Source organism: Chenopodium album, chromosome 8 (genome assembly GCF_948465745.1).
Source record: "Chenopodium album chromosome 8, dcCheAlbu1.1, whole genome shotgun sequence".
NCBI lineage: Eukaryota > Viridiplantae > Streptophyta > Magnoliopsida > Caryophyllales > Amaranthaceae > Chenopodium > Chenopodium album.
Genome location: NC_137841.1, coordinates 46,462,552 through 46,534,640, shown reverse-complemented (window position 1 = coordinate 46,534,640; position 72,089 = coordinate 46,462,552). Strand labels below are relative to the sequence as shown.

General features: G+C 37.4%; 1 protein-coding gene and 1 non-coding gene across 2 annotated transcripts; one reads left to right on the top strand and one right to left on the bottom strand.

Moving 5' to 3' along the window:
* Positions 1-24,141: 24,141 nt before the first annotated feature.
* Positions 24,142-28,194, bottom strand: LOC145556091 (myb family transcription factor IPN2-like). The gene is made up of 6 exons (XM_081617762.1): positions 27,670-28,194; positions 27,441-27,517; positions 27,253-27,313; positions 26,212-26,284; positions 25,888-25,960; positions 24,142-24,719 (listed from the first exon to the last, which is right to left on the bottom strand). Exons 1-6 carry the CDS (start codon positions 27,824-27,826, stop codon positions 24,336-24,338), a joined length of 825 nt encoding a protein of 274 aa, XP_081473888.1. The 5' UTR covers positions 27,827-28,194; the 3' UTR covers positions 24,142-24,335.
* Positions 28,195-48,796: 20,602 nt separating this feature from the next.
* LOC145556948 (small nucleolar RNA R71) lies at positions 48,797-48,903 on the top strand. The gene has a single exon (XR_014092039.1). It is a non-coding gene; the product is annotated as a small nucleolar RNA R71 (small nucleolar RNA).
* The last annotated feature ends 23,186 nt before the right edge of the window (positions 48,904-72,089 follow it).

Below are 72,089 nucleotides of genomic sequence, written 5' to 3'. Positions count from 1 at the left end.
ATGTAGCTTACTTAGCCAATCCTTGTAATTTTCTGTCATCTTTTCGATGATAGTTTTCACATTTTTGTTGCCCAATTCGACTGCACCATTTGTTTGTGGTCTATAAGGTGACGATCTGTGATGCTTGATATGATATTTCTGTAATAATTCCACGCTTTCGGCTTGGAAATGTGTTCCATTATCACTAATCATCTCATGTGGTACCCCATAGCGGCATATGATATTTTTCTCAATGAATTGAGCTACGTGTTTCGCTGTCAGCTTAGCATATGAGGCAGCTTCGACCCATTTGGTGAAATAGTCGATTGCTACGAGAATGAATTCATGCCCCCCTTGTCCTGGTGGTGTTATTTTTCCAATGATGTCGATGCCCCAAGTGGAGAAAAGCCATGGAGAAGTATATGTGTAGAGATGCGAAGGTGGAACATGCTGTAAATTTGCGTAGACTTGACACTTCATCCATTTCTTGACGTATTCGTGACAATCTCTCTCCATAGTAGTCCAATAGTAACCTTGTCGTTGAATTTTTTGGACTAACATCTTTGCATTCATGTGTGTTCCACATATACCGGCATGAAGGTTTTCCATGGTTTTATGTGCTTCTTTCTTGGCTATGCATAAGAGATTTCTTCCCATTGCAGTTCTCTTGTGGAGTTCTCCCCTGATAAGCACATACTGTGAGTCCAGGAGCCTCAAAGCACGGCGTGCCCTTTTATCAGTATTAGGAGGGTATTCTCTTCTTGTCACATAATTAAGGATATCCGTATACCATGGCTCTTCATCTTCTTCTTGTGGTTCTTGTTCATCGTCCAGTGCGTGAACATAAGCAGACTCATATCTTCTTTCTATGGTCAGTGGCATTCTGATTGTATCATTTGGAATTCGCACCATTGATGCTAACTTAGCTAGTGCGTCGGCGAATTGGTTTTCTTCTCTTCGCAAATACGTATATTCCACTTCATCTAGTTGCTCCGTGAGAGTTTCTAAATGAGCTTTATACGTAGCAAGAGTTTCACTTCTCACTTTCCATCTCTTGGAGATTTGGTTAATGACTAGTGAAGAATCACCATAGATTCTGAGTTTCTTAATTCCCAAGGCGACAGCTGTTTCTGACCCCAAAATGCATGCTTCATATTCTGCGGCATTGTTGGTGACATCAAAGTCGAGCTTCATGGATATTGGGATGTGCTCTTCATTGGGTGATACAAGCAAGACTCCTACACCACATCCTTTTTGGTTTGAAGCTCCATCGAAATAGAGTGTCCAGCTATCATCTTCAGTCATGAGTAAATCTTCATCGGGAAAATCGTACTCATCTTCTTCTTTTTCAACTTCTTCTAGCGGAAAGTCTGCTAAGAAGTCTGAAACCGTAGAACCTTTGATGGCTTTTTGTGGCACAAATCTCAAGTCAAACTGAGCAAGATTGACTATCCACCTTGATAATCTGCCATTGAGTGTCGCTTTTTCCAACAAGTATTTGAGAGGATCTATCTTGGACACGACATGCATCGTATGAGTGAGCATGTAATGTCTTAGTTTCTGTGCGGCCCACACAAGTGCGAGACACAACTTCTCAAGTGGTGTGTATCGCGTCTCATATCCTTGAAGTTTCTTACTCAAGTAATAGATTGCATTCTCCTTGCTTTCGATCTCTTGTGCTAGCATTGCCCCCATCGTTTCTCTTGTGACTGTAAGGTAAAGTCGAAGAGGAAAGTTAGGTATTGCTGGCGCTAGCACGGGTGGGTTTGCCAAGTACTCTTTGATTTTTTTCGAAAGCTTTTTGGCAATCGTCATCCCATGTGACTGGGACATTTTTCTTGAGCTTCTTGAATATAGGTTCACATATTGCTGTGAGCTTTGATATGAACCTACTTATATATTGCAACCTTCTAATGAAACCTCGAATCTCCTTCTCATTTTTGGGTGGTGGCATGGCCATGATCGCCTTTCCTTTTGTAGGATCTATGTCAATCCCTCGAGAACTGATTACGTATCCAAGTAATTTGCCTGACGTGACTCCGAATGCACATTTTGCTGGATTTAATCTCATGTTGTACTTGCGGAGTCTTTCAAAGAACTTGCGAAGTGCAATAATATGGCCTGGGCGATCTTTAGACTTAACGATCATATCATCGACATAGACCTCCACCTCTTTGTGCATCATGTCATGTAACAATGCTGTAGCTGCTCTTTGGTAGGTGGCACCCGCGTTTTTCAACCCGAATGGCATTACCGTATAGCACTATGTACCCCATTGCGTGATGAATGTTGTTTTCTCCATGTCTTCTTCGGCCATCAATACCTGATTATATCCGGCGTAACCATCCATGAATGATAGGATTGCATGGTTTGCTGTGTTATCGACCAGAATGTCAATGTGAGGTAGAGGGAACCCATCTTTTGGGATTGCTTTATTGAGATCCCTGTAATCAACACACATTCTGACCCTTCCATCCTTCTTTCGAACCGGAACCACATTTGCTATCCATTCTGGATATTTGGATACTCTGATGAAACCTGCGCCAACTGCTTCCTAATTTCTTCCTTGATTTTGAGAGCCACATCGGGTTTCATACGGCGCAGCTTTTGTTTGACAGGCTTCATACCTGGAATGAGTGGTATTGTATGCTGAGCTATATCCCTGTCAATTCCTGGCATATCTTGGTATGACCAAGAAAATACATCAACAAATTCACAAAGCAAGTTAATTAGCTCTTTGCGTTCATCTTGACTTAGTGTTAATCAAATTTTTACTTCTTTAACAGTCGTATCATTGGAAATGTTTACTGTTTCAGTATCTTCGATAACTGCTGTTTTATTTTCGTGTTCTTCCATTGCTTTTATTATTTCTTTGTCATTTTTATCATTAGCAAAGCAATATTGATCAGGTCTAGGGGAATGACACACATCGTAAGCAAAGGTACTCATTTTATTGAATTCATTGGCTAATACATCAAGAGGGGCAAGGTCGGCTGCGACCTCACTGGAATTATTAGGAATAGAAAGAGAGGACTCAACAAGGGACTCAGGGTTGAACTCTATAGCAGAAAGAGGGTCGGCCTCAGACTCTAAGGACTTGCCTACAGACTTAGACTCAGACTCGGACTCGGACCTAGACGACTCAGACTCATCAAACATAGGACCCTCGCCAGCGGTTATTTCCAACTTTTCTCCACTCGGCGTAGTGATCCTCAATGTCTTGCGCCATCCCCTTGAAATGTTGTCACTTGGACGATTCACTCGGAGGGGTCAAAATCCTTGTTTTCTATGACAGCTTGAACGAGTTCGGAGTTATCATTACGGACCGGCTTAGACTCATTCTTCTCCATTCCAAAAAGCAGGTTGATTCCTAAATCATCAGAGTTCGGGCTAGCTGGCTTCTCGGTTGTGAAGAGCCCTTTGTCTTCATTAACAAAGTCACAATCGAGGAATATCTCGAATCCTGATTCACGGATCCCATCATGGACGAATGTTTCAGGGAATTCATAGCATGGGAAGTGTTCCCCTACTTTGATGTACTAGCCATTGAGGGTGAACGGATATGGATCCATGGCCATTTCCGTCTTCGTGATTCGAGCATTATTGCGAGCCTTCATCTTCATAAAGCTTGTTTCATATCTTCTTTTGTTGGCTTGAATCCCAAGCAAAAAGTATCCTTCTTGAGTGCACCAGTATGGCCCCAAGATTCAGCCATTTTCTTCTTGAGTCCAAGGGTCATTCCAGGGAAATGACCTTGCTTCTTCAGAATGGCATTGATATTGGTGTTTGAATAGGGATCGAAGTCGAGATGGCACTTTTCCTCCTCTTCAATCACGAGAACATCATCAAGTGAAAACCCCCAAAGATCTTCATCTTCTTAGTCATGTTCAACATGGATGATAGGAGTGTCAATGACTTGAATGTGCATAGGAGAAGCATCAATAGTAATTGGAACCCTCCAACTATGGCTTTCACTTTCTGGTGCAGCGATGATGGAATCGCCTTTAGCTTATGAAGCCAAGGGCGTCCTAACAACAGATTGAAAGAGGCCTTAATGTCCACCACCTGAAATTTGGTGCGACGTTCAATGGCCCCAGTAGTTATATTCAGTATGATAGTACCCACAGCTTGACGGCGAGTATTATCATAAGCGCGAATCCCTTGTGTGGAGGGAGTCAGTTCTTCATTCTTTATGCCCAACTTCTTTGCAGTACGGAGTGGGCACACATTGATTGCAGAGCCATTATCAACCAGGCTCATAGGAACATTCATCTGCCTACACACCACATCGAGGTGTAAGGCCTTATTATGTCGGTCCCCTTCCGGGGGCAGATCCTTGTCAGAAAACGAAATCAGATTGCTAATACTTGGCAATTCAGTAGTGAGAAAGTTGACTAGTCCTTGAGGAGTCATGTCATCATCAACTCCTATTTTCACCAGAGCATTCATCACAGCCTTTCGATGCTCGTGGGAAGTGGCCAAAAGCTTCCATACATTCATCTCTACCTTGGTCTTTTGCAGTTGTTTGACCACATCGCTGTTCATAGGGTCGATGGGATCCACTATCGGATGTGATTGTGGTGGAGGTGGAGGTGGATTAGGTTGTTGCAACCGTCCACTTCTGGTGAGAACCTTGACCTCAAAGTCCCTCGAAACATCTTCACTTGTGCCAAGAGATGAGCAGGATATATCCTTGAGGTAGACGTCTTCATCGTCGCTATCCCTAATTCCATTCACTTCTTCAGAACTCGAGACAAATACAACTTCTGGCAGAGGTTCATTCACAGGTTGAATGAGTATCGACGGATCAAAGGAGACTTCATCTCCCGTGATATCCAAAGCATCAGAAAGAGGACCTGTTTGAATGTTAGGCTTCTTGCCCCCTTGAGGGAAAGGAAGTTGATTAGCATCAATTAGGTCTTGATCGCATCCTTCAAACTCCAACATTTCTCATTGTTATGACCCTTGCCTTAATGAAACTTGCAATAAGCATTGGGGTCATAGCTAGCGGTCCTATTCTCTGGTCGAGGTTCTGGAAATGGTCCGATTGGCATAATCAATCTTGACCATGCAAACGGTCATAAGCAGCATCATAAGTCATTCCCAAAGGCGTGTAAACCCTCTTTTTCCTTTGGAATCTTTGAGGAGGAGCATTAAGGGCCAGCACATCATTGATATTGATATTGTTGGTAGCATTATTGGGCTTAGAAGACGAAGAAGAAGGAGTGTCGTTCTTCTTGTTTTTCCAAGTGTTGTTATTATTGTTGCTACCGACAGACTTCATTAGTTCGTCCTCGATATTGATTCCAATATCGTATACAGCTTCAAAGGTACTCAAAGGCAGATACTTCAAGTGTTGCTTGTACTTATGAGTCAGATTGGCAATGAACAAGCGAACTATTTCTTTCTCCTTGGGGGGATCCACAAGGAGCGCAACTGTTTCCCTTCACCTGCTTAAGTAAGTGGTGAAGCCTTCATTCTCTTTTTGTTTGAGAATGGAGAGTTCACGTTCAGAAGTCTTGGCCTGAATGTTACATTTGTAACGATTCATAAAGCTTTCAACAACATCCTCTCAGGTCGCGAAATGTTTGGATTCCAAAGAATAGAACCACTGTTGACAGGCATGCTCCAAGGAAAGAGGGAACACCGTAGGGAAGAGTGTCACATATACTCCCTCAAGAGCCATGGTTGCAGAAAAAGCCTTCAAATGGAAAAGCAGATTATCAGTAGGCTTGAATTTGGGAATGTCAGTAGTGGAAAATTTCTCCGGAAGCTTGTCTCTTATGGACGAAGAGGTGACAGGTTGTTCCACATAAGTGAATTCTTCAGAAATCTTGCTCATCTGTTCCTTAATCTTGTCCATTGCAGCGGTAATGACATTGTTTTGATTGTCTTGTTCTACAGTGCTGACTATAGTGGTCAGTGTCTGCATCATGTCAGACAATTTTTCAATTGTCTTGTTGAGGTTCTAAATGTCTTCCTTAGTGGCCATTGGTTGAAAGTAGACTGGAGATGGATCTTGTGGAGATGATTGAGGTGGTTTCCTTGTACGCCTCTTTTGTATAAGAGGTTGTTGAGGTATGGACTCGAACCGTAACAATATACCCTTGCTTCTTGACCAAGTGTTGTGACACCGAAACAAACACATCTTTAATGACCAAACTTAACCTTAACCCATCCAGATTAAAAAGAATAAAAAAAGAAAAAAAAAAATTATTAAAAATCTATAATTTTGAAATTCTACTTGTTTATTTTTTAAAAAAAAATATGAGAGGATACTATCCGACTTACTCCAAAAAAAAAAAAAAACGACACAAAACCAAGACTACCCAAAAATACGGTCAAAAAGTAGTGTACAACTTAAAGAAAAAAAAAGTATGTGAACACGATATGTGAGTGATTAAGTGAAGTTATGGACGCGTGTTTTGACCGCACAGCTAGACATGACACCAAACTAGACACAACAACCACATACGTACGCACAAAAATAAAAAAAAAGGACTGACAGGACACTTTTCCTGGGCACCGTGTCACGGTGCAGACTATCGTGACACGGTGCAGTCTACCGTAAGACGGTAGAGAGCCCCATGTCACGGCACTGTTCACCGTGGCGCGGCAGAACATGCCGTGACACGGTGCGCAGTTCCAGGTCAGTTTTGTGATTTTTCCAGATTTTAGCCGATTTTACGTCCGTACTAATTACTATGTGAGAATAAAAACCCTCGATCATAGGTTAAACAAAAGGGTAAACACATGAAGGTTAGCACCAAACAACCAAATAGCATTTAGGCACGATGATGTAAAAAAAAGTTCGCAACCTAGAGTCAAGATCTATGTTCAACTATTGGTCAAGCTTTGGGTGTCAAAAGGGTACCATGATAAAGAGTTTGGACGCGTTAGCAAGGCAGCCTCCCTTGAGGGTGTATGCCAACGGGCGGCTCCGCGATTTCGTGATGAAATCGAACTCGACTCCATGGTTTGGGTTGATTTAATAACTCGGATGAACCCTTATTGCCATGAGCGTTTTTGGGTCGATAGAGCTTAAATCCCCCGGGGCTAAGACGCATGTAGAACACATACATTTTTTCAGAAAAATCGAAGGAAGTCGACTGTGAGGAAAGAAAATATGCCACCGGACTGATTTTAAGGCTGCCGTGACACGGCAAAAATTCCCGTGTCACGGTACTGCGAACCTTCAGACGGTGCACTGTACCGTGACTCATAGGAAGCGGAGTCGCCAAATCGATAAATAATCAAGAATCCTCCCCAGTGGAGTCGCCAAATTGTAGGCGTCGTTCGAAGTGCGCCTACGTTAAACATGTTTAGAATATGCTTGGAACTCATAGGAAGCGGGAATTGACATTACGATTAGGGACAACGATTAGGGACAAATAAAGTAGGGAGCCACCAACAAGTTTTTAAGGAACTTGTAAACCGTTCACGGATCATAAAAAATGCAACCACGATAAAAGGGACAACGAAGGAAACAACGATTGACCCGTGAAGGTTACACCCCATTCATAATCCATGAGATTACTAACTCCATATGGTTCGGAACCACGAAAGGAGAATCGGGGCTGATGGTACGAACTGATTCATGGAGTCACATTCGCCCGTATTGGCCTCTACTCGATTCTTATATTGAAAAGCATTCCTGTGATCTCAAAGGCATACAAACAAAATATTCAATTCGCTCCAAGCTATTATTTAACTAAATTGGTTGAATATTAATGCACACATATAATTCTAAAATATTTGTGATCACTTGAATTAATTACAAGATTAAAAAGGAACCTAAACCGGTTGTCCAAATTATCTTATTAGGCGTGATTTTCAATTACATATTCCCTTTAAACATGCAATATGGTGATCAATATATATAATAGAACAAACATTAATATTGGAAGCAATTTAATCTCAATTCCAACAACATAAAATTGTTAGAAAAATAATAGAAATAAAAGGAACATGATTCTTACTTTGATTCTGTTTGTTTGCAACTAAAAAATAATAAACGAGTTAGTAACTTCAAGGAAACAATAAAACAATGATTAAATTAAATAAAATAAAATAGAGTTAAATTGGGGCCAAACCCTCAAACAGTTCTACCTTTCACGCCTTGGCTTAAGGACAGAACCACGAGTAAAGTATGGACTACTTTGAGTACTTGAAGAAGGAATTTTGAAGTGAAAAAGGGTAGGCTAGTGTTTAGACTAAAGCATAGAAGAGAGAAAATAAAATAAGAGAATTCATTGATTCCCCGTACATCAGAAATGAGGGGGTATTTATAGGGAAAATGTGCTGAGAGAGCACACGGAACCCTAAAATGATAAAAACCCTAAAAAAGTATCCCGTGACACGACAAACTGTACCATGACACGGGAAGTCCCACCGTCAGACGGCAAACTTTCCAGTGACACGGTACATTTTTAGTGTGACGCGGGAAATTTTCAGAAAACGGGAAAGAAAACGCGTTAAGGGTTTACGCGGAAAAGATACGGAATGTCCCGTGTCACGGCAGACTTCCCGTGTCACGTGAAATCCCACCGTAAGACGGGAAGAAATCCCGTGACACGGTGGCTGTATACCGTGGCGCGGGAATTTCCAGCCCACTTTTCCGTATAAATACATTTTTAACCCTAATTCCATTCGTCATTTTAAGTGCCGATTGATAATTTCGGGCCTTTTCTGACTTATTATTATTTGGGCTAAAATAAGAAAATAATTAAATAAAAATAAACAAAAGGTTTGGGCCAAAAATAAAATAAAAAAGGGTTTGGACTAAAATTAAATAATAAGTTTTGGCTGAAATAAAATACTATGCTTTTACCAACGTCAAGACCAATCCATGGACCGTTCAAAAATATGAATTTAATCAAATACGATTTTTTAAACACTCTCGGGATTAAATACTGAACCCGACCAATAATGGCGGCGAAAGGTTGTTCATCATCGGGTTTGGTTTTGAGGAGACATTTTTAGGTGTCTACAGTAGGGGTAATCATTGGATATTCTTTGACTCGGTCATACAGGGATATGAATATGAATGTGGCCGCACCTCGATGTGAGGTTGCCTACGTATCCGTTAGGAATCAGGCTGAACGTAGCTCTAACCAAACTTTGCACAAGTGCATGTACACCTCAAAGAGGTCTTTCAAGGGTTGTAATGTGGTTAACCTAATGGTTTAAGGAAGAACGGGGTAAAAGTCTCAAGACCCGAGAGAAGCCCCTAAGATGTGTAATTGTGTATTTGAAAATTTGGACTTTGCAAGTTTAATTTTTTTTTTTTTTTTTTTTTTGTAGGGAATAATTTCAAGCCTTTAAAATCCCACTAGCTTGAACCCCACTGTGATCATACACTAAAGTATGGTGGCGTCCTAAAGGGACGAAGATAGAGCAAAACAGTCGCCAACAAGTTTTTAAGGAACTTGTAAACCATTCACGAGGTGAAGGTTACACCCCTTAACGATCCAAGAGATCGTCAACTCCATAAGGTCATGAACCAAATAAGGGTCCGGGGATGAAGGTACAAATCCAACCTAAAAGAGATTGAACCTGCCCTAATAATAGGCCTCTACTTTATTCTGCTCGTATTCATGTACGCTTTCTAATTAACATGCAATCAATAGGATTAACCCTAAACCTGTTTAATCTATGTTGGTTGAATTTAATGCACAGATAAACTATTATTGGCGATCACTTGAATTATAATCACAATTAACCTAACAAGATTATTAAATATCTTATTAAGCGTGGTTGCAAATACAAATTCCCTTTAAACATGCAATAAAAGGTGATCAAGCAATAACAATATAAAATAATGTATCAAGCAACATAATCAATAATCATGAATAATAATTATAAATAATCATGGCAATAATGAATATCATAACCATAGCAATCATATATATTAATAGTCATAATTATAACAATATTCATGTTAAAGCATAATAAAAGTAAGATCCTAGGCATGATACTAACAAGATTAATAACAAACCCTAGCATGTCACTAAATAATAAAAATCAAATCTTTAGCCCTAACATGATACTAACATGAATAAATATTAGGAAGCAAATAAAAGGCATCATAACAATCATATTTAATATTAAAATTAACCTAGACATGACACTAGGAATCATAATAACAATATAAACATGATATCTACATCATAAATCAATTAAAGTACTTACTTTGATGCTTCGTACCTCGTTCTAATAACAAAATACACGCGTTAGTAACTTCAAGGAAAATAATAATCAAAACAATTAAATTAAATAATTGAAAGAGAGATTTTGGACCAAACCCTCAGAAATTTTTATATGTTCACGCGTGTCTGAACGAAGAGTTTAATAATAGGATGCCCACGCGTCTCTGAGCAAAAGACCTTGAATGAAATGTCCACGCGTCTCTGAACAAAAGAGCTTTGAAAGGAAATGTCCACACGTCTCTGAACAAAAGAGCTTGAATAAAATGTCCACGTGTCTCTGAACAAAAGAGCTTAAACGGAATGTCCACGCGTCTTTGAACAAAAGAGCTTTGAAAGGAAATGTTCACGCGTCTCTGAACAAAAGAGCTTTGAAAGGAAATGTCCACGCGTCTCTGAACAAAAGAGCTTGAAAATAGGAAATGTCCACGCGTCTCTGAACAAAAGAGCTTGAATGAAATGTCCACGCGTCTTTGAACAAAAGAGCTTTGAAAGGAAATGTCCACGCGTCTCTGAACAAAAGAGCTTGAATGAAATGTCCACGCGTCTCTGAATAAAAGAGCTTGAATGGAATGTCCACGCGTCTCTGAACAAAAGAGCTTTGAAAGGAAATGTTCACGCGTCTCTGAACAATAGAGCTTCGGTGCTTGAATGTTTGTTGCGATAATGTTTTGAAGAAAAATTTCCGAAGACCAACGTTTGTCGATCTCTAAAGCTCACCTGAACTTTATTCCGCTAAAACCAGTATGTCGGTGTTTCCATAATGAGCCATATCTTAGGCGCTTTAAGCTAAGCGAGACGATCTTTCATCAGGTCGACCCCTTATTGTGATTGTGATCAAACTGACTACTTAATCATGTCAAATTGCTTATAGGGGCTAACTGGCGTACCAAGGAACCCGAAATTGCTGTATGAAGTCGAAATCACCTTGCTGAGAGGCTTCGAGCTCTGTTGTTGTTGAGATATTTCTGGCGCCAGGCGCTGGAGTAAGGTCTTCCCTGTTCTGCTGCACCTGTATTTATTTTGACTATAAAACTTTGCCAATCTTTTTAATTATCTTAGGGTTGACCTAAGGCTTAATGTTGCTTGACTCATCGACTTGACACGACTCAAGGTATAAACTTGACTCGATGTGATCGACTGACTCGAGGTTGACTCGACTCAAAGTGAAATGACACGTGTGACTCGTGACTCGTGTGTGCATAGTGTTGACTCAAAAAAGAAAAAATGCAAAAATTTTCCGTCATTTTTGTGGAGGGTACCGACTTTCTCCCGAAAAAGAATCAAAGTTTTGAAGGTGCATGTTGAATGAGCTTAGTCAAATGTTGTTTGATACTATCTCTCAAGGTGCAAGGATTAATCCATCCTAGGATATCTCAACTGTTGACTCCATGATGAAAGTATTTGGGTAAATTAGGCACGGAGGCTAAGCACTTCGTACTTCGATGTAATGACAATTATGGGTGATGACAAGGTATGCTTCAACGTTGTGTTAAGATTTCATGACAAAGGGTTCCTAAAGGGAAGTATATTTGGTCATGTATCTGTGCAGTGTGTGATAGTGAAACTAAAGCTAGGCCACAAAAGCTAAGTGTGTGAAAAATATATTATTGAAAAGAGTCAAATGGTGGTGACTCTTAGGCTAGGTAAGCTAATGATGTAGGGATCAAGCCCCCAAGTCTAGCTCTACATGAAAAGGGATGAGCATTGGACATTCCTTGATATGATCATGGTGCAAGTGTGTGAATGTGAATATGAATGCATGTTTATTACGGCCGCACCTCGATGTGAGGTTGCCTACGTATCCGTTAGGAATCAGGCCGAACGTAGCTCTAGCCGAACCTCGCACAAGTGTGTATACCTCAAAAAGGTCTTTTTAAGGGTTGTAACGTGGTTAGGCTAAAGGTTATAGAAGAAAGGGATAAAGGCTCAAGACCCTAGATAAGCCCCCAAGGTGTGCAACTTCGCTTTTGAATCTTTGTATTTTTATGCTTGAGTTTCTACTCTTTTTTTAGCTCTTTTGGCTTTAGCATTTATTTTATTTTTATAAGTGTGGGCAATCCCGATCATGCGGTCTATCACTCACTTGGCATTCATGTTTCTCAGGCACGGTACCGAGCACTCGATAAGAGACGCAATCTGAGACATGTTCTTATCAAAGATACTTTCATATCAAAGACATTGGAACACTTACCCTTTTGTACACTTGTTTTCGTTTTTTATTATTGCTATCGTTTGCTATTGCTTTCTTTTGAATTTGCTCAAGCTTTCTTTAGAATTGCAAAAGTTGCACGCCATCCCATCCCAAGGTTAGGTAGATGTAGGTTGAAAAAAGAAGGGTCCATCGTTAGACGAGGCTCAAAGTGGTTTATGAAGAAAGGATTGTATAATTGAAGGGCGAAAGGAGATATGATGTGGCTACAAGGGGTGCCTCAAATCATTAGTATACCTTGTGCTTAATTCGACATGGTTTTTTTTTATTTTTATTTTTATTTAATTTTTTTTTTAATGCAATATAATGAAATGATCATATGCAAGGAAATAAATGCTCATTTTATTAAAAAAGGGAAAAAGGAAAAATCTACAAAATTAATCTAAAAGAAAATAAAAGGTGCCTATGCTAGACTTATTGGGGAAAGGAAAAAATGAAGAAGAAATAGAAAAAGAGGTCATGAAATCTTTTCGTTGAAGCTCGCCTCTTGTCTTGTGTTATTTCATCATTACCCTCATTTTTTGTTTGTCAATCATATGACTCAAACTCGATTCAACACACATGGATGGAAGAAGTGAAGAAAGATTGGAATAGAATGCGAAAGAAGATTTAGATGGAGGGATATGAAGAATTAGGAGTAGAATGTAGCCCAACTCAAATGACAGAAAAAGACCGACTCATGCATGAACCTAAGACATGGCCATGGTGATGCATACTCGAAGTGTGTGCTAAGACTAGTGAGTGGAGGTGACATGTTAAGACTCGTGTCATGACCATGTGGCTAGACTATGTGACCAAGACTCGATTAATGACTCGATAAGGTGTTGTTGACAGCGGAAATTAACCGAATTAATTAGCAAACTGGTTAATTAGACCCTAGGTGATGACTCGACAAATAATCTGAACTGTCGGCCAAGCGACAGAACTGGCGTCACAATATGGTGATTGGCGCCAGACTATTTAATTAATGTCTGGTGCTACATACTATACAGTGGCGCTACAGCTCAGACTTTGGCGCCAATATTGGTGCTTCGGTCTGGGACTATTTTCGATATTATTAGTCAACTGGGGTATGCCTAAAGTCGTACTAGGTCAATTCTGATTCAAAAAAAAAAGACTTTATTGACTCAAATTAATTAATTAATTAATTAAATAGGCAAAAGTTCATTAAGTCATTAATTTTAATCTCAACACAAATCAAAAAACGGTTAAGAGAAACATAGAATATATATGCACAACAAATAATGCACAATTAGTCAAGTAGGCACAATATGATGCAATGAGTTCGCAACCTAACCATGGCTCTAGTTCTCTATAGTTCGGGATATGGTTTAGTCAATAGGGTCCATGGTTAATTGTCCGGATGCACCCCGTAGAAGCCTAACCGTGAAGGGTTAACGCGTGTGGATGGGACACCGCGAGTTTTTAGGAAAAAACTCACTTCCATGGTTTGGTGAATTCAACATCTCAGATGTACCCTTTGTTGCCAGGAGCGTTCAATCGGGTAGATAGAGCATGAATTCCCAGAGGGTTATTTCCATATGTAGAACACATATGGGTTTCAGAAAAGTGAGAAAAAATTCAATCAGGAAGCAGGATCGAGCAAACAATACGAAAAACCGGTCGAAATTAGAACGCATATTTCTGGCTCGGTATTGGGGGAAATTGGCGCCAGCAAACAGAGACTGGCGCCAACTTTTAGCTGTAGCGCCTGGCGCCAATACTGGCGTCTGGCGCTACGGCTAAAAGTTTGGCACCAAGCTCTGGCCCCTGACGCTACTTCCCACATGCCTCAACAGCTTTCTGTGCTCAATAAAATCATCCAGTTTCGCGCGGTGTTATTTCAGTCCTAGTTGTGAAAGACATTTCTCAAATTTCCTACGTGTAAAATCCTATGTTTTTTACTCATTACGGATGGTCTTTCCAATGAGAACCTTTTTATGCATATGATAATAATGTTAATCAAAATTACGCACATGAAATACTTAGAACTTTTCGAGTCTCATCCACTCATTCTAAATTATTGCCGAAACAAATTCAGGAATTAAAATAGAAATCCTCACCAGTGGAGTCGCCAAAAACTGTAGGGAATAATTTCAAGACTTTAAAATCCCACTAGCTTGAACCCCACTGTGATCATACACTAAAGTATGGTGGCGTCCAAAAGGGAAGAAGATAGAGCAAAAGAGTCGCCAACAAGTTTTTAAGGAACTTGTAAACCATTCACGAGGTGAAGGTTACACCCCTTAACGATCCAAGAGATCGTCAACTCCATAAGGTCATGAACCAAATAAGGGTCCGGGGATGAAGGTACAAATCCAACCTAAAAGAGATTGAACCTGCCCTAATAATAGGCCTCTACTTTATTCTGCTCGTATTCATGTGCGCTTTCTAATTAACATGCAATCAATAGGATTAACCCTAAACCGGTTTAATCTATGTTGGTTGAATTTAATGCACAGATAAACTATTATTGGCGATCACTTGAATTATAATCACAATTAACCTAACAAGATTATTAAATATCTTATTAAGCGTGGTTGCAAATACAAATTCCCTTTAAACATGCAATAAAAGGTGATCAAGCAATAACAATATAAAATAATGTATCAAGCAACATAATCAATAATCATGAATAATAATTATAAATAATCATGGCAATAATGAATATCATAACCATAGCAATCATATATATTAATAATCATAATTATAACAATATTCATGTTAAAGCATAATAAAAGTAAGATCCTAGGCATGATACTAACAAGATTAATAACAAACCTTAGCATGTCACTAAACAATAAAAATCAAATCTTTAGCCCTAACGTGATACTAACATGAATAAATATTAGGAAGAAAATAAAAGGCATCATAACAATCATATTTAATATTAAAATTAACCTAGACATGATACTAGGAATCATAATAACAATATAAACATGATATCTACATCATAAATCAATTAAAGTAATTACTTTGATGTTTCGTACCTCTTTCTAATAACAAAATACACGCGTTAGTAACTTCAAGGAAAATAATAATCAATACAATTAAATTAAATAATTGAAAGAGAGATTTGGGACCAAACCCTCAGAAATTAAAACCTTTAACGTCTAGGGCGAAGGCAACTTCGAATATGGCTAGGTGTTTCTAGATCTTGTGAATGCGGAATTTCGTGTTTGAGAAAAGGCTAGTTTAGAAAATGAGAAAGAGAGAATAATCAAGAAAATCTTGATGAGAGTTGGTGAATGAAGAGAGTTGATGAAAGCTAATTAAAACTAATTGTTGATGAGAATTCGTGAATGAAAACGGAGTTTTTAATACGATATTTATAGAGAAAATCATCCAAAAAAGATAACTTAACAAAACAGAGTCTGAAGATTACAAAACCACATTGGCGCCAGCCCTGGCTAGTTTGCGCCAGCACCAGTGGCTAGCGCCAGGCGCAAATGGTTAGCGTCTGGCGCCAAGCCTGGTTCCAGGCGCCAAGGCCTTCGGTTGGACGCCAAACCGGATTTCAACGCGTTTTCGAAAATCTGATAAGTTTACCGTATTGGAAGATAAAATAATATAATTTCTTCGAAAATGCTATTTGATCTTGATTAAAACTCTGAAGAGTCCTAATTGAATTAGAAATGATAAAAACCTTCTAGAATGTTCTAGAAGACTAAAACCATTCCTAATTGCATTAGGAATGATAAATTATATTAGGCCCTCCCCTAGATCATTGGGCCGTACATAAAGCTCAAACCGGGTCCAGTTTAGTAAATTGGCCATTAATTCCTCAATATTCATCGAAATTGGGCTTATAATATATCGTTGGAAAGGTCTTTGCAAGCCCCATCCAACTACACCATTATTGGACCCATATCATGGACCAACCAAACTGGATTGGTTGTTTTCTTAAAATAAAGTTTTCAAAATCAGGGAGAAGAGAAAAGAAATAAAACTTTCCGCAACACTAGACCTTTCCACACTTTCGTTTCATTCGATTAAGATTCGACGTGAAAGGCACTCATCACCGGGTTTGGTTTTGGGGAGACACAAATGGGTGTCTACAGTTTTGAATTTCTTTTTTTTTTCTATTCTTTTTTAATCTTTTGAATCAATGTAGACAATCTAAGATCATGCGGTCCATCACTCACTTAGCATTCATGTTTCTCAGGCACGGTACCAAGCACTCGATGAGAGACGCGATTTGAGATGTGTTCATATCAAAGACATTGGAACACTTGCCTTTAGACATTTTTTTATTGTTGCTTTGCTGCTTTTTTTTTTTTACTTGCTTTTTGAATGTTATACAATTACACATCTTCCAATCCCAGGGTTAAGTGAATGTGGGTTGAATAAATGAAGGCCAAACGTTAGACGAGGCTCAAAATGGTTGATGAAGAAATGGATATGTGATTGAATGGTTAATGGCGAATGAATGGGTTGCAAAGGGGCCTCAAGTCATTGGTGTACCTTGTGTTTAATTAGTTCGGCAATTTTTTTTTTCTTTTTTTTTTTTTTTTTGCAAATGAATTCGATGATCGATTGCAAAGGAAAGGAATGCTCATTGATGGAAAAGGTAAGAAATATGACACATAGACAGTACACATGGATAACGGGAACCTATGCTAGACTTATTAGGGGAGAGGGTTGAAACAAAAGAAGAAATAAAGCATGAAATCTTGTATGGAAACTTGTCTAGTGTTTTGTCTTCATGGTTGCTTATGAATTACTTGTTACCGCTAGGGGGGACAAGAAATTTTTTGTCGTTGATGGTTTGATTAGAAAAAAAGAAGGAAGGAATGACGTTCCCCTTATTCTTCCAACTATTGCCTAGTGATTTTAGACTCAAGTACTGTGTAAGGATGATTTCACTTAATGCATTCACTCAATACTCGGATTGGAAAGGAAGAGTGTATGAAACAATTTTGAAATCTGATGGGAAATACTCCACTCATTCCTATTACGACGGAAAATGACGCATGCATGGTCCTAATATACGATCATAAACACTATAGTGCATTATTCGAAGACAAAGTGTGTGCAATGACTCAACATGTGTGATTAGGTGAGTTTATTAAGACTCGTGGTATGATCGCATGGCTAGACATGAGGACGCTGTAAAAAACAAAGGACTCAATGACCAAATAGCACGGAAGACAAAAATACAAACTAACTTGATTAATTTTGTCCAATTTTAATGTTTATGCTATTTACTAGGTGAAAACGGTCAATTGGTAATCATTATTCATAAATAAGATCAACCACAATCAAAGACAAAGAACACATGTTAAGGTTAGCACAAAAATCGATCACAAGAAACTAGGAAGAGGACTAGAATTCTAGAAGAGTTGAGACTCATGGGTATTAAAAAATAAAAAAAAATAAAAATCTATAATCCTATGTTATACGAGTTGACACGGATTAAAGGACTTGTCTAAGACTAGCTTGACACGATTTTTTGTTTTTTTTTTAAAAAAAAAAAAAATAAAATAAAAAAGGTAGCGTTAAAAAGACACCTAAACTGGACAGGCTGTAGTATATCGGTTATAAATTTTTATCTGTGACTCTGATTGAGACGAAACCAATGCCAAATGAAAGATAAAACCCGGGGATACAGATCCATAGGTGGCACAACACGTAACTCTTTCTAGAACTCCGGCTATGACCAAAACAAGTTGACTCTTGTGCAGTATACGGGAATTAAAATCCGGGTGACTCAAAAATTAAAAAAAAATCTATGGCTCGACTCTAATAATAAAAAAAAAAAGGGTTTGATAAGAGAAAAAAAATTAATTAAAAAGAGGTCAATAAAAAAATGCACACATAAGCATATAGTCACGCATGATGCAATGAAGTTCGCAACCTAAAGTCAAGTTCTATGTTCTACTATGGTCAAGCTTTTGGGTGTCAAAGGGTACCATGGTTAAGAGTTTGGACGCGTTAGCAAGGCAGCCTCCCTTGAGGGTGTATGCCAACAGGCGGCTCCGCGAGTTCGTGATGAAATCGAACTCGACTCCATGGTTTGGGTGGATTTAAAAATTCGGATGAACCCTTATTTCCATGAGCATTTTCGGGTTGATAGAGCATAAATCCCCCGGGCTAGCCACATACGTTGAACACGTACTATTGTGGCAAAATAGGTAACCTAAAAAAAATCATATGCGGCATATGTGACAATGCCAATTAAATCTCAGGAATACAATTCAGGAATCTTTCAAGTCTCATCCACTCATCCTAATTAAATACCGATCACTCAAATCGATAAATAACCAAGAATCCTCCCCAGTGGAGTCGCCAAATTGTAGGCGTCGTTCGAAGTGCGCCTACGTAAAAAGCATGTTGTGAATATGCTTGGCACTCATAGGAAGTGGGAATTGACATATACGGTAAGGGACACAATTAGGGACAAGGAAAGTAGGGAGCCGCCAACAAGTTTTTAAGGAACTTGTAAACCGTTCACGGATCATAAAAGGCAACCACGAATAAGGGACAACGATAGGCAACAACGATTGACCCGTGAAGGTTACACCCCATTAATAATCCATGAGATTACTAACTCCATATGGTTCGGAACCACGAAAGGAGGATCGGGGATGATGGTACGAAGTGAGTCATGGAGTCACATTCGCCCGTATTGGCCTCTACTCGATTCTTATAGTGAAAAATGATTCCTGCGGTCTCAAAGGCATACAAACAAAAATATTCAATTTGCTCCAAACTATTATTAAGCTAAATTGGTTAAATATTAATGCAACATATAATTCTAAAATATTTGTGATCACTCGATTAAACAACAAGATTAAAAAGGAACCTAAACCGGTTGTCCAAATTAACTTATTAGGCGTGATTTTCAATTACATATTCCCTTTAAACATGCAATATGATGATCAATAAAAAATATAATAGAATAAACATTAATATTGGAAGCAATTTAGCCATAATTCCAACAATATAAAATCGTTAGAAAAATAATAGAAATAAGAGGAACATAATTCTTACTTTGATTCTGTTTGTTTGCAACAACAAAATAATAAACGAGTTAGTAACTTCAAGCTAAGGAAACAATAATAAAACAACAATTAAATTAAATTAAATAAAGTAGAGTTGATTTGGGGCCAAACCCTCAAACAGTTCTACCTTTCACGCCTTGGCTTAAGGACAGAACCATGGGTAAAGTATGGACTCCTTTGAGCACTTGAAGAAGGAATTTTGAAATAATAATGGTAGGCTAGTGTTTAGGCTAAAGCATAGAAGAGAGAAAAATAAACTAGAGAATTAATTGGTGCCCCGTACATAGGAAATGAGGGGGTATTTATAGGGCAAATGTGCTGAGGGAGCACACGGAACCCTAAAATGATAAAAACCCTAAAAAAGTATCCCGCGACACGGCAAACTGTACTGTGAACGGGAAGTCCCACAGTCAGACGGGAAACATTCCTGTGACATGGTGGGTTTTTAGTGTGACGCGGGAAATTTTCAGTAAACGGGGAAGAAAACGCGTTAAGGGTTTACGCGGAAAAGACATGGAATTTCCCGTGTCACGGCAGATTTCTCGTGTCACAGGAAATCCCACCGTCAGACGGGACTGATTCCCGTGACACGGTGGGTACCTGCTGCGGCGCGGGAATTCCCAGCCCACTTTTCCGTCTAAATACATTTTTAACCCTAATTTCATTCGGCATTTTAAGTGCCGATTGATAATTTTGGGCCTTTTCTGACTTATTATTATTTGGGATAAAATAAGAAAATAATTAAATAAAAATAAATAAAAAGTTTTGGCCAAAAATAAATAATAAAACAATAAAATAAAAAAGGTTTGGGCTAAAATTAAATAATAAGTTTGGGCTGAAATTAAAATTATGCTTTTACCAAACATCAAGAGTAATCCATGAACTGTTCAAAAATACGAATTTAATCAAATACGATTTTTTAAGCACTCTCGGGATTAAATACTGGACCTGACCAATAGTGGCGGTGAAAGGTTGTTCATCATCGGGTTTGGTTTTGGGGAGACATTTTTAGGTGTCTACAACGATCAATTCCTATAAAGAGCACGGGGTACTACTACACAAATAATATTTAGCACAAAATTTTTGTTGCTCAAGTAGGTGTCCTTATGAAAATTTTTCCAACAGGTCAAGTGGGAGAGGTATAAATCTCGAATGAGTTCGAGCAAAGCAACAAACAAACATGGTTTAAACCATGGTTAGTTCACCCTATGCTAAATGTGCCTCCTCAAAAGGCAAGTGGGAGTATAAGAATCTCAAAAGAGTTCGAGAAACTTTGAAAAGTTCAAGAAAAGTGAATTAAAAAATCTTGAAGAAATTCGAGAAGTAATCGAATAAAAGCAATAATATATGCATTATTCTCCTCATGTTACAAATGATAACGCGTGGTATCATTGAGTGTAATAATAACCATGTGTCAAAGGTAGTACATTCCAATTACACATCCTCTATTGTCGTTTCTCATTGAAATTTGTTGCATTAAAAACTCACTATGATGACTAGCATAAGTAAACCTTACCTAAAGAAATATGATTTCATATAGACTAAGAGTTTCAAAATATTTATTTTGGAACATATAATTATGCAAGTAATATTATTAACCTTTATGTATTCCACAAGTGTTAATTTATTGATAAAGTTAATCGTTTAATATGTCAAATCACAATTTAATAAATATGTACCTTGACGCTTTGCCTTATTAAATGAGACCCATTATAAGAAAATTAGAAAAGAAAAAAAAAGTGTTTTCTAACTAAAGCATAGACTTGTTAAAGGGTTCAACTAATTCATAATATGACTATGACTACGATGAAACCTTTACATTAGTTATGTTGCAAAGCTCTATGAAAGATATTTTTGAGATTTCTACCTTATGATATTTGGTAGATGGATTTCAAAGGGCATTCTTGAAATATTTCATGAAAGAAGATCAGTATATGATACAATCAGAATGGTTTTGAAAATCCAATAATCCTAAGTATGCTTAAAAGACCCATTACTGGAGTAAGTAAGCATCATGGAGTTAATGTTCTTAATTTTGTGAGTTAATCAAATCATTTGATGTTCTCGTAAAATGAAGAAAAGGTCTTGTATATACAAGATGTTTAGTATGAGCTATACAGTCTTCTTGGTCTAGTATAAAGAGAAATTATTCATTGCTTGAAGAGTCAAGTGATAGTCAATGCAATTTGTATGAAAACCCTTGAAGAGAATGACGAGTACATTTGGGACTCAAGCTCTATATATAGAGGTCTCGAAGGATGTTTGAGCTTGGTTAAGAAACTTATACTGATAAGAGTCTTATAAGGTTAAACATTATATTGAAAGGAGTTTCATTCCCATGTAACATGCCACATAGATTAAAGATTAAATGCTTTGAGAAAGGTTGATCAAATTAATGTATTGAGTAATGCTTCTTATGGAGTTTGCAAAGGATGCAGTGTGCATATCATTGACTATACTCGTCAATTTAATTCACGTGTTTTAAGAACAAGTGATGATAGGTTTCAATCAAAATCTAATATAATTTTGGAATACAAATTAGAAATTCCTAAGTTCATTCCTTGCGAAAGGATGAAGGAAAATTCTTAGTGTATGGAGATGAATATGATTATGAAATTTAGAAGTCGCAAAACTCCTCATGAACTCTACTTACTAAACCCCTTCCATGACCAAGCTATGAGAGTCAAATCAAGGTTCTTGGATTGAAGCAAATTATGTAATTTTAGTTGTATATGTTTTGAGAAAACATATCACATAAGTAATTACATTAACTTGCAGAATTATGTTTATCAATTGAAACAAAGTTTCAATCTTATTTAATTATGGTTTTTCATATTAAATAAAATGTCCAAAATAATTATGGATTGAAGGGCTCATCAAGTTGATGACATGATGAATGAGACAACATAGAATAACGAAATTCATATAATATTTAAGTTCCTAGTTTGAAATCATTAAAGTAGCGGACATAAATGATTTCAATAAATGGACTAGCACGTAAGATTGATTGGATATCGCAGTTTCTTGTGCTATAGGAGCGTAGTGAAGCTCGGCTAATCACATGGATATGCATGAATGATGCATGATCATATCGAACTATAGACCTACTTTTAAGTTCAAGTATAGAGCTTCCGAATATATTAGTGGATTCCTTTAAAATGAGTGGAACATTGATTCCATTTAATGATTTATTTAACTGTGTACACTCAAACGTCTAACCGTAACTGGAGATTATAAAAGATGTTTCCTGGTTACTTCATGAGTTGAGTGGGAGCTTTGGTTTCTACAAGATTGGATTGAGTCTACCTATTTAATTAGGAATGTTTCTTAGCCCCTTGAAGAGGGAGAATTCAGAAAATGCATGGCCATGATCAAATGAATTACATAGTAATCATTTTTTCTGTAATTCTAACTTAGATTTCAAGAAAAGATTTGTAGTTTAATATGATCATGACATGAGATGTAATCATATTATCAAATTGACACACATTGACTTAAGGGATTTTAATTTTGCGCATTTGTCTCAGACAAGTGGGAGATTGAAGGTATTATGTCTTCGATAAGTGTAATTACTATATATATCAAGGATCACTATTATGGAGATAATAAGTTCGTTCTTTTGGGTCGTCATTGTCTATTGCTAGATTATGATAAATGATTTTTTGGCTAGTCAAATAGCCCAAATCCCTCTAGAATAGATCCTATGAGGTCACACAACAAGGGTATTAGGTTAAACATGTAAAAGGCCCATTAATAAGCCTCATGAGGAGATGACATTATACCATGAATGGGCTAGAGTAGTTGGATTAGAGTTAGGTATTTGGGCTTGACGTGGACTCTTATTTAGAGATATAATCTACAAATAAGATTCATGTCTAGGGTTGCATCAAGTCACAATTTACAAGTCAGTAAATTGTGAAACAAGCAACCAATTCCCAAAAACTCTTAGCTCTCTCTTTCCTCTCTCAGTCACGGCCCTCCCTTCTCACCCCTCCATACTGTTGGCCACCTCTAGGTAGCGCGTGGTGTTCGTGGTGGTGGTTCTTTGGTTTTTCGCTCCTCTCCTCTCCATAGAAGGTTGATTGAAAGGTTCAATCAAGACTAACTAGCATTAGTGGAGGTTTAATCTGTGCCCATGGATCAAGTAGAGGAATCACGCTTGAGGTTCTTTATCTCCCATTGTTCGTGCTTGATCACATGTGGAATCATGCTTCAAAGGTATCATTACTTGTTCTTTATGTGTTATGCAATGAGATCTTGGGATTAGGTGTTTTATGAATATGATTCATGTTTTTCCGCAATTAGTACCTATAAACTCCTTCAGTTTATTCTTTTAGGTTTATTTTTTTTGTATGTTCGTTTGCCAAAGATTGAAAACTTAGTGTTTTACAATCTTTACAAGTATCTAGAAGGCCATATGAGTTTTTTTTATCCAAATAACTATTCATCCGTGAATTTCAACCCGAATTAATTAGTGCTAACTCACAGATTGTATTGTTTCGGATGATGATTTTTGTAAAGGCGATCGTTAATCGAATCTGCGATGTAAAGTTCTAAGGTGAATTGTAAATATGTTGGAATTTTAGATTTTCTCGAAATAATTTGTAAGTGTTGTTTGACTATCTTTCATTAACGAAATCATTTTCTTCTTTTTTTTTTTAAAAAAAATACTCATTACGAAAATTTCGTATTACGAAACAATAGGTCAAATAAGTTTTTGAAACATTTTGCATAGGAGAGCTTAGTATAATTTCTTCTACATAAGCCGTATATTAATAAAAAATAATGAAACACAAGGTGCTACATTTTCTGAGGATGTAAAAATCCAAGATGTACAAAAATATATTAAAAAAAGAAATCCTTTTTGTTAATAATACATGTATATTCTTTTCCTACTCACAACCATGTTCTATAATGTTTATAATGATGCATCTATCAATTGGCTGAGGGGCCAAGTTCTTGAAGACCTAGATCATCAAACCAAATTAGAGGGCTCTTACCATTACCCCCAATGTAAGGATTTGGCCTCTTTTGGCCCAAGCAAAGATTGTCACTAGGTGCTTTCATGAAGTTCTCGAAAGACGGCCGGCTCGCGTCCATACTCCGGTGGTGATCCACTTGATCACCCCCATATATGTTAAGGTCTTGGAGACAAGGAAAGTTCATATGAGGGCTATTGCCAGGTAGAATATTGTTTCCTTTATAGCTAGCTGAAGCTGCTGAATTTGTCTCTCCTGCTAGTGTTTGGCATGCTTTTTCGATTATGTTTTGCATGTACTTACCTTGTGCTTCAATTCTTAGTTGGAGATGCCTTTGAACCTGATATTCACAATGATTTGCATTTATATTGTTTTTTATTGTGATAGAAATCGTTTGATGAGAAAAAAGAAAGGTTGAATTATACTCCATTACTCCTTCATTCACAAAAAGTGTCATTTTTCCTTTCGTATCTTGTTTAGGAAGGCTATATATATATATATATATATATATATATATATATATATATAGGGGAGGGATCCGGTGAGAATAGGTTCATATGTGAGAATTCATACTTATATGAGAACTGAGTAAAAATTTAGAACATGTGAGTAAAAATTTAGAACATGCGAGTTAAAATTTAGAACATGTGACTCAAACTAAAATTCTGAACATATGAATAATAATTTAGAACATTTGTGTGAGTAATATGTTTAGAACATCTGATTTAAGAATTAGAACAAGTGAATAAAAATTTATAAAATTTGCTTTATGAAATTTTAAACATATGAGTAAATTTAGAACATCTGATTTAAGATTATGAACATGTGAATAAAAATTTAGAACAAACTGATATAGAATATAGAAAGTGTGAGTAAAGAATTTAGAACATACGTGTAAAAAAATAGAACATACGCTTTAAAATCTAAAACATATAATTAAAAATCTTATAACACACGTTTTAAAATTTAGAACATATAAATTAAAATTTTGGAACAAGTTATTTAAAATTTATGACATCAAACTTAACTAATTTATGGTTTAGAACATGTGAAAAATACTAAATTAGAACATTTGATTTAATTTAGAACACCTAAGGAAAAGTTTAGAACATCATATTTTAATGGCGTATGAAAATTAGTCTATTTTTATTATTGATCGATATTATATTTATTGAGAAAACTATGACTAGAAATGTAACAACTAGGCTTATTTATTAGCGTATTAATAAACAAAATTTTTTTGTCAAGCTTATTAAAATCATGATAAGTTTGAAAACCTACAATAGAAAAGTGTAAATAACATTCTAAATGTTATTATTTGACTGAAACCGAATGTACAAATTTAAAAGATAAACATTATGCTTTTCCATTGACATACAAATAATGATATTCTAGGTTATTTGTATGTCAATGGAAAAGCATTGTTTATTTTTTAAATTTAAGAGAACTCAAAATTGATAGAAATATAGAATAGCAGAATCAGAAGGTATTTATTATTTTTGTCTGACCTCTAATTGTTCTTGGAGTCTCCTTTGCACTTCCATTTGCATCTGGATTGCATCACCAATATGCACATTGTTCCTGCAATTGTTAAAACACAGATTATTTAATTAAGTGGGCAACATAAGTGTAATATATATTAATTAAAGGGAAAAAAAAAAAGGAAAGGAAAAGTGCAAAAGAACAATGCCAGAAATAAAGATTTTGACGAAGAAGGGATAGTTCAGTTACTTCAATTAGAAGTTGCCTTAATAAAGTGATATTCTAGTATTAGAAGAAAAAAAAAAGTACTTGCTAATAAAGAAATATAATGGAAGTGATAAAGCACCTACTCGTTTATATTGCGGTTCATAAATCCGGATGAAGAAGCAGTATTCCTATGAGCCTCCAATGAAGAAGATACAACTAAAAATAAGGATATCAATGAATAAAGACACAATTGAGTTAGGAATCTTAGTATTTGTTATAGTTATTTAATTTCAAATTAAATAAGTTTAGTTGAGTTTCATTAACTTTAGACCATTGAAAATAAATTCAGAAAAAGTCATACAAAGTATAAGCTATTTTATATGATATGATAGTGAAAATAATATTTGCAAAATCATATAAACATCATATTATGTTATATTAAAATAAATTTTGTTCCAATTAAAATACGTTAAGACAAATTAAGTTTAATAAAACATAACCTTAACTAGGTTAATTTGCATGTGTAACTATTGACCTAGAAATGAATAACAAACACCGTACCACTTTTGTAAAAACCTGACTCTATCGACTTTATCGTGAATCACCTTGGTTAAAACCTTATTCGGATTTTTACTTGTATTAACACATAACGGGAATTAAATTTAAAACAGTTTAACTCGATCTGACGTCAACCAGACACCTCGATTGTTGTTAGGGAACTTTGTACCCAACACACAATTTATATTTCTTTTCAAGAATAAGGATAAGCACAACTACTAGTCTACTAGTACTGCACGAAGACAAATATCCAAAAAAAAATATGATCACTTACTAAGCTAAAAATATAGGTAAATATACGTACAAAATTCACAAAATCATTGAAGAAGTGATGGTAATAAATGTAAGATTTGTAAATATATCATTATACAACACACACTTAATGATGATTAATCTAGTGTACATTGCACTTTTATCATGCATTCAGAATTTAAGTGACCATTTCATACCTACAATGATTAATATATATATATATATATATATATATATATATATATATATATATATATATATATATATAAAGCATTAAAATATAAAATTAATTGGGGATATTATGAAATCTACAAATGGAGCATTCGTAACCCTAGGCTAACGTAATTTTATTTATGGTCAGTGATCCCTCTTACCATCCTTAACGGAGTGATCATAAAATTCCTTATTGTGCGGATGCTTTCCTAACCTGAATTTCTATTTGAATAAATACGAGAATAGTGTTAATTAGATCAACTGAACTAATACAAATGCAATTAATAATCAAAATAACCTTAAAAAATATATATATATATATATATATATGGGAAAACCGAAATTTAACCTGAAGATGACTCTTGAGATGGTACAAAGTGAGACCTTTAACGCCCATTACTCTCATGATAGTCTTTGGTGTAGCTTCTGTATAATATATAATATATAACTTCATTACAATTAATAGTAGTAATCATAATTTTTTTTTAAATAAAGAAACCTAGCACGGAAATTTTAGAGATTATACATATGATAAAAACATATCAATTTAATTAAGACATGTAAATAAGAAATATTACTATCAGGGCCACCAAGTTGAGCAACAGCATCGACGAATCGGTCGTGGAGCTCTAGAGTCCAACGAAGACGAGGCTTGGGATCGGTAGTGAGGATGAGGCCGGAATCGCTTTGAGGACACATAGAAGATGAAGATGACCTTTCATTAAAATTATTCATAATAGTGGAAGAAGGACTTTGAGGGTGAAAGATTCTTAGCTTGTTTCTTATGCCTTTGTAGAATACGAATGTCGAATGAAAGAATATGATGACCGGTTTTACTTATAAGGAGGAGCTGCTCTTTTAGTTTAGTTCTCCTTTTCCATTTTATATGTTAAAATTAAGAATATACAAAAAAAAAAATTATAAAAAAAAAAAAAAATTGTTTAAGGGGGACAAATTTAGTCGTATAAAAAGAGTAAGCTATAACTGATAATGGAAAAGGGTAGAGAATAGTGAAGGAAAAAGAGAAAGTTATATACTCTATGTTATAAGGTAACATGCAGGACCCTCTTTAATTTTCAAAAGTGAAGCTCTTTGTTTCTAGAAAGTATTGCCCACTATCAGGTACGGGCAACGAAGGTCCATACCATACCTATGTTGAAAAAAAAAATTCGCTAAGTGTTGGAAAAACATCATTTTCTACTTTAATATTGTTATTTTAAATTTTATCTTGTTATAATAAATGTAATACTATTATCTGTTTCTTTAATACTGTTTTCGAGGTGTATTTTGCTCTTTTCATAAGTACTTATATATTAAAAGGCTACGTGTTTGTATTAGAAATTAATTGTTATATTTGTATACTTTTGTCGCATAAGTGGAATATGTTATTAAGGAACACAATACTGTTATTATAAATTAGAAATTGTTATGCTGCGAGATTGACAGGCTCAAGTCGTATTCACCTAATCAAAAATAAAACCTAAATCCACTAACTATGTGGATAGGGAAGAAGGGTCGAACCACAGGAAAACAAGTCAAATTATTCCTAATTAATTAGAAGCAATCTAAATTATCAAGTAACCAAATTATTGTAAAAAGGAAATTAAACTACTAAAGGTTAGAGTAGGAAGGGAGTAAAATAAGAGGTAAATCAATGAAGGAAAAACCTAGACATAGGTTCACCAATAAACAATATTCCAGGGTAAATCATAATAAGCAATCATCAATGCATCAATTAATCAGATTATAAAGGGCTTTCGCTACGTATTACAATCACATAGTTAATTTACCGGTATTAAATCTCATCTCTCGAATCTCGACTTAACCATTTATAAAGTAGTCCGCCTCTTGAAACTAAGCCTAAACATCAATTCTCATCTATCGAATCTTGAATCAATATTGCTAAACTCATACAATTAAATCTGGTCAAACCTAATTGCATAGCATTAAATCAATCAATAGGAAAATAATCAAGCATTGATAATCAACAATCACAAATTACCCCTTCATATTATTTATTAGATCCCATAAACCCTAGAAATAAAACTACTCACGCATAATTAAATCTAAACTAATTAAAACAATAAAATAAGACATGATGAAAGAATTAAAGAAAATAACTGAAATTAAAAGAGAAGAAATTGTTACAAAAAGTAATCTGGATTAAGGAATGGAATTCAGAACAAAGTTGAGAGAATTTAAGAGAGAGAAAATATTCTAAGTCGAGGGAGAAAGTCTAAAAGAGAAGGTAATCAAAATTACGTTCAAAAATCGTACTTAAACATCCCTAAAACAAATCCTAATTGAAAACTAAGATCTCGGCAATCAGGTGCCTCCAAAAACACGCGCCTGATTGGGCGAAGGGCCGCCCGGCCGGGCCCGCCTTTTTCTTCAAGGTCTTCCTAGGCAGCCGCGCCCGATCGAGCTAATGCTCACCCAATCGGGTGCGCCTTTTGTTGGTGCCTTCTTTTGCGCGCCCGCCCGATCGGGCGCAAGCTTGCCCGATCGGGCCCGGTCTTCTCTTCGAGGCTTGGACTTCGATTGGGCTTGATTCTTCGGCCCAATCCGGATTTCCTCTTCGGGTCTTGAATACATGGTCCAAATGCCCTAGTATCACACACCGAGCCCTTAATCACCGGTTCTAACCGGTCCTAGGCTTCAAAGATGGTCGTGTCTTCTTAATGTTCGTAGTTGCTCCATGAAAAACCCGGAATACGCTTTAAATGTGCAATTTCCTACAAAACTCAAGCAAAACTACAAAAACATTAGAAAACACCAATTAGTAATAAAAGTGGCTCTAAAGAGCCAAAAAAACTACTAATTATGACCAAGGGATGGGGGTAAAATACTATATAAAATAGACATATCAAACTCCCCCAAGCCAAACCTTTGCTTGTCCCTAAGCAAAGATCTCATCAATGAATAAATAAATATGCTTCACCCCAAAAAGTAAAATTCAAGCACAAACAATTCAAGGTAAATCTAATAAACGTGCTTCATAGTCAACCAATCAAATCCATCCAATTACTCTTCCTCCCTAACAATTGTCAAAAAGAGCAAACCACAAGAGCATATATAATTCATGACTAGTGCTCACACACTCAACTCTAATTTATGTGGCGAGTAAAAGATGTACTCGATCGCTCTCCAACCAACCCCTTTATGTGAACAATGCCCTCCCAACTCACACTCTCGTGTGTATAAAAAATGCACACTCAACCTACTAGTCGACTCGAAATATGTCAAATCATAACTTGCATTGATAAACAACACTTTCACATCATACAACTCTATGCACATAGGTCGGAAGGTCTTTAAAGCTTGTAATGTAAGGCTAGGGTAAAGGGTAAGAATCATTTGGGAACAAGTGAGAGAAAAGCTATGCTTAAGGGAGCAAATCCTAGTAAAACCCATGATTAAAAATAAATAATGATCAACATCTCCTACATAACCAACTCTAACAAAAATCCACCAAATATACTCCAATCATAAACAACAATCCCAACACTTACAAAATTACTCGTAAAAAGATGATAATGTAGAACTAGAGTGAATAAACAAGCTTTTTTTTTTCCAAACTTCAATATTTCATTGAAACTCAACTTCTAAATTTTTTTCTTTCTTTTGATCAACCTCCAACTAGAACATTTGAACATTAAACAATTTTTTTTCTTTTGCTCTTTTTTTTTCTTTTGAAGCTCACTTATTTTTCTTCACTTTTTTTTCTTGAACTTCTCTCTTTTTTTTTTATATCATCATACTTTATTTTTTCAAAAAAATTAAACTTTCAAACTCATTAAAAAAAAATACGATCAAGAACAAAATAACTTCTCAAAACCCACCAAAATTATGCAAATAATAAGCACACTACAAACTCCCTCACCTCACTCACTGATAGCTCCCCCAAGCCAAGCTTGGGACTAGAAACCAATGGGGCATAATAGGCTTGTAATGTGGCTAATAAACAACAAAAAGTCAAGGCAACAACATGGGTAGAAAGAAGGGAACAAATGTATCTACAATTGTCTGAAGACCACCTAAAAGAATGAACGTCTTCGTCCTCCTTAATGTGCATAATAATGAGTCATATAAATATTACTTATAGTTGCAAACCAATAATCAAATTCATTGACATACCAGGAACTATCACACATTCCTAACCAAATCAACAAGTCAAGCACTATATTCACAAGCAGTTGGGCAAAATTGACGCATGTTAGGACATCTAAGCAATAAAACTTCAAATCATGATCAACAAATTAACAATGCTTATCATCATATACTAAGAACCAAAACAATATTTTCCAAGTATGGGACACGGGGAAGCATGATTTACAATTTATTGGAACGTATTTTTGAATTTTTTATATTTTTCAATTTTTTTTTGTATTTTTTTTCATAAAGGAAAGCAATAAAAACTACACTAGAAAGCAATAAATAGAGAAAAGAGAGAAAGAGTTACCTTATGTACAAGATATCTCCCCCCAAGCCAAATCAAGCAATGCCCTCATTGACTTGGGAGTGTAACTAGGAGAAGCTACTCATCAACATCCTCATCCATCCTCTGGTAGCCTCCTCCATAGATCGAGCCGGCACCACCCTGGTTCGTACCAGCACCACCGTAGCCCGAACCACCTGCAAAGTAGTTAGGGTCTACATTTCCTCCTATCCCCCCCAAAAGGAGCATCGACCCCATAACCATGGACTGAAGAGTAGTCCACATAAGTACCAAAGGCTCCGTTGGTCGAATACCCTCCTTGGGGTATTGAAACCAATCGGGAACTAATGCCTCAGGGGGAATAGCCCCTCGGCGTGCATAATCGTCATACATAGGGTATAAACCCCTCCCGAGGTTCCTCTCAACATGGCCTACCCTCCGATAAAGAGTGTCTAATCTAGAGTCTGGGTTTTGCACCATGCCCTCCACTCTCCCTTGCCCTCTCTCTATGCGGTCTAGTTGGCTCCTAGAAGCCGAAAAGTCATAATGGGCATGGGGGTCGATGTTATATCGACGGAGGTGGGTATGCCATATGTGTAGGGTTGGGGTGGTGGTTGGTATTGGAGTGAATGGGGGGGTTGTGGTGAATGGTGAGGCTCTTTAACCTCGCCTTGACCATCTAACTCAAAAGTGTTGGAAGGCTTCCCCTTCTCAAATTTGTTCAAGGCGGGGTTGGGTAGTTTGAAAGCTTGGTCTCTCTTACCCGATTTCTAGTGGACTATCCACCATGTCTCACCTCCCATAGGTTGCACCCAGTTAAGGCCCCCTAAGTATGCTAGGTCCATGAGGGTAGAACCTTCCATTTTCCTATGCCTGATCGGGTTCCATCCTAGGTGTTTCACTTCTATATGGGTTAACAACCCCCCAAAATAGATAGGCGCCCTAGACCTACCCCCCTTGACCGCATTGGGCGCCCTTTGAAAATGTTGGGCTATCCTATGTGGTATGTTTAGTTTTTCAGCATTGGGGATCATGTAGGAAGCCAACAACTCAAGTTCATCCCTCCGAACGTTTGTCGGTTCATGCCTCCCAAATATTGTGAGACTGGCACACCTTTGCCAAAACTTTGGGACGGGATGTTGAATCCATGTCCCTTTGGCATGTGGGAGGTTAAGTAAACCCTACCCGGTGAGTCTTTTATAGACCACGGCAATGCGGTCTTGGGAGGATTCAATAGGCTAATCCGATTTAAGCTCAAACAATTTATCAAATTCTTTTAAAGTTAAACGCACGTCATTGTTTAGCAATCGGAATTGGACATAAGTGATCAAAGCATTAGTTTTAATAACATTGAAGCTAGAAACAAACTCTAAAGTCAAATAATCATAGGTGTCATAATGCATTTGAAAGAACCCACTCATTTATATACCTTTGAAAAACTTCTCTACCGGTTTATCAATTCCTAGCCTAGACAAAGTAGGATGATGTACAAACCGAGTAGAAATTACCTGCATCTCGATGAGGTTAAGCATCCTAGCTCGTTGTTCGGTTCAAGTTATGACAACTTCCTTCCGTCCCGGAATTTGGAGCTCCGGGTCGACCATAGGTTGCTATTGTTGCCTTGAACCTTCACCTCTTTGTTGTCTTGATCTCTTTGAAGCCATTTTATGTATAAAAGTTGGGATTTGAAGCTTTCTCTATCTAAGGGTTTTGAGAAATCTTGAGAGAAAGTGGTAGAAATTTAGTGGAGAATGTAGAGGAAGGTGTAAGGATGAAGAATATGTGAAAATTTTTAAGTTTTGATGGATGAATTTGAGGAGATCATGAAAGGAAAGTGAGTTTGAAGGTTTGAAAATGAAGGTTTTAGAGAGAGAAAGTGTGAATGAAGAAGAAGAATTAAGAAGGAAAAAGAAAAGAAAGGAGGAGAAAAGAAATTTAAGCCCGACCATCTAATAGGCGCGCCCGATCGGGCAAGCCTGGCCCGATCGGGCGAAGATATGTTTTCCTGAATTGTGAAGTGCGCGCCCGATTGGGCGCGAACTCGAACATGAATTTTGCCATTTTGCTCACCCGACATTTCTTTTTACTTCACTCAATTTCTCCAAAAATCCGCCCGATCGGGCGAAGTTTTCTTGATTTTCTTCCTTCCTTGCGCGCCCGAACGGGCGACCTCCGCCCGATTGGGCGAAATCAAGCTCCGATAAAACTCAAATTACGCGCCCGATCGGGACTCCTTGCCTGATCGGGCACATATTAGCTCGATTTGGACCCTTAGGTGCTCGCCCGATCGGGCGAGCCTCGCCCGATCGTGCCCGTACCCAAATTGGATGGTTCTTTTCTTCGAACTTTTTTCTCTTTAAAACTCCTTACTTTATGATCTAATACATGTACAAAAGCACTTAAGAAAAAGGTAAAATTGCACTCTCCTCACCTCTCTAAAAAAATATAAATAAAATAAAGGAAAAACTAGTCTAGAAAGCGAGAAATACGGGTTGCCTCCCGCAAAGCCCTGGTTTATCTAGGTCGCGCATGACCCTCTTACCACATTGAAGCTCAAAATGAACCGGAACCGCTTAGGTGAAGTAGTTCAACTGCACCAATCGTAGCCCCCTCATGATATAGCTTGAGCCTCTGGCCATTAACCTTGAACTTGTTACCATGTTTATCGAATACCTCCACAGAACCAAATTTGTTAGCCTATATGACAATAAAAGGAACCGACCACCTTGACTTCAACTTTCCTGGGAAAAGTTTAAGTCTAGAGTTGAACAACAACACTTTATCACCTTCTTTGAATTCTCTCGGAAGGATCATCTTCTCGTGCCATCTCTTTGTCTTCTCCTTGTAAACACGAACACTATCTTAGGCTGTCAACCTAAACTCATCGAGTTGGTTAAGTTGAAGTAACCTCTTTTCTCCCGCTAATTTGGCATCCAAATTGAGCTCCTTAATAGCCAAATATGCCTTGTATTCTAATTCCACCGGAAGATGACATGCTTTACCGTACACGAGTCTATATGGAGTAGTACCTATTGGGGTCTTAAACGCAGTTCTGTATACCCAAAGTGTGTCATCCAACTTATCGCTCCAATCTTTCCTTGATTTTGCCACCACCTTCTCTAGAATGGTTTTGATTTCACGGTTGGAAACTTCAACTTGGGCACTAGTTTGGGGATGGTAGGCTAAACCTGTCCTATGGTAGACACCATACTCTTTGAGGAGGGTGTCCAACTTCCGCTCATGAAACTGAGATCCTCCGTCACTATTTATAGCTCTAGGCACTCCAAATCTTGGAAATATAGTCTTCTTGAAAAGTCTGTGGACCACCTTGGCATCATTAGTAGGAGTAGCAATGGCCTCAACTCACTTGGATACATAATCAACGGCAACAAGTATATAGTGGTTCCCGTTTGAAGAAGGGAACGGTCCCATGTAATCAACACCCCAAACATAAAAAATTTCAACTTCCAAGATTCCAGTTTGGGGCATCTTATGCCGCCGCGAGATGTTGCCAGTCCTCTGGCAAGAGTCACAAGCCTGCACAAAAATGTTAGCATCCTTAAACATGGTAGGCCAATAGAAACCTGACTCATTAATCTTGGCCACCGTTTTGGCGGGGTCATGATGTCCTCCATATGGGGAGGTGTGGCAACTAGAAAGCACACCGTGAACTTCCCATTCGGGAATACACCTGCGAATTAATCCATCTGCACACTCACGAAACAAAAAAGGATCATCCCAAAAATAATGTTTAACATCAGAAAGGAATTTCTTTATCTGTTGGTAGGACAAGTAAGTAGGTAGAGTACCACCCACTAAATAATTAGCAAAGTCAGCATACCAAGGGTTTTTCTCTACAAATGCTTACAAGTTGTCATCAGGGAAAGAATCATCTATAGGAAGGGAATCCTTACCCTTATCATACCTGATACGTGACAAGTGGTCTGCCACTACGTTCTCTACTCCCTTTTTATCTTTTATCTCAATATTGAAATCTTGGAGCAAAAGAACCCAACGGAGTAGCGTAGGCTTTGATTCCGCCTTGGCTATCAAGTAATTCAAAGTTACATGGTCAGTAAAAACAATGACTTTAGAACCAACAAGATATGATCTAAATTTTTCTAAAGCATATATGACTGCAAGAAACTCCTTCTCCGTAGTGGCATAGTTGACTTGGGCATCATCCAATGTTTTGCTTGCATAATAAACACCATGCAAAACTTGGTTCTTTCTGTGTCTGAGCACGACTCCTAGTGCAAAGTCACTTGCATCACACATAATCCCAAAAGGTAGATTCCAATCGGGAGCACATATGATGGGTGCCGATATCAAAGCCTGCTTAATCTTGTTGAAAGCCTCAAGACACTCGTTAGTAAAAATAAAAGGGGCATCCTTGAGGAAAAGCTGAGTTTGTGGTTTAGCAAGTTTAGAAAAGTCTTTGATAAAGCGACGATAAAACCCCGCATGACCTAAGAAACTTCTAACTCCCTTAACATTAAATGGGGGAGGTAATTGCTCAATCACCGAAATCTTAGCTTTGTCTACTTGTATGCCCTTGTTAGATACAATGTGACCTAGAACTACTCCTTATATCACTATAAAGTGACATTTCTCCCAGTTTAGTACCAAATTGCATTCTTCACATTGTTTCAAAATTTTAGTGAGATTTATTAGACATGAATCAAATGAAGAACCATACATGCTAAAATCATCCATAAAGACTTCCATAATAGACTCTATGAAATAAAAAAAAAATGCTCATCATGCAACGTTGAAAGGTAGCGGGGGCATTACATAAACCAAAGGGCATCCTACGATATGCAAGTGTACCATAAGGGCATGTAAAGATAGTCTTTTCCTAATCTTCAGGGTGAATTGGAATTTGCAAAAATCCCGAATACCCATCAAAATAGCAAAAGAACTTATGGTTAGCTAACCTCTTAATGATTTGATCATTAAAGAGGAGGGGGAAGTGGTCCTTTTTAGTGGCGGTATTTAATCTATGATAATCAATGCACATACATACGCCACCCTATTACAGTTCTAGTGGGGATTAATTCATTTTTCTCATTTGTAATCACAGTCATCCCACCTTTTTTAGGCACTACAGGCATAGGACTTACCCACTTGGAGTTAGAAATAGGATAGATAATACTATACCTGCATCGAGTAATTTCATAACCTCTTTCTTTACTACTTCCTGCATATTAGGATTCAATCTTCTCTGGGGTTGAATGTAGGGCTTATAGTTATCCTCTAAATTTATCCTGTGCATACAAAAGTTAGAGCTAATACCCTTGAGATCATCAATACTGTACCCAATTGCTTTCTTATGGGTTTGAAGAACCCCTAGAAGTTGGGAAGTTTGTAGGTAATTGTAGACACACATTTGTGTCTCCCCAAAACCAAACCCAGTGATGAGTACCTTCCACGTCGAATTATAATCGAATGAAGTGAAACTGTGGAAAGTTTAGTGTTGCGGATATTTTTAATTCCTTTTCTCTTATCTCTGTTTTTAAAAACCTATTTTAAGAAAACAACCAACCCAGTTTGGTTGGTCCATGATATGGGTTCAATAGTAGTGTAGTTGGATAGGGTTTGAAAAGACCTTTCCGACGATATATTATAAGCCCAATTCCAATGAATATTGAGGAAGTTATGGCCAAATTACTAAGCTGGGCCTGGTTTGAGCCTTATATGCGGCCCAATGATCTAGAGGAGGGCCTAATATGGATTTATCATTCCTAATGCCATTAGGAATGGTTTTAGTCTTCTGGATTCTTCTAGAAGGTTTTTTTCATTCCTAATTCAATTAGCATTGATAAATTGACTTTTGTTGACTTTATAGAGTTTTAATCAGAATAAAAGAATGTTTTTGAGGAAAATACGATTTTATCCTCCTGTACAGCAATTTCTATCTGATTTTTAGAAAACGCATCAATAATTAAGTTAGCGCCAAACACCAGCATTAGCGCCTGACGCTAAGCTTGGCGCCTAGCGCTAGGGTTAGCTCCTGGGGCTAATGTCAGCGTTTGGCGCTAACCTCGTTTTACGCGTCAGAATTCTGTTTCGATTTTTTATCTTTTCGGCTGATTTTCTCAATAAATAGTCTTCTAAAAACTCCGTTTTCATTCACCAATTATCACCAACTCTCATCAAGAAATCCTTGATTGCTTACTCTCTCTCTCTCTCTCTCTCTTTCTTCTAAACTAACCTTTTCTCAAAATACAAAATTTTGCATTCGCAAGACCTAGACACACCTAGCCATATTCGAAGTTGCCTTCGTCCTAGACGTGAAAGGTTTTAATTTCTGAGGGTTTGGTCCCAAATCTCTATTTCAATTATTTAATTTAATTGTTTGGTTATTATTTTCCTTGAAGTTACTAAAGCGTGTATTTTGTTATTAGAAAGAGGTACGAGGCATCCAAGTAAGTGCTTTAATGGTTTTTATTGATGTTATTGTATAGAAATCATGCTTAGGTTGTTATTATGATTCCTAAAGTTATGTTAGAGCGTTTTGATCTTCCTAGTATCATGTCTAGGGTAACTTTAATGTCAATTATGATTTCTTTGATGCCTTTTATGTTCTTCCTAATATTTATGATTGTTAGTATCATGTTAGGGCTAAAGCTTTGATTTTTAATGCTTAGTGACATGCTAGAGTTTGTTATTAATCCTGTTAGTATCCTTCCCATGATCTTGCTATTATTCCTTAACATGATTATGATAAATATGATTATTTAAAGATGATTATGATTATTTTGATTATTATTATTGTTATTATGACTATGTTGCTTGATATTTTATTGTTATTGCTTGATCACACCTTTTATGCATGTTTAAAGGGAATTTTTACTTGTAATCAAGCTTAAGAATATAATTAATAATCTTATTTAGGGTTAATTTGATTATAATTCAAGTGATCGCCAACAATAGTTTTATTTGTGCATTAATAATCAACTAACATAGATAAACAGGTTTAGGGTGAATCCTATTGATTGCATGTTAGTCAGAAAGCGCACATGAATACGATCAGAATAAAGTAGAGGCCTATTATTAGGGCAGGTTTAATCTCTTTTTGGTTGGATTTGTACCTTCATCCTCGAACTACCAGTCATGGTTCAAGACCTATTGGAGTTGACGATCTCATGGTTGTTAAGGGGTGTAACCTTCACCTCGTCAACGGTTTACAAGTTCCTAAAAAATTTTTGTTGGCCACTCTTTTACTCTATCTTCTTTCCCTTTGGACGCCACCGTACTTTAGTGTACGATCACAATGGGGTTCAAGCTAGGGATAATGCTTGAAATATTCCCTACAGTTTTTGGCGACTGCAGTGGGGAGGATTTCTATTTTAATTCCTGAAATTTATTTCGGCAATGATTTAGAATGAGTGGATGAGACTCGAAAAGTTCTAAGTATTTCATGTGCGTAATTTTGATTAACATTATTGTCATATGCATAAAAAAAGATCTCATTGGACAGACCATCCGTAATGAGTTATAACATAGGATTTTTACACGTAGGAAATTTGAGAAATATCTTTCACAACTAGGATCGAGCCAGAAATATGCGTTCTAATTTCGACCAGTTTTTAGCATTGTTCGCTCGATCCTACTTCCTGATTGAGTTTTTTCTTACTTTTCTAAAACCCATATGTGTTATACATATGGACATAACCCTCTGGGAATTCATGCTCCATCTACCTGATTGAACGCTCTGAGCAACAAAGCGTACATCCGAGAATGTTGAATTCACCAAACCATGGAAGCAAATTTTTTTAAAAAAATTCGCGGTGTCCCATCCACTCGCGACAACCCTTCACGGTTAGGCTTTCGCGCGGTGCATCCGGGAAATTAACCATGGGCCCTTTATTGACTAACCCACATCCTGAACTTTAGAGAACTAGAGCCATGGTTAGGTTGCAAACTCATTGCATCATATCGTGCCTACTTGACTAATTGTGCATTATTTGTTGTGCATATGGTTTATGTTTTTCCTAACTGTTTGATTGCCTTGTGCTAAGATTAAATAAATGACTAAAAGAACTTTGCCTAATTAATTAATTAATTAATTACTTTGAGTAAATAAACTCTAATATTTTAACCAGAATTGACTTAGTACGACTTTAGGCATACCCCTGTTGAGCAATAATACCGAAAACAGTTTCAGATCGACGCTCCGGCAATGGCGCCAAAGTTTGAACTGTAGCGCCACTCTGTGGAGTGTAGTGCCTAGCGATAATCTTATCGTCTGGCGCCACACTGCAAAGAGAGGCGCCAGTCCTGTCGTTTTGACGACAGTTTGATTTATTGTTTGAGTCATCAATTTGTGTCTAATTAAACAGTTTGCTAATTAATTCGGTCAATTTTTATTGTTAATAATACCGTGTTAAGTCGTTAATTAAGTCTAGTCACATAGTCTAGCCACCTGGTCATGACACGAATCTTAACATGTCACCTACACTCACCAGTCTTAGCACACACTTTGAGTATATACAACCATGACCATGTCTTAGGTTCATGCATGAGTCGGTTTTTTCCGTCATTTGAGTTGGGGGTACATTCCTTTCCTAATTCTTCATATCCTTCCATCTATATCATCTTTCTTTACTTCCTCCATCCATTGCATGTTGAATAGAGTTTTAGTCAAATAATTAACAATGAATAACCCCAACTTTCTTTTCCACAGTACTTAGTCGAGTACAGAAGGGGGATTAATCAAGGACAACCTCTTTATTCAAGTCTTACTTTTTGATAAGCCAATTCGTCAAATGAGGAAATCTAAAAGGATAATGGCAACTCAAGAAGAAGTCAATGAACTTAAGAATCAATTGACTACCGTGACTGAGGCATTGAAGGTTTTAACCTCAAAATTGATGACCTAGTGAAGCAACAACAAATGGAGCTCATGCAAGAAAGCTTGAGTAAGCTATCTAGTGATTACAAGTTTCAAGGCATTAGTTCACAAGGGGTCTTAGTGGACAAAGAACATCTTCCGCATAAGTTCAATGCCAACGACATCCCGAAATTCAAGGCAACTGAAAACCCTTATTTTTAATTAAGAGATTTTGAAACAATAATAAGTATTAAGGGTATAGATAAGAAAGTGTTTCCCTCTATATTTTCTCTATCTCTTGAAACCGTTTGCCTACAATGTTTCTTCTCCCTTTACAAAGGGAAAACCTCTACCTGGGAATCGATAGTAAACGCTTTCATTGATAGGTACAAGTGCAATATTAAAGTTGAAACCGATTATAGACAACTTGAGATGCTAAGACAAAAAGAGAACGAAGGCATTACATATTTCTTCAATAAGTGGAGGGAAACTTCGGCTAAGATGATTGAGGTCCCCGCCGAAAAAGAGTCTGTGAGGACGTTTATCAAGAGTCTCCAAGAAAAGTGTTCGAAGCACTTAAAATATCAACACAACTTGAATACTTTCAAAGCCGTTTATGACATAGGAATTGAAATCGTTGATGACCTCCCAAAACAAAAAGCTACTAACAATAGTAACCACAGTGGCTGTAAAGGAAAGAAGAACGACAATCCTTCTTCTTCCGAAAACGCCCACTCTAGTAATAATGTTATTACCTTTGACCATAATGGTGTCTTAGCCATGGACAATCAAGGACCTAAAAGGAAACCCAGGAGAGATTTCACACGCATTGGAATGACCTACGATGCTGCTTTCGATCATCTCTATGACCGAGGGTTAATCAAACCTATTGGCCCTACCGAGGATCCAACGCCAGAAAATTGATCTTCGAGATGGAATCTGAACTCTTATTGCAAATACCATCGAGGAAATGGTCATACCACTGATGAATGCTACAGGTTTCAAAATCTCATTCAAGATCTCATAGAAGCAAATAAGATCCCATTGCCTCTAGCTAACGAGAAGACTCGGTGATGATGAAGCAAACGACACAAGACAGAGGCGAGCTTCAACGACGAGATTTCATGACCTCTTTTTTTTTTTCTTTTTTTATTTACCCTTTCCCCCCAATAAGTCTAGCATAGGCACATTTCTTTTCCCTTAGATTAATTTTGTAGAATCTTTCTTTTTCCCTTTTAATAAAATGAGCATTTATTTCCTTGCATATGATCATTTCAATACATTGCATTTATAAAAAAAAAATCCATGTCAAACTAAGCACAAGGTATACCAATGATTTGAGGCACCCCTTGTAGCCACATCATATCACCGTTCAACCTTCAAATATGCAATCCTTTTTTGATAAACCACTTTGAGCCTAGTCTAATGATATACCTTTCATTTTTCAACCCATATCTACCTAACTTTGGGATGGGATTGTGTGCAACTTATGCAATTTTCAATTTCATAAAATCTTGAGTGACTTCAAAAGATCAAAATAAAAAAATAATAAATAAAAGTGTACAAAAGGGCTAGTGTTCCAATGTCTTTGATATGAAAATGTCTTTGATAAGAACACGTCTTAGATTGCGTCTCTAATCGATTTCTCGATACCGTGCCTGAGAAACATGAATTCCAAGTGAGTGATAGACCGCATGATCGGGATTGCCCACACTTATAAAAGTAAAAAAAATGCAAAAGCCAAAAAAAAAAAAAAGAGCAAAAAAAAAAAAAAAAAAAAAAAAAGGAAGAGCTAAAAAAGAATAGAAAGCCTCAAGTATAAAAAAAAAAAATTCAAAAGCAAGGTTGTACACTTTAGGGCCTTATCAAGGGTCTTGAGCTTTTATCCCTTTCTTCTATAACCTTTATCCTAACCACGTTACAAACCCTTAAAAAGACCTTTTTGAGGTATACACACACTTGTGTGAGGTTCGGCTAGAGCTACGTTCGGCCTGATTCCTAACAGATACGTAGGTAACCTCACATCCAGGTGCGGCCGTAATAAAAATGCATTCATATTCACATTCACACACTCACACCATGATCATATCAACGGGTCTCCTATGCTCATCTCTATCTATTTAGAGCTAGAATTGGGGGCTTGATCCTTACATTAGCTTACCTAGCCTAAAGAGTCACTACCATCTGACTCTTTTCAATATCTTTCCACACACTTAGCCTTGCGGCCTAACCTTAGTGTTACTATTCACACAAATCACAGATACATGGCCAAATATACTTCCCTTAGGAACCCTTTGTCATGAAATCTTAACACAACGTTAAAGCATGCCTTGTCATATCAAAATATCTCATTACTTGTAATTGTTATCACATCACGAGTATAAAGTGCTTAGCCTCCGTGCCTAAGTAGTTACCTAAATACTTTCATTATCGAGTCAACTAGGATAGTTTAAGATGTTACAATCCTTGTACTGTGAGAGACAACGTTAACGGATTAACCTCATTCAACATGCGTCTTCAAAAAAAACTTCACTTCGATTCTTTTTCGTGTCTTTCTTGTTTGGGAGAAAGTCGGTACCCTACACAAAAATGACGGAAAATTTTTGCTTTTTTGCATTTTCGAGTCCCACGATCACATTACAATGCACACACGAGTCATGTACACATTAAGTCATGTCGTGTTATCACATTGAGTCCGCACTAAGTCTTAGGTCAACCCTAAAGAAAGATAAGCAAAGTTCTATAGTCAAAGATATAAATATAGGTGCATCCCAACAAGCGAGGACATTCCCAGATTTTTTTCAAAAAAAGCGCGAATATAATACAGGAGATTCCTCCAAGATAAGAGGAGTTACATGGATAAGTAAATTAGAGATAATGAGCTTTAATTTACAAAAGATTTGATCGGATTTGGTTTAAAGGAAACGACCAAGCTCAAAGCTCATAGCAAAACCAAGCAACAGTGGCAGTAAGAGCAGAATAGGGAAGACCCGACTCCAACGCCAGACAATAAGGTTGTCGCCTGACAACAAAGTTCAGCGCCTGGCGCTAGATCCAAGTGTCTAGCGACAAAGCCAATTCTTGGCGCCATCAATATTTCAGCAGCGACACAGCTCGAAGCCTCTCAGAATGGTTATTTCGACCTCATACAACAACTTCAGGTTCCTTGGTACGCCAGTTAGCCCCTATAAGAAAATTGACACGATTAGAAGTCGGCTCGATTACAATCGTAGTAAGTGATTGACCTGACAAAAAATCGTCTCACTTAGCTTAAGCGGCTAAAACACTGGCTCATTACAAGAACCAACGTATCGGTTTAAAAACAAGCACTTAAACGATAATATTTCCAAATACGGATTGTCGCGCATTCTTCTTAAACGACAATATTTCCAAATACGGATTGTCGCGCATTCTTCTTAAACGACAATTTTTCCAAAAATTGGATTGTCCTCCCCAACTAACATTATTTCCAAATATGGATTGTCGTGCATCTTCTACAACGACAATTTTTCCAAGATTGGATTGTCATCTCTAGAAAAGTTTCCAAGCGTGGATTGTCGTGCTCCTTCCCTGTTTGGCAATTTTTTCGAAGTTCGTATTGCCATCGCTGGCAAGTTTTCCGAGATTGGATTGTCATACACCTAGTTCCCTATGGCAAAATTTCCCAAAGAATTGTTGTAGGACTCTATTCATAATAAATTTCGGCAAAATTTCCTCAATGTGGATTGTCATTCATTTCAGCAAGTGGTAAATTTTCCCGAAGTGGATTGTCGGTCGACTCTGTTTTGCAAATGTTCCAAGACACGGATTGTCAATTGTGGCAATATTTTCCTAAAAGGATTGTCGCATATCACTGGCAAATTTCCAAGGTGGATTGCCTTCAAGAGTTATATTCCAAGATGTGAATTGTTGATCATAACAAAGTTCTTATGACAGATTGTTACGAAGCATTGGCAACTTTTCTAAAAATTGGATTTTGGAAAATTTTCCGAGATATGGATTGTCGCTTCATCGTGGCAATATTTCCAAGGATGGATTGTTACAAAGCATTGACAACTTTCCCTAAGTCGGATTGTCATACATCATACAACAGTTGTGTTGGCAACTATTCCCAAATAAAAGAGGATTGTCATCACAGCAAAAGCACCGACATACTGGTTCACAAGCAGCAAAGCGTCGACGTACTGGCATAGCAGCATTAAGGATCAACAAGCATTGATCTTTTCGAAGACTATCACGGCGGAAATTGGAGGCAGTTACAGGCGTAGCAGTCTTCAGGCGGTATTCTCTAGCATGCGGAAGATCGTCACAACAAATCGGTTACCCTTACAGAGACGTGTGCTCGACGGTGCAAGATACGCGTTTCTTAACTCTCTTATCTGTTTTAACTAATGCTAGTTTTGTAGGTATCGGCGTTACAAGAGTGATTTAGGATCGCTGAACGTTCTGAATCATTCTCTGTCCCTATCGATACTTTGACTTTTGTTTTCGAAACTTGCGTTTCTCCAAACTCAGTCAAAGTGGGGGCTTCTGTAGACACCCATTTGTGTCTCCCCAAAACCAACCCCGGTGATGAGTGTCTTTCACGTCGAATCATAATTGAATGAAGTGAAAGTGTGGAAAGTTTAGTGTTGCGGATATTTTTTATTTCTTTTCTCTTCTCTCTGTTTTTGAAAACCTATTATAAGAGAATAGCCAATCCAGTTTGGTTGGTCCATGATATGGGTCCAATAGTAGTGTAGTTGGATAGGTCTTGAAAAGACCTTTCTGACGATACATTATAAGCCCAATTCCGATGAATATTGAGGAAGTTATGGCCAAATTACTAAATTGGGCCTGGTTTGAGCCTTATATGCGGCCCAATGATCTAAAGAGGGCCTATTATCGATTTATCATTCCTAATTCCATTGGGAATGGTTTTAGTGTTCTAGATTCTTCTAGAAGGTTCTTTTCATTCCTAATTCAATTAGCATTGATAAATTGACTTTTGTTGACTTTTTAGTGTTTTAATCAGAATAAAAGAATGTTTTTGAGGAAAATTCGATTTTATCCTCCTGTATAGCAATTTCTATCTGATATTTAGAAAAATCGTCAATAATTAAGTTAGCGCCAAACGCCAGCATTAGCGCCTAACGCTAAGCTTGGCGCCTGACGCTAATGTCAGCGTCTGGCGCTAACCTCGTTTTACGCTTCAGAACTCTGTTTCGAGTTTTTATCTTTTCGGCTGATTTTCTCTATGAATAGTCTTCTAAAAACTCCGTTTTCATTCACCAATTATCACCAACTCTCATCAAGAAATTCTTGATTACTTACTCTCTCTCTCTCTCACTCTTTTCTAAATTAGCCTTTTCTCAAAATACAAAATTCTGCATTCGCAATACCTAGAAACACCTAGCCATATTCAAAGTTTCCTTCGTCCTAGACGTGAAAAGTTTAAATTTCTGAGGGTTTGGTCCCAAATCTCTATTTCAATTATTTAATTTAATTGTTTGGTTATTATTTTCCTTAAAGTTACTAACGCGTGTATTTTGTTATTAGAAGGAGGTACGAGGCATCCAAGTAAGTGCTTTAATGGTTTTTATTGATGTTATTATGTAGAAATCATGCATAGGTTGTTATTATGATTCCTAATGTTATGTTAGGGCGTTTTGATCTTCCTAGTATCATGTCTAGGGTAACTTTAATGTCAATTATGGTTTCTATGACGCCTTTTAAGTTCTTCCTAATATTTATGATTGTTAGTATCATGTTAGGGGTAAAGCTCTGATTTTTAACGCTTAGTGACATGCTAGGGTTTGTTATTAATCTTGTTAGTACCATGCCCAAGATGTTGCTATTATTATGCCTTAACATGATTATGATAACTATGATTATTTTATGATGATTATAATTATTTTGATTATTATTATTGTTATTATGATTATGTTGCTTGATATTTTATTGTTATTGCTTGATCACACCTTTTATGCATGTTTAAAGGGAATTTGTACTTGAATCACGCTTAAGAAGATAATTAATAATCTTTTTTAGGGTTAATTTGATTATAATTCAAGTGGTCGCCAATAATAGTTTTATTTGTGCATTAATATTCAACCAACATAGATAAACAAGTTTAGGGTGAATCCTATTGATTGCATGTTAGTGAGAAAGCGCACATGAATACGATCAGAATAAAGTAGAGGCCTATTATTAGGGCAGGTTCAATCTCTTTTAGGTTGGATTTGTACCTTCATCCCCGAACTACCAGTCATGGTTCAAGATCTATTGGAGTTGACGATCTCATGGATCGTCAAGGGGTGTAACCTTCACCTCGTGAACGGTTTACAAGTTCCTAAAAAAACTTGTTGGCGACTCTTTTGCTCTATCTTCTTTCCCTTTGGACGCCACCGTACTTTAGTGTACGATCACAGTGGGTTTCAAGCTAGGGATAATGCTTGAAATATTCCCTACAGTCATCAAGTGCAGTACTGATGATCACGGGGTATAGTTCGTGCTCATGTAGAAAAATATATTTTATGTGAGAAGGGAGAGGTTTTAGTTCAGGTTTCTTGACCTCTGCAGGTTTCGATTCCTGAACTAAATTTACTACCATCATTGTCTCTTTGGAGTCTAACTCTTTTAGGAAAAGAGCTCTTTCAATATCCCGTACTTCATTACCCCATACACTTGCATTATCTGCAGATTAATTCCCACAAAGAATTTCCTCTAAGGGATCCCTTGCAAGAACCTGTGGCAAGCTATCATCACAAATATCGTCCTTTATATCAATAACATTAATAAAACAACAATTTTCCTCTACCATAGGCCCTTTCAAAACTTTCCCTAAATTAAAAGTAACATTATCATCACCAACAGAAAGAGTTAGTTTACCATTTTTTAAATCAATAATGGCTCCTGCAGTTTGGAGGAAAGGCCTACCTAATATAATGGGTATTTGTGTATCCTCAGCCATGTCTAAAACTACAAAATCAACAGGGATAAAAAATTTACCAACACTGACAGGGACATCCTATAAAATACCTAGAGGGTATTTTACAGAATGATCTGCCATTTGCAAAGTTATATTAGTAACTTTTAAATCACCCATATTAAGTTTAGCACAGATAGACGATGGCATAACACTGACACTGGCACCCAAATCACCCAAAGCTTCATCAATAAAAATATTCCCTATATGACAAGGGATAGAAAAACTACCAGGATCCTTTAATTTAGGAGGGGATTTATTTTGCAATAAGGCACTACATTCCTCTGTAAAAGCTACAGTTTCTACCTCATTAAAGGCCCTTTTCCTAGTCAGAATGTCTTTCATAAATTTAGCATATGCAGGAACCTGAGTGATTAAATCAGTGAAAGGAACTGTTACTTGCAAGTTTTTCTTAACCACTAAGAACTTATCGAATTGTTTATCAAACTTACTCTTTAATTGTCTATTAGGGAACGGTAGTTTGATAACTGGGCTCTACACATATCCTCCCTTATCCTGAGATTTACCCTGCAAAGAAACATTAGAACTGTAAGTATTTTTTTGTAGCCCTGCAGGGTTAGCTGGATTAGCGTTTGGTATAGAGGAATCTGGATTAGGAACTGGTCCATCTTCCTTTGGCATAGGAGGTCCATCATAGTGTGAACCACTCCTTAGAGTGATTGCATTGGCATGATTTGTGGGATGGATTGGTTGCGATGGTAGAGCTCCCTGCTTACGGGTTTGTAGGGTAGATGAATGTTGTTTAATTTGATTATCCATGATTTTATTATGGGCTAAAATAGAATCAATTTGCACATCTCTACTCTCCATATGCTTTTGCATGTTAGTAAGCATTGCTCTTATTTATGTCATAGCAGGGTCAGAAGACGATGAGGGTTGTGCTTGGTTTTTCTGGCTAGAATTTGGGTGGTAATATTTCTGCCGTGGTAGGGGTTACTATTGTGGTTGTTGTGGAGGTGGAGGGTTTTATACATTGTACTCCGGTACGAAAGATATGGATGGTTCCGGTGACCAGGATTATAAGAGTTGGAATATGAGTTATTTTGCCTATAGGTTTGGAACGCATTAACTTGTTCCATGGAACTCCTACAATCTTGCTCCCAATGCCCTATAATTCCACAATTTTCACAAAAAGATTCATTGTTAGCAACAGCAGAAACATTAGCTACAGAGTTAGGAGTAGCTGTAAGATTATCTAATTTCTAACAAATAGATGTTAATTGAGCTTGCAAAAAGGATACAGAATCAACATTATGTTTTCCTTTATTCGCAAACCCTCTCGGATTCCCGTATTGGGAATTGTGTAATGCCATAACTTCGATAACCTTTCCGGCATCGTCCACATTTAAATTCATGAATCTCCCACTAGTTATAGAATCTAGAACTGATCTAGATAAATTTCCAAGTCCATTGTAGAAAGCTTGGATCAATTACCATTGTGCCAGATTGTGGTGGGGGCATTCTCTCTGTAGATCCTTGAACCTCTCCCAAGCCTCATATAAAGTTTTATTGGCCTCTTGAGCAAAGTTCTGAATAGCACTTCTAAGTACAGCTGTTCTCTCTGCACGGTAATATTTATTATAAAAATTCAAGGAAAGAGTTTCCCAGTCAGTATTACCAAGTGCAGTTCTATTGCAACCATTAAACCATAATTTAGATTTGTCATATAATGAACAGGGAAAAATAATCTCCCTGATTTGGTCCTGCGTGACCCCGGCTTGTCTAATGGTGTTGCAATATTGGCAGAAATCTGCAATGTGAAGATTAGGATCTTCACCCTTAGCTCCACTAAATTGCTTCCTCTCTATCATGGTGATAAATTGGGGCATGATTTCAATTGTACTCCATCAAGGGCCGGAGTGGGAGTAAGGTGTGGAAAATCTGTGAGCTTTGGCTGCGAGTAGTCATTGAGCTTCTTTTGAGCCGTCATCTTTTATTCAGAATCTGAAGGAATTTCTGAGTCACTAGAATCAGTTGGAGGGTCTCTTCAATAATTGTTTTCCTCAGAACCTCCCAGGATTTTGTCTATAAAGATTCCTTTTCCTATGAAACAAGCGCTCGATCTCTTGATCAAATGGGATGTAACCTGATCTAGAACACCTGGGCATAAACACGGATCTAAAGACAAATATGAGAATTTCCTCAAAGAACTAACGTTCTCTGAGATAAGAGAGGATAATCTAGACTACAAAAAATAATTAGAAAATAAATATAAAACCGTTTCCCTTGCAACGTCGCCAAATTTTGACAGACTCATCAAGTCGTATTCACCTAATAAAAAATAAAACTTAAATCCACTAACTATGTCGATAGGGAAGATGGGTCGAACCACAGGAAAACAAGTCAAATTATTCCTAATTAATTAGAAGCAATCTAAATTATCAAGTAACCAAATTATTGTAAAAAGGTAATTAAACTACTAAAGGTAAGAGTAAGAAGGGAGTAAAATAGAGGTAAATCAATAAAGGAAAAACCTAGGGCATAGGTTCACCAGTAAACAATATTCCAGGGTAAATCATAATAAGCAATGATCAATGCATCAATCAATCAGATTATAAAGGGCTTTCGCTACATATTACAATCACAAAGTTAATTTATCGGTATTAAATCTCATCTCTCGAATCTCGACTTAACCATTTATAAATTAGTCCGCCTATTGAAACTAAGCCTAAAAATCAATTCTCATATCTCAAATCTCGAATCAATATTGCTAAACTCGTACAATTAAATCGGGCCAAACCTAATTGCATAGCATTCAATAAATCAATAGGATAATAATCAAGCATTGATAATCAACAATCACAAATTACCCCTTCATATTATTTATTAGATCCCCATAAACCCTAGAAATAAAACTACTCGCGCATAATTAAATCTAAACTAATCAAAACAATAAAATAAGACATGATAAAAGAATTAAAGAAAATAACTGAAATTAAAAGTGAAGAAATTATTACCAAAAGAAATCTGGATTAAGGAATGGAATTAAGAAAAAAGTTGAGAGAATTTAAGAGAGATAAAATATTCTAAGTAGAGAGAGAAAGTCTAAAAGAGAAGGTAATCAAAATTACGTACAAAAATCGTACATAAACATCCCTAAAACAAATCCTAATTGAAAACTAAGATCTCGGCAATCAGGTGCCTCCAAAAACACGCGCCTTATTGGGCGTAGGGCCGCACGGTCAGGCCCGCCTTTTTCTTCAAGGTCTTCCTGGGAAGCCGCGCCCGATCGAGCTAATGCTCACCCGATCGGGCGCGCCTTTTGCTGGTGCCTTCTTCTACGCGCCCGCTCGATCGGGCGCAAGCTTGCCCGATCGAGCCCGGTCTTCTCTTCGAGGCTTGGACTTCGATTGGGCTTGATTCTTCGGCCCAATCCGGATTTCCTCTTCGGGTCTTGAATACTTGGTCCAAATGCCCCAGTATCACACACCGAGCCCTTAATCACCGTACCTAACCGGTCCTTGGCTTCAAAGATGGTCGTGTCCTCTTAATGTTCGTAATTGCTCCATGAAAAACCCGGAAAACGCTCCAAATGTGCAATTTCCTACAAAACTCAAGCAAAACTACAAAAACACTAGAAAACAGCAATTAGTAATAAAAGTGGCTCTATAGAGCCAAAAACACTACTAATTATGACCAAGGGACAAGGGTAAAATACTATATAAAATAGACATATCAGATATCTGATATCAGAGCCATACGGTTAAAAGTTAAATTAAGTTGTTAATTTAATTAATAATTAGGTAAAATTGGAGAATACTAGACCTTCTACTAAGTGTAAGAAACCTGATTTTAAGCATTATTATAATATTTCTGAAAATACTAGTAATTTTTGCCTACTCCTTAATTATATAGTAGATCAAATTGGTGAATTAAGATCGCAAGTTGATAACATACATGCTCGTTGTATTAATATAAAAAAAATAAAAATTTCCCAAATAACTGTGGATGTGAATAAAAAACTATAACAAAAAAATGAATTATAAGAAAAATAAATTTGACAGATCAAGAGGAGAAACCTATAAGAAAAAATACTATAAACGTAAATAAAGAAAACTAAGTAGGTTTTCCAGAAAGGCAACATATTTCCCTGAGAAAGAGAAAACATGCAAGTGTTGGTCTCGTGGAAAATTAGGACATTATGCTAATTTTAGGGAATATTTTAAGCATTACCCAAAGTTGAACCCCATTGTGATCATACACTTAAGCATAGTGGAATCCAAATGGAAAGAAACAAGAGCAAAATAGTCGCCAACAAGTTTTAGGAACTTGTAAACCGTTCACAGGGTGAAGGTTACACCCCTTAACGATTAAGGAGATCGTTAACTTCAATAGGTCTGGAACCAAGGCTGGAAGTTCGGGGATGAAGATATAAATCCAATCTAAAAGAGATTAAACCTGCCCTAATAATAGACCTCTACTTTATTCTTCTCGTATTCATGTGCGCTTTCTGACTAACATGTAATCAATAGGTTTAACCCTAAACCTGTTTAATCTATGTTAGTTGAATATTAATGCACAAATAAATCTATTATTGGCGATCACTTAGATTATAATCAAATTAACCTTAAAAAAGATTATGAATTATCTTATTAAGCGTAATTACAAGTACAAATTCCCTTTAAACATGCATAAAAGGCGTGATCAAGCAATAACAATAACTAATAATCAAGCAACATAATAATAATCATAGTAATAATAATTATAAAAATCATAATCATGTTAAAGTATAATAATAGCAAGATCCTAAGCATGATACTAACAAGATTAATAACAAACCCTAGCATGTCACTAAACATTAAAAATCAAAGCATTAGCCCTAACATGATACTAACATGTTATTAAGAAAGAAAATAGGAAGCATCATAGAAATCATAATTGATATAATTAAGAAACTTATTCTTTACCCAAAACATCACACTAAGAAAGGCATCCTAAAATGATACTAGAAATCAAAATAACAACCTAAACATGATTTCTATATCATAATATCAATAACAACTAAAATACTTACTTGGATGCCCCGTACCTCTTTCTAATAACAAAATAGACGCGTTAATAACTTCAAGGAAAAGTAATAAAATCAAAGAATTAAATTAAATAATTGAAATAGAGATTTGGGACCAAACCCTCAGAAATATCAAACCTTTCACGTCTAGGGCGAAGGCAACTTCAAATTATGCTAGGTGAGTGTAGTGCTTGTGATAGTGGAATTTTGTTAGAAAAAGGGTTGGTTCAGAAAGAGAGAGAGAGTATCAGGATTTCTTGATGTGAGTTGGTGATTAAAAACGGAATTCTAAGGACGCTATTTATAATAAAAATATTCCGAATTTGATAAAAAAAATAAGAGTTCAAAGAGGAATAAAACACGCTGCTGTCGCCGCAACAGCCACTGTCGTCGCTCGACAGGCCTGTCGTCCAGCGCTGCAATACAGATTTTGCAGAGTTTGTTTTTATCATATCTTTTGATCCAAAAGTCCAATAAGGCATATAATATGTCGTTAGAAAGCTCTTGATGTATAATTTCTAAACCAATTAAAATCATATTAAAATCTTTGGTAGATACAAAGATATGGACGAAATAGTGGAATGGTGTCAGTTTTGGATAGAGTTTCATATCTCATGCATATCTTTTTCGTTATAGCATGGAATTAATATTACAATATATCATTAGAAAGATAATTTTAAGATCTATCCAACCATATAAGATTTGGATAAATATTATGAGGCACAAAATTAAGATCTGGATATATTCCATCTCGTACAAAATAAGAATTTTTAAAAGGAGTAGTTTTATTAAATTTCAAACTCTTTGAAACATAATTATCAATCCTAAATCCATTTAGATTTAAAAGAACCTTCTAGATTATTCTAGAAGACTATAATCAATCCTAATAGCTTTAGGAATGATAATTAATAATAGGCCCTCCTCTAGATCATTGGGCTATATATAAGAACCAAATCGGCCTAATTTAGTATTTTTGCCATAACTTCCTCATTATTCATCGGAATTGGGCTTATAATATATCGTTGGAAAGGTGTTTTCAAGATCCATCCAACTACACTATTTTTGGACCCATGTCATCGATCAACCAAAACTGGAATGTACGTTTTTCAAAAATAGGGTAAGAAAAGAAATATTTTCATAAACAGAAAGAAGAGATATTTTAATAAAAACATCCTCATCACTAGACTTTTTACACTTTTGCTTTGTTCAATAATAAAATGACATAAAAGGTAATCATCACCGGGTCTGGTTTTTGGGGAGACACAAATGGGTGTCTACAAAAGCCCCAACTTTGACTGAGTTTCGAGAACGCAAGGTTCGAAAACAAAAGTCGAAGTATCGATAGGGACGGAGAACGATAAGAACGTTTTGCGATCCTAAATCATTCTTGTACAATGATACCTGCAAAACTAGCGTTACTTAAAATAGATAAGAGAGTTAAGAAATGCGTATCTTGCACCGTCAAGCACACGTCTCTGTAGGTAACCGATTGTTGCATTGTTGTTGTTGTGAAAACCTTCCACAAGCTAGGGAAAGCCATCTTGCTGTTTTGATGTTCACTCGTCTCTGAACAATAGAGATTTTTTAAATATGTTCACGCGTCTCTGAACAACGATCTTTTTAATGATATGCCCACGCGTCTCTGAGAAAAGAGCTTCTTTTTTGGTTTTGACGATCCTCCTCAAGCTAGGGGATACCGCCTAAAGACTTCACCGCCAGTAACTGCCTCCAATTTCCAATGTGATAGTCTTCTGCAAGCAAGAGAATACTATCAAAGATTGCTTTGCCTAAAATAATTTTCTACTACCTTGTGATCTTTTTTTGCAATCAAGGGAACATGATCGAAGATTGCTTTTCCTGAAGCCATACTTAGTTGTTGCGATACTTTAGGTGATGACAATCCTCTTTTCTTTGGGAATAGTTTCCAACAAAACACTTGTAAGATGTATGACTATCCGATTTAGGGAAAGTTGTTAATGCTTCGTAACAATCCATCCTTGGAAATGTTGCCACGATGAAGGGACAATCCGTATCTCGAAAAATTTGCCAAAATCCAATTTTGGGAAAAGTTGCCAATGCTTCATAACAATTTGTTATAAGAACCTTGCTATGATCGACAATCCACATCTTGGAATATGACTCTTGAAAGCAATCCACCTTGAAATTTTGCTACTATTGACAATTCGCGTCTTGTAACATTTGCAACAAAAAGTCGACCGACAATCCACTTCGGGAAAATTTGCCACTTACTGAAACGAATGCCAATCCACGTTGAGGAACTTTTGCCGAAATTTATGATGAGTAGAGACCTACGACAAACCTTTGTGAAATTTTTCCATAGGGAACTGGGTGACTGACAATCTTATCTCGGAAAACTTGCCAGCGATGACAATCCAAACTTGGGAAAAATTGCCAATTAGAGAATGAGCACGACCTTCCACGCTCGGAAACTTTACCAGAGATGACAATCCAATCTTGGAAAAATTTTCGTATAAGTGCTTGCTTTTGAACCGATGCTTGGTGCTTGGAATAAGCCAATGCTTAGGCTCTTAAGCTAAGTGAGACGATCGTCGTCATGTCAATCACTTATTGCGATTGTAATCGAGCCGACTACTATTCATGTCAATTTGCTTCTAGGGGCTAACTAGCATACCAAGGAACCCAAAATTGCAATATGAGGTCCGCATAATCCAATATGGGACCACGCATCTCGTCGCTGTACCGGCGCTCGCCAGAACATATTATCACCACGTTCTTGTTCTGTCGCCAGGTGACAGCCTTGTCGTCTGACGCTGGACTTAGGTTTTCATTTGCGGCTTTTTGAAAAAATCCGGGAATGTTCTTGGTCACTAGAATGTACCTGCATTTATATTTTGGACTATAGGACTTTCCTTTAGGGTTGACCTAAGACTTAGTGTTGCTTGACTCATTGACTTGACATGACTCAAGGTATAAACTTGACTTAATGATGACTCACTTCGTATGACTTGTGTGTGCATAGTGTGGACTCATGAAGCTCGATATGTACATGACTCAAAATGAAGAAAAACAAAAATTTCCGTCGTTTTTGTGGAGGGTACCGACTTTCTCTCGAAAAAGAAAGACGCGAAAAAAGAAAAAAGCGAAGTTTTTGAAGGTGCATGTTAAATGAGCTTAATCCCTTAACGTTGTCTCTCACACTACAAGGATTGTAAAATCTTAGACTATCCTAGTTAGCTTGATAATGAAAGTATTTAGGTAACTTAGGCGCGGAGGCTAAGTACTTCGTACTTTATGATGCAATGATCAGTGATGTTGTTATGACAAGGCATGCTTCAGCATTATGTTAAGATTTAATGACAAAGGGTTCCTAAGGGAAGTATATTTGGTCATCTATCCGTACAATGTGTGAAAGTGACACTAAAGCTAGGCTGCAAGGGCTGAGTGTGTAGGAAAATATTATTTCAAGAAGAGTCAAATGATGGTGACTCTTTAGGCTAGGTAATCTAATAATTTAGGGGTCAAGCCCCCCAAGTCTAGCTCTAAATGAATAGGGATGAGCATGGGGGATCCCTTGATATGATCATTGTGTGAATATGATTGCATTTTTATTACGGCCGCACCTCATTGTGAGGTTGCCTACGTATCCGTTAGGAATCAGGCCGGACGTAGCTCTAGCCGAACCTCGCATTAGTGTGTTTATACCTCAAAAAGGTCTTTTTAAGGGTTGTAACGTGCTTTGGCCAAAAGTCGAAAAAGAATGGGATAAAAGCTTAAGACCTTAGATGAGCCCCCCAAGGTGTGCAACTTTGCTTTTGTATCTTTATACTTTTATGTCTGAGAGCTTTTAACTCTTTTTTTAGCTCTCTTTCCTCTTTTATTATTATTATTTTTTTTATATATATTCTCTCTCTTTTCCTTTAGCATTTATTTTATTCTTATAAGTGTGGGCAATCCCGATTTTGTGGTCTATCACTCACTTGGCATTCATGTTTGTCAGGCACGGTACCGAGCACTCGATAAGAGACGCAATCCGAGACGTGTTCATATCAAAGACATTGGAACACTTGCCCTTTTGTACAATTTTTTTTATTTGTTTGCTTATTTTTTGCTATTTTAATCTTTTGAAGTCACTCAAGATTTTTATGAAATTGAAAATTGCTTAAGTTGCACACCATCCCATCCCAAGGTTAGGTAGATATGGGTTGAAAAATGAAAGGTCTATCGTGTAACGACGCTCAAAGTGGTTTATCAATAAAGGATTGCATATTTGAAGGGTGAAAGGTGATATGATGTGGCTACAAGGGGTGCCAAAAATAATCGGTATATCTTGTGCTTAGTTTAACATGATTTTTTTTTCCAATGCAATAATCATATATAAGTAAATAAATGCTCATTTTATTTAAAAAGTGAAGGGTAAAAAATGAAACTCTAAGAAATAAATTCAAGGAGGATGAAGGGTGCCAATGCTAGACTTTTTGGGGAAAGGGTTTGAAAAAAAGAAGAAGAAAGCATTAAATCTTGGTGAGAAGCTTGCCTTGTGCATTTGTTTTATCATTAACCTCATTTTTTTTGTTCGTCAATCACATGACTAAAACTCGATTCAACATGCATAGATGGAAGAAGTTAGGAAGAATAAATGTTCTGATATGGAGAAAGCATGTAGAGAATGGAAAAATGATGTAGATGGAGAGATATGAAAAAAATAGGAATAGAATGTACCCCCAACTTAAATGACGGAAAAAACTTACTCATGCATGAACCTAAGCCATAGTCATGGTGACATATACACAAAGTGTGTGCTACAAATAGTGAGTGTAGGTGACATGTTAAGACTTGTGTCATGACCATGTGGCTAGACTATGTGACTAAACTCAAACAAAGACTAAGTTAAGACTTCATGTATATGCATTAAACTGGACAGGCTGTGGTATTTTAGTCATCACTTTTGATCTGTGACTCTGATTGGGATGAAATCAACGCCAAATTAACGATAAAAATTAGGGCTATATCCATAGGTTGTACGACTAGTAACTCTTCCTAGAACTCCGCTATGACCAAAATAATTTGATGCTTGTGTAGTATACAGGATTAAAAATCTGGGTTGACTTAAAGGAACTATGACTCAATTTAAGGTATATTTTTTAGCTCAAATTAATTAATCAAAGCCCTTTAGTTATTGGTCAGTTTACTAAGACTTATTTACAAACACAAATATAACAAAACGGTTAGTTTAGTCACATAATAAGTATGCAAAAGTAAGAGATGCACAAGTTGTCAATTAGTCACAACATGATGCAATGAGTTTGCAACCTAAACATGGCTCTAGTTGTCTAAAGTTCAGGATATGGGTTAGTCAAAGAGGGTCCATGTTTATGAGTCCGGATGCACCAGGCGGAAGCCTTACCTTTGGAAGGGTTGGCGCATGTAACCCCCCGAGTTAAACTCGCTTCCATGGTTTGGTGAATTCAACATTCTTGGATGTACCCTTTGTTTCTCATAGCGTTCAATCAGGTAGACTGAGCATGAATTCCCAGAGGGTTATGTCCATATGTAGAACACATATGGATTTCAGAAAAGTGAGAAATTGAGCCAACAGTGCTAGGACTGGTCGAAACAAGAACGCATAATTTCAGCTCGGTATTGGATGAACGCAGCACCAGCCAACAGGGACTGTCGCCAGGATATGAGGCCTGTCGCCTGGCGAAATAATTGTCGCTTGGCGATATAGCCCTATCAAGCTCTATTTTCTAGACGCCAGTTCCTACATGCCTCAGCAACTGTCTGTGTTCTTAAAATTTTCCTGTTTTTTGCAGTATTATTTCGATTCTAGTTGTGAAAGATATTCCTTCAATTTCCTTAATGTAAAATTCCTATGTTTTTTACTCATTACGGACGGTCTTTCATATGAGAACCTTTTTTATACATAGGACAATAATGTTAATAAAAAATTACGAACATCAAAAACTTTGAACTTTTCGAGTCTCATCCACTCAATCTAAATCATTGCCGAAATAAATTTCAGGAATCAAAATAGAAATCCTCCCAAGTGGAGTCGCCTCATACCTCTTTCTAATAACAAATTACACGTGTTAGTAACTTCAAGGAAAATTAATAAAATAAAAACATTTAAATTAAATAATTGAAATAGAGATTTGGGACCAAACCCTCAGAAATACCAAACCTTTCACGTCTAGGGCGAAGGCAACTTTGAATTATGCTAGGTGTGTCTAGATCTTGTGAATGCGGAATTTTGTTTGTAAAAAGGGTTGGTTTTGAAAGAGAGAGAGAGAGTAAGCTTTAGCTTAGAAAGAAAAGAATTAGAGAATTCTAGATAAGAATTTATGAAAGTTGATGAAGGTCTAAGGATGCTATTTATAACGAAAACAGTCCGAATATGATAATAAAAAGAATCGAAGTTTGCAAAGGAATAAAACACGCATATGTCGCCGCAATAGCCCCTGTCGCCGCGCGACAGGGTCTGTTGCTAGGCGACAGCCTGGCGTTCGGTGCTGCAGGCGATTTTCCACACGTTTTTTTTTTGATAAAATTAAGCGTAAAAGTCCGTACGAGGGGTAAAATCGTAACTTCATTTAAACATTTCTTTTATTCAAAATAAAACTCATAAAACTTAATTATCAATCCTAATCACATTAGGATTCAAAAGAACCTTCTAGAAGACTCTAGAAGACAATAATCAATCTTAATTGTATTAGGAATGATAATTCATAATAGGCCTTCCTCTTGATCATTAGGCCACATATAAAGATCAAACCGGGCCCAGTTTATAACTTGGCAATAACTTCCACATTATTCATCGGAATTGGGCTTATAATATATCATTGGAAAGCTCTTTCCAAGCTCAATCCTACACCATTATTACATCCTTGTCAAGGAACAAAATAAACTTAATTGACTATTTTCATAAAATAGGTTTTTCGAAAACAAAAATAAGAGAATTTAATAAAAACTATCCGCAACACTAGAATTTCCACACTTTAACTTCATTCGATTATGATTCGAGGTGAAAGGTATTCATCACTGGGTTTGGTTTTGGGGAGACACAAATTGGTGTCTATAGAAGCCCCCACTTTGACTGAGTTGGGATAAACACAAGTTTCAAAAACAAAAGTTAAAGTAGCGATAGGGACGGAGAATGATTTAGAACGTTCTGCGATCCTAAATCATTCTTGTAACGCAAATACTTGCAAACTAGCTTCAATTTAACACAGATAAGAGAGTTAAAAAACGCGTATCTTGCACCGTCGAGCACACGTCTCCGTTGGTAACCGGTTTGCTACTGCATTTGTTATGACAACCTTCAACAAGCTAGGGAATGCCATCCTGCTGCTTTGATGTTCACTCTTCTCTGAACAATGGAGCTTTTCTGGATATGTTCACGCGTCTCTAAACAAAGAGCTTTGACGATCTTCCTCAAGTTAGGGGATACCGCCTGAAGACGCTACGCCGATAACTGCCTCCAATTTCCGCTGTGATAGCTTATGCAAGCCAGAGAACACTATTTAAGATTGCTTCACCTGAAACGACCTTCTACCACCTTATGACTATCTTCTGCAAGCCAGGGAACATGATCGAAGATTGCTCCGCCTGAAGCCATCCTCATTTGTTGCGATAATATTCCGAAGAATATCACCGAAGACTAACGCTTGTCGATCCTTTAAAGTTTGCTTGAAGTTTGCTTTTGCTATGCCAGTGCATCGGCGCTTTTGCTGCTTGTGAATTAATATGTCGGTGCTTTTGTTGTTAATGAACCATTGTGTCGGTGCCTTTGTAAGGAGCCAATGCTTAGGCGCTTTAAGCTAAGTGAAATGATCATTTATCAGGTCGATCACTTAATGCGATTGTAACCGAGCCGATTACTCATGTCAAGTTGCTTAGAGGGGCTAACTGGCGTACCAAGGAACCCAAACTGCTGCACGTGGTCTACATAATCATTCTAGAAGGCCTCATACTCTGTCGTCGCTCCAACGGCTGCAGAAATTGCTGTCGCCACAATCTCTTCTGTCGCGCGGCGCTGCATTCGGGTTTTTCGAAAAAACCCGTTTCTTCCTCATTTCGCTGCTGCTGTTGTTTTTTCACTCGTGTTCGCCTCAAAACTTCAAATCATCCATTCTTGCTCATTTCTCAACCGAATTCGCTCAAACGTTTTGCAAATTGAAGCATAATTCATCTAGTTTGCTGATCTATGTAAGTTTTTTCAAACTCAATCGAAATTTCCTAAATTTTGACATGTTTATTTAAGAATTTTACGGAAATTCGAAATTTAAATTGCTTAATTTGCTTTTTTTGTCATATTTTATGCAATGAAATTGCTTGATTATGTTTGTATATTGCCTTGGGAGTATTTGAGACTTGTTTGACTCAATTTTGGTGGAGAAATGAACAATTCACCATTGTTGAACCCTTGGAGATCGTGAGAGCAATGTGGATTGTTCTTCGCGTTCTTGCTATCAATTCTAGTCCAATTTGTCACAATAATTATCATAATATTGCAAGAAATTGTTTGATTGCTTGTAAAATGCCATATATGCTTGAATTAAAATTGTACTCTGTTTTAGTACTACGTACTCTGTTTTTTTGCGAACATAGTATCATGCGGCTAGGAAAACATTAGAAACTATAGAGCCTTAATTTTTGTCAATTTTGCACAATTTAGTATGGCTAAACAACGTGGTTCTGGATTCTGGTCTCGAGACATGCAACAGGATCACGAGCCCGTGCAGGAGGACGGGGATCCGTCCACTTCTCTCGGTCCCTTTCCTGAGTTGGATGAGCGAAAGCTGTTTTTCGCTCCCAAGCACCACATTTCTGAGAGGGTGCGTCGTGGGATTATTAGTGGGAGGACGTGTAGCCATGGTTCGGGCAACGAGTCCATCGGCAAGCTGTTTGACAAGTAGTTTTGCGGCGATGAGGAGCTGCGGGGGCTTTGGGAGTCCTGTGGGATGACTGCCCTATTTCGAGCTACTTAGGCCATGTACTCGTTTGACGCGGGCCACCATGTGGTTTGTGCTTTAATGGAGTTCTTCTAGGACACCACCAACACCTTTCACTTTCCCTAGGGTGAAATGACTATCACCCCTACCGACTTCAATCTCATCTCGAGACTAGAGTTTCGCTCGACTGCGCTACCATTCAACAGTACCATTACTGCTTTTTTTTCCAATAGTTAAGGACCTGTTGGGTCCGATCGCTGTTCGGGCCCGTCCCGAGGTGGAGCCAGCACGACTTAGCTCTCGGTGCATTCACCGGTCGACTCTGGCGATGGCTTTTTAGGACGATGCGACCACCAGCGAGTAGCTGGTGCGCATCTTTGTTCTTATCTTGCTGTTAGGAACCTTTTCCCCTGACAAGGGTAGTCCGATGCTACTCTACTAGCTTCCTGCTCTCCGCGATCTTCAGTTGATCGGGACTTATGATTAGGCCAGCTTGGCCTATGCTGATTTCTCTTCTAGAGATTCGTAGATGTATACTTTATCTCTTTAAAAGTTAGCTATAGATTCTTATTAGCATTCACTAACATTTTTCTGTGTTTGTAGATCTGGTTTTACGAGCACTTTTTGTCGCTTGTGCCGGCGAGACAATCTCCTTGCGAGCTCCTTGTTGGCCCCTGTTGGGGAGGTCGCTTTAGTGATTGGACCGCCACTGCCCATGTCCGAGAGCTGATCCTCTCGGTATGTTCTTTTTGAACAGTTGAATTCTTTGTATTCCCTTTTGATAGAGTTTTATTTTACAGACGTATTTTGCAGGTGCTGGACGTAGTACACCGGCCATGGGACGGTCTGGTTATTCTTGCGCTGGCTGCGTAGTACACCGTTGAGCATCACTACTTTTATGGGACGTATAAGGCGGCAGTGTACCTTGGTGAGAGAGTTTCTATTCAGCACTCTTTAGAGATCTTTGTCGTCCTTGCTCCTCCTTGCTCCTCTGCCTCGCCACATGTTCGATGACGCGATGCTGATCAACTTGGGGGAGTGGTCGCCTGCTAATACCCCTTGGCGATCACATGCTAGCTTGGGGCGATGCTACGAGGAGTACTTACTGCCATTTTTAGCTCTAGACCCTGTTTTATCTGAGGAGATGGCGGTATGCTTTTTGTCTTTTAGTTATTTTCTTAATAGCCCCCAAGTGGTGTTTATTCACTTAGTTTAGCTTTTTGCCAGACCGAGCCTGCTGATTTTGTTCCTCTCCGGATGTCCATCGGCTATAAGGGGACATACAGCCCTGTTAAGGAGATGATTCCTCCAGTTTCTAAGGATTAGCGCTTCGTCTAGCGGTCCATCCTTCGCCACCAAACTCGGGTGAGTTACTTGCTTATTATTTATTTATCCTTGTCTTGTATTGTTACTGACTTTGTTTCTTTACAGGTCCCCCGCGAGGTGGTGACGGCGATGGCGAGGTGCATAGACACTTTTCGAAGCTAGCTAGTGAGGATGAGGAACGTGGCTTCCTGTCGTCGTGAAGACGCTGCTCAGGAGGTTTCTTTTTTCCACTTATTTTGCATTTTTTTTCTATTTTCTTTGTATTTGACTTGATTGAATATAGCAATGACATCCTATTCCTTCACGTACTCGGACGAGACCCGAGGCAAACAGGGAGCCGTCTAGGTCTGGCTCGAGGCGTCACCGCAGTACTTCTGGTGGCCAAGGCGGCCGATCTGACACTACTCGGAACGAGGCAGTGGAGGGCTCGGGTTCTTCTTCTGAGGGTTCACGGACTAGGTCGATGAGCCAAGGAGAGGCAACATCGGCTCCAATAGGCAGTGGGACGTACGAGGTCGGCTTGTCGTCGCAGCAGCCTCGACCTTTGCTGATTCATCATCAGGGTGAGCCTTGGTGGACTGGTCCTGAGTTGAGGTTTCCGACTCTTGGCGACTCTGGAGCTGGTGAGGAGCATACTCCTCGATCTACGATGTTCTTCGACATGATGAACATCCCTCATCATCTGCTCTCTCCAGCACCGTAGTTGTTCCCGTGTTTATTTTATTTTGACTTTTGTAGGACTTTGCCGACTAACTCATTTATTAGACATATTTGTATATACAAACTATTATTATGACTGCTTTATCTTTGCATTTATTTTTCAATTTATGTGCATATGCGTGTGTGTAAAAAGGATTTGTGGTAAATTTTGCACAAAAATTTACGTCATTTTTATTACTAATGGAGGGTATTTGACTTTCTCCCCCAAAAAGAAAAAAAAAAGTAAATCAGACATAAAACAAACCTAAAATTAAGCTTGAAAAAATCCAAAAAAAAAAAGAAAGAAAATATATTAATATAATATGTATGGGTTAATTGAATAAAGGGCAAAATTGTAAAGTCGTTATATGAATTCGAGTCATAATCAGAAAAACGTGGTTTGCATAGCACGCTGAGGTTGCATCGCAGCGCCACTTGTCGCCACGCGCTTCGCGCTACTTCTGTCGCCAAGCGACGAGCTTGTCGTCTGGCGCTGCAGTGCGCTGCCTCCGAATCCATTCAGGAGTCACACTACATCAATTGTGCACATAAATAGCTGTCTAATCTACCGATTTTCTGTATAATTCGATCAGATTAATTATAGTCTTAGCTTCTCAACAAATAATCATGTCTTTAGTCACTAAGAGTTTTAGCGATGTTACTCGTGAATGGTGTCGGTCTTTAACTGCTAAAGAGAGAAAAGAACTCGAATTTTTTCTCATGGGAGGTATTTATGGTATTAAGGGGGTAGATCTTGACATAGATTTTATTCATACTGACTTAGAATATTGGGATACAAATATACATTTTTTTAGACTAGGTTGTGAAGAAATTAGCCCTTTACCGGAAGAATTTGGTGCCATCCTAGGCTTCCCTTCATTATATCTTGCGGTAATCCCTAGAGTGTGAATATTATTATAAAGATTTTGATCGCTTCTTTAATTTAAAAGACAAAGATCTAACAAATATTGTAGATGGTAGCGTAGTCAATCTAAAAGAATTTGCACGCCACTACTTTGATACACCGTATTCTGAGTCATTTCATGTTTATAAAAGAAGGGCTTTTCTATTTTGCATGCTTAACCAATATCTTCTCACTAGTGGTAGAACTAATGATGGCCAAGCAATCATATTATCTGTCTCGGAGAAAATTGAATCTGGAAGGAATCCAATGCCATTAATTGTTGGAGAGACTTTGCTTAGTCTAGATGAATTAAAGAAATATCTAAAAGCACCTTTTCGGGGCTCTCCAATTTTATTACAGGTAGAAAAATAATATTTTTAATTACAAAAATCAAAAACATATTTCTGTATAGTAATATTAATTATTTGCATTGAATTGTTTTTCAGATATGGTTAATGGAGAGACTAGAATTAATTAGTTCTCCTGACCACATTGAAAAATACACTCCAAATTGCTTTGTGAGGCGAAAGAAGCATTACTCTAAGATGGGTCGCCATCAGTGGAGTAAAGTTTTTGCCTCTTGCAAATTTGCTATAAAGTGGGTCGTCCCAAGATGGAAGATTGAGAAGATGGTTGGCGTCAACAAGCAACCATTCTGCCGTCTTCCAAGCTTAACCAAGATGACTTTTTATTATCCATGCAGGGTAAAAAGACACTACGGTCTACTTAAAACAATTTCTCCTGGGGATCTCCGTCGTCCTTATGAATTCCCTGTTTCACAAGAATTAGAGAAATTTGACACATATTGGAGTGCTAGGTGTAGGGAATATTTCAAGCGTTAATCCCCTAGCTTGAACCCCACAGTGATCATACACTAAAGTACGGTGGCGTCCATAAGGGAAGAAGATAGAACAAAAGAGTCGCCAACAAGTTTTAGGAACTTGTAAACCATTCACGAGGTGAAGGTTACACCCCTTAACGATCCAAGAGATCGTCAACTCCATAAGGTCTTGAACCAAATAGGGTTCGGGGATGAAGGTACAAATCCAACCTAAAAGAGATTGAACCTGCCCTAATAATAGACCCTCTACTTTATTCTGATCGTATTCATGTGCGCTTTATGATTAACATACAAGCAATAGGATTAACCCTAAACCTGTTTAATCTATGTTGGTTAAATATTAATGCACAAACAAACTATTATTGGCGATCACTTGAATTATAATCAAATTAACCCTAAACAAGATTATTAATTATCTTATATAAGCGTGATTACTAGTACCAATTCCCTTTAAACATGCGTAAAAGGTTTGATCAAGCAAAAAAAATAAATATCAAGCAACATAATAAATAATAATAATAATAATAATCATAATCAAATCAATTATAAAAATAATCATGAATCATGTTAAAGCATAATAATAGCAAGATCCTAGGCATGATACGAACAAGATTAATAACAAACCCTAGCATGTCACTAAACAATAAAAATCAAAGCTTAACCCTAACATGATACTAACAATTATAAATATTAGGAAGAACATAAAAGGCATCATACTTTTAATAATACTTGATATTAAAGTTACCCTAGACATGATACTAGGAATCATAATAACAGTCTAAGCATGAACTCTATATCATAACATCAATAAAAACCATTAAAATACTTACTTTGATGTCTCGTACCTCTTTCTAATAACAGAATACACACGTTAGTAACTTCAAGGAAAATAATAATTAAAACAATTAAATTAAATGATTGAAAGAGATATTTGGGACCAAACCCTCAGAAATTAAACCTTTCACGTCTAGGGCAAAGGCAACTTCGAATATGGCTAGGTGTATCTAAGTCTTGCGAATGCGGAATTTTGTATTTGAGAGAAGGCTAGTTTAGAAAAAGAGAGAGAGAGAATAAGAAAATATTGATGAGAGTTGGTAGATTGTAGTTGAATGAAAATTTGTTGTAATTGGTGAATGAAAACGCAGTTTTACGACGTTATTTATAAAGAAAATCAGCCAAAAAGATAAAATATCAAAACAGAGTTCTGGCGCAGATAAAATTGAACCAGCGCCAATGCTAGCTATTAGCGCCAGACACCAACATTAGCGCCAGGCGCCAAGCGTAGCGCCAGGAGCTACAGCTGGTGTTTGGCGCTGATCTGGATATTCATGCGTTTTCTTTATAATCGGATAAAAATTTCCGTACAGGAGGATAAAATCGTATTTTCCTCAAGAATGCTCTTTGATTTTAATTAAAACTCTGAAAAGTCAACAAAAGTCAATTTATCAATGCTAATTGAATTAGGAATGAAAAGAACCTTCTAGAAGAATCTAGAAGACTAAAATCATTCCTAATTGCATTAGGAACGATAAATCTATATTAGGCCCTCCCCTAGATCATTGGGCCACATATAAGGCTCAAAACGGGCCCAGTTTAGTAAATTGGCCATAACTTCCTCAATATTCATCGGAATTGGGCTTATAATATATCGTTAGAAAGCTCTTGTCAAGCCCCATCCAACTACAATACTATAGGACCCATATCATTGACCAAACAAACAGGATTTGCTGTTTTCTTAAAATAAGTTTTTAAAAAACAAAGAGAAGAAAAAAGAAATTAAAACTATCCGCAACACTAGACTTTCCACACTTTCACTTCATTCGATTATTATTTGATGCGAAAGGTACTCATCACTGGGTTTTGTTTTGGGGAGACACAAATGGGTGTCTACAAAAGCCCCCACTTTGACTGAGTTTGGAGAAACGCAAGTTTTGAAAACGAAAGTCAAAGTATCGATAGGGACAGAGAATGATTTAGAACGTTCTGCGATCCTAAATCACCCTTGTAACGCCGATACCTGCAAACTAGCGTTAGTTAAACAGATAAAAGAGTTCAGAAATGCGTATCTTGCACCTTCGAGCACATGTCTCTAAAAGTAACCGATTTGTTGCCGCATTGCCGTTGTTTTGATGACCTTCTGCCAAGAGAATGTCATCCTGCTTGAAAACTACTGCGCTTGTAACTACTTCCGATATTGAAGATTTCTTTGCTTGAAACGATCCTCTCCCGCTTTGATAATATTCCACGTCCAAGGGAATACTATCAAAGACAACTTCGCTTGAAATTACCTTCAGTTCTTTATGACAGCTCTCCACAATCTAGGGAACGCCATCTGGTTGTTTCGATGTTCACTCGTCTCTGAACAAAGAACTTGATAATAGGATGCCCATGCGTCTCTGAGCAATAGAACTTGAATGAAATGTTCACGCGTCTCTGAACAAAGGAGCTTGATAATAGGATGCCAACGCGGCTCTGAGCAATAGAGCTTGATAATAAGATGCCCACGCGTCTCTGAGCAAAAGAGCTTGAAAGAAATGTCCACGCGTCTCTGAACAATAAAGCTTAAAAGAAATGTCCACGCGTCTTTGAACAATATAGCTTTTAAAAGGAATGTCCACGCGTCTCTGAACAATAGAACTTTGATGATATGTCCACGCGTGTCTAAACAAAAGAGCTTTGATGATATGTCCACGCGTCTCTGAACAAAAGATCTTGAATGCTTATTGCGATAATATTCCAAAGAAAAATTTCCGAAGACCAACGCTTGTCAATCTCTAAAACTCGCTTGAAATTTGCTTCCGCTATGCCAGGACGTCGGCTGTTTGCTGCTTGTGAACCATTATGTCCGTATTGAGCCAATGTTAGGCGCTTTAAGCTAAGTGAGACGATCTTTCATTAGGTCGATCACTTATTACGATTGTAATCAAACCGACTACTTAATCATGTCAAATTGCTTATAGGGGCTAACTGGCGTACCAAGGAACCCGAAATTGCTGTATGAGGTCGAAATCACCTTTCTGAGAGGCTTCGAGCTCTGTCGCTACTGAAATATCTCTGGCGCCAAGAATTGACTATGTCGCCAGACGTTGGGATCTAGCGTCAAGCGCTGAAATCAATTTCCAGACGCTAGATGTTGTCATTTGGAGCTGGAGTAGGGTCTTCCCTATTCTGTTACACCTGTATTTATTTTTTACTATAGAACTTTGCTAATCTCTTCAATTATCTTAGGGTTGACCTAAGGTTTAACGTCGCTTGACTCATCGACTTGACACCACTCAAGGTATAAACTTGACTCGCTGTAATTGACTCGAGGTTGACTCGATTCGAAGTGTTTGACACATGTCACTCATGACCCGTGTGTGCATAGTGTTGATTGTGCGACTTGAAAATGCAAAAAAGCAAAAATTTTCCGTCATTTTTGTGGAGGGTACCGACTTTCTCCCGAAAAAGAAAGACGTGAAAAAGAATCGAAGCGATGTTTTGAAGGTGCATATTGAATAAGCTTAGTCAAATGTTGTTTGATACTATATCTCAAGGTGCAAGAATTAATCCATCCCATCCTAGGCTATCTCAATTGGTTCACTCAATGATGAAAGTATTTGGGTAACTTAGGCACGGAGGCTAAGCACTTCATACTTTGTGATGCAATGAAAATTATGATTGATGAGTGATGTTGGGCATTTTTACATGACAAGGCATGCTTCACTTATGTGTGTGAAAGCATATTTGGTCATGTGTCTGTGATGTGTGTGAAAGTGACACTAAAGTTAGGCCGCAAAGGCTAAGTGTGTGGGAAAATATTATTTTTAAAAGAGTCAAATAGTGGTGACTCTTAGGCTAGGTAAGCTAATGATATAAGGATCAACCCCCCAAGTCTAGCTCTAAATGAATAGGGATGAGCATAGGAGATCCCTTGATATGATCATGGTGTAAGTGTTTTAATTTGAATATGAATGCATGTTTATTACGGCCGCACCTCGATGTGAGGTTGCCTACGTATCCGTTAGGAATCAAGCCGAACGTAGCTCTAGCCGAACCTCGCACAAGTATGTATACCTAAAAAAGGTCTTTTTAAGGGTTGTAACGTGGTTAGGCTAAAGTTTATAGAAGAAGGGGATAAAGGCTCAAGACCCTAGATAAGCCCCCAAAGTGTGCAACCTCGCTTTTGTATCTTTGTATTTTTTTTATGCTTTAGTTTATACTCTTTTTTTGGTCTTTTTTTTTCTTTAGCATTTATTTTATTTTTATAAGTGTGGGCAATCCCGATCATGCGGTCTATCACTCACTTGGCATTCATGTTTCTCAGGCATGGTACCGAGCACTCGATAAGAGACGCAATCTCAGATGTGTTCTTATCAAAGATATTTTCATATCAAATACTTTGGAACACTTGCCCTTTGGTACAGTATTATTTATTTTCTGCTTTTGCTTAATTTTTGCTATTATATTTTTTTTGAATTCACTCAAGCCTTTTTGAAAATGCATAAGTTACACACCATCCCATCCCAAGGTTAGGTAGATATGGGTTGAAAAAATGAAGGGTCTATCGTTAGACGAGGCTCAAAGGGGTTTATCAAGAAAGGATTGTAAATTAGAAAGGTGAAAGGCAATATGATGTGGCTACAAAGGGTGCCTTAAATCATCGGTATACCTTGTGCTTAATTCGACATGTATTTTTTTTTAATGCAATATAATGAAATGATCATATGTAAGAAATAAATGCTCATTTTATTAAAGGAAAAGAAATAATCTACAAAATCAATCTAAGGAAAAGAAAGGATTCCTATGCTGGACTTATTGGGGAAAGGGTAAATAAAGAAAAAAGATGTCATGAAATCTCGTCGTTGAAGCTCGCCTCTTGTCTTGTGTTATTTGCTTTATCATCACTCGCTCTTCTTGTTAACTGGAGGTATGGGAAGCTTTTTATTATCAATCAAATGTAAGATAGCGTCCTTAAGCTTCCAACAGCTCTCAGTAGCATGACCCCTACCTTGATGGTACTTGCAGCGCACATTTGGATTCCAACTAAGCACCATCTTCTCAAACGGGGGATCTTGAAGAGGTCCTATAGGAGTAATGAGTTCCTTGGCATGGAGTCGATCGAAAGCATCATCGTAACTAATTCAAATAGGGGTAAAATCCCTTTTTTGTTGCTTGCTAAATCCTAAGATCTCATTAAGGTCGAAAGTACCAACACTGTTGCTAGAGTAGGTGTTTTCGGAAAGAGTAGGATAGTCGTTCTTCTTCCCTTTACAGCCACTGTTATTATCGTTACTTATCTTGGCCTTCTTGTTGCGCGGAGGAACATGAAGGAGATTTAAATCAATGAATTCTTGAATACGATCCTTGAGGGCGAGACACTTTTCAGTATTGTGACCGCGACCTTTATGGTATCGACAATAGGAATTTGGATTCCAATTGGGAAAACGTTTTTCATGTGCAAGGTCTTGACTGGGACCAATGGAATGAATATGACCTTGATCATGAAGACAGTCAAAAGCTTCATTATAAGTTATTCCTATTGGCGTGTACTCTTCAATGGTCCGTTTTCCCCGTGGCTTAGGAGCATTGAGTTCTTCATTAAACCCTTGGCGAGGATTTTGTTCGATGGCCATCACCCGATTTGCTAATCCTTCTACCACATTCAAGAGCATGGCAACGTCATCTTGCAGTTTTCGAACGTCCTATTTTAGACTTGACGAGTCTTCCCTAGTATTATCTAAGAAAAGATTTTCATCCTCCTCAATCATGGCCACTTAATCGGGAGAGGTTATATAGGTTGTCTCGATCATGGGCTCTCCTACAGGTGTGATAAGAAGTGATGGATCAAAGGATGTTTGATCATCTTTGATGGCTAGAATCTCGGAAGTTTCATTGTTATCGATCAGATCTTGAATAGCTTCTCTGAGTTTCCAACACTCCTCAATGTCGTGACCCTTTCCTTAGTGATATTTGCAGTGCTTATTGGGGTCCCACTTAGGTGGCCTGGTTTCTGGAACTAGATCTTTGATGGGCCCTATGGGAATGACTAGTCCTTTGTGATGTACCCTTTCCTTATCAACTATAGAGAACAAGAATCAACAAAATATCAAGAACAATTACTCTAATCAAACATGAAATATCAAAATCAAACCAAACAAACATCAAATTAAACAAAGCAATTGAATGAGATAGAGTTTAGAAATGCTCATTGATAATTAAGAAGATCTCCAACACAATTGTCACACTTGCATCTTCAATCTCTCAATCACCATTGAAATTCCTCACTTTCTCTCTCTAAAACTACTCCTAATCTAGCCTAATCTAGAGAGAGAAGCTCTCAACCTAAGAGAGAGAAACTATTCTAAAACTAAAGAATTACATGAATGAAGAATAAAGAAAACCAAAAAACTATATAAACAAAAGGAGAAAATAAGCTTAAAATCGTAAAAGACCCAGAAACCCGTGCCCGCGGAGCGGAACGGACACCCCGATAGCCGCGCCCGCGGCCCAAGCCCGCGCCCGCGGGGCCAAGGCCCGCGTCCTCGGGGAGCCCTCGGGACAACCGCGGGTGCTTACTGCCCAAATACGGCAGTTTTGGAGCTGCAACAACCCCGCGCCCGCGGCAGTTTTCCAGGGCCAACTTCAGAAGGCTGTAACTTCCAATCTAAGAATCGTATGAAGGTGTGCGACCTATCATTGGAAAGCTCTTCAAGTCTAGTTTCTAACCGAACTTTAACCACCCTAATCCGATCTGTAGAACTTGAGATATGACTAAAACAATGCACAAAGGTCCTATTTGATACTTTGCAAATCTTCGTTTTCCTTTGTTTCAAACTCAAATTCAATTCCGAAAAGTGCATATTGATCCTAGTGGGTGCTATTTTCAATTCCCATGCATATAGCCCACGACGTACCTACAAAACAAGACAAAGAAACGGAGAAGCAAGAGAAATAGCCGAGAAATGAATAAAATGATAAGAAAGCCATTAAAAGCATGCATTTCTCTAAACTAACACAAAAACATGCGAATCGAGCATTATTCT

Bases quoted from the DNA above. Each gene is read 5' to 3' on its own strand.
- LOC145556091 (XM_081617762.1), bottom strand. From the start codon at position 27,826: ATGAATAATTTTAATGAAAGGTCATCTTCATCTTCTATGTGTCCTCAA. The intron at 27,518-27,669 runs GTAATATTTCTT...TATATTATACAG, and splicing joins TCAACTTGGTGGCCCTGATA to AAGCTACACCAAAGACTATC. The intron at 24,720-25,887 runs GTCAGACAAAAA...TGTGAATATCAG, and splicing joins GACTCCAAGAACAATTAGAG to GTTCAAAGGCATCTCCAACT.